The 72,089-nt window shown below is 42.8% G+C and overlaps 2 protein-coding genes across 2 annotated transcripts; one reads left to right on the plus strand and one right to left on the minus strand.

Moving 5' to 3' along the window:
* Window positions 1-5,107: 5,107 nt before the first annotated feature.
* On the minus strand, window positions 5,108-9,892 carry LOC121905764 (prostaglandin reductase-3-like). The gene is made up of 2 exons (XM_042424269.1): window positions 8,763-9,892; window positions 5,108-6,278 (listed from the first exon to the last, which is right to left on the minus strand). The coding sequence occupies exons 1-2, from the start codon at window positions 9,044-9,046 to the stop codon at window positions 5,348-5,350; spliced, it is 1,215 nt and encodes a 404-aa protein (XP_042280203.1). The 5' UTR covers window positions 9,047-9,892; the 3' UTR covers window positions 5,108-5,347.
* Window positions 9,893-10,002: 110 nt separating this feature from the next.
* On the plus strand, window positions 10,003-44,863 carry LOC121905763 (teashirt homolog 1-like). The gene is made up of 3 exons (XM_042424268.1): window positions 10,003-10,456; window positions 10,655-11,222; window positions 40,040-44,863. Exons 2-3 carry the CDS (start codon window positions 11,183-11,185, stop codon window positions 43,576-43,578), a joined length of 3,579 nt encoding a protein of 1,192 aa, XP_042280202.1. The 5' UTR covers window positions 10,003-10,456; window positions 10,655-11,182; the 3' UTR covers window positions 43,579-44,863.
* Window positions 44,864-72,089: the final 27,226 nt, after the last annotated feature.

The following is a 72,089-nucleotide window of genomic DNA, read 5'->3' on the forward strand; positions in this document are numbered from 1 at the left end:
TTGGTTACACATCTAAAGGATACATTTGTCTTCAAAGTGAAAGTTTTTATGTCTAGGTAACATACAACCAACAGTATTTCAACAACTATATCTTGACATATACTCATAAAAATTCTCTTGAAACAACTATTATACTGTATGTAACCTAGGCCAGTTGTTCCCAGCCCGCGGGTTGAGACCTCCTACGGAAAAACTGGAGGAGTCATGAGATTGTTAACAAGATGGGAAAAAAGAAAAGAAAAACATATTTCTGCTAAACAAATTAGGACTGCAACTGGTGTTCATTTTCATTATCGATTAATCTGCTGAATATTTTCTCTATTAATCATTTAGTCATTTTGTCTATAAAATACAGAAAATAGTGAAAAATGTCCTTTATAATTTCCCACAGCCCAATTTGATGTCTACAAATGTCTTATTTTGTCTGTCCAACAGTCTAAAACCCAAAGACATTCAATTTACTATTACAGAAGACAAAAAAAAAGAAATCCTCACAGATGAGAAACTAGAGCCAGCAAATGTTTGGTATTGTTGCTTAAAGAACAATTAAAACGATTATTCAATTATCAAAATAGTCGCTGATTAATTTTCTGTTGATTGTCTAATTGACTAATTGTTGCAGCTCTAAAACAAATAAATTTTTTGTTTGCCAAAAAAAGTCAAAAGGTCCACCTTTTTCAAGCTTTCAACAGCATCTTACACTCTTCCTGTAAGATGCAGATGCCGCTGGTATGTTCACACATAAATTATTCATTTTCACCATTTCAAACCTCTGAACACTGTGCAAATTTTATAAAATCTGATCACTTTTTGCTTGTAACAAGCGGTCACAAGAAGACATGGCTTCATATTAAAAGGCCACAAATAGTAAATGGACTGTATTTATATAGCACCTTTCTAGTCCTCCGACCACTCAGAGCGCTTTACACCACACGCCAACATTCACCCATTCACACACACTTTCTTACACTGATGGCAGAGGCTGCCGTGCAAGGTGCCAACCTCCTCATCAGGAGTTCTAATGCTCATTCACACACGCACTCACACACCGATGGCACAGCCTGCGGGAGCAATGTGGGGTTCAGTATCTTGCCCAAGGACACTTCACCATGCTGGACCGGAGGAGCCAGGGATCGAACCACCGATCTTCCAATTAGTGGACGACCTGCTCTATCATCTCAAAACAGTTTTCCTTTTTTGTGTAAAGCCAAATTTAGCCTGTTTTAACCTAATCCTCTAACATCTTTTTTGATCTCCAAATCAATGCTAACTACAATAAAAGATCAACCTTTTTTTTAAATAATCTATTAGTTTGAACTGAGACGGATAAAACCAGCAATCCTAACAGGAAAACAACAGAAAAGATAATCCTCACACAACAGTGTAACATAATGTGAACAATCTGCTGGACAAAATAAAAATCTCATTTAATCAGTGAGGCCTTCTCTCCTCTTGTGTCTCCCTCTCTGTCTCTCTCTGAACGTCTTTACTGGCCGGTGAAGCCGCTGATGAATTCTTAAGCAGATCACACTGATAATTGTATTTCATAACTGTCAGTTGTGCGAAGGCTGCCAGTGTGCCCAGGAGCTATTTGTGCCTCAGTATGTCCTCCACACACCTTCCTTCCCCCTCCCCCTACTCTGTCCAACCCCCCAATCACCAGGGATGTGCTTACTGTCTCCGGCCCCGAATTACTCAATCAGGAGGACACATTTACGGATGACACCTTTATTACAATTAATCAGGGGAACTTGATTAAGAAAGTTATTCCTCCCCTTCATTGAGACTTACACAAGTGGTGCTGCTGCATATTGTAATTTATGTCCCACTGAGCTCTCGCGACGCTGATAGACAGAAAAGCCGACAGATTGCCAGCCATACTGAGACACGTGGACATGTGTGTGTGTGTGTGTGTGTGTGTGTGTGTGAGAGGGAGGCTATGTGGGTGCGCGTGCAGGCAACCCCCACGCACATCTTCATATCCAGAAACACATGCACAGCCACAAACAAACACATTCCCTATCATTCTGTCATGCACAACTCAGGTTTCGCAAAGAGTTTAATAAATGACTTTAATTGGCTGTAGAGATGTGCTCGCTAAAGGAGGCTTGAATATTCCATTTCCCTTTCTTCTTGTCTCTTTCTTTCACTCTTCCTCTCTTTAACACACACACACACATGCGCACACACACACTCCCAGAATGAAGCCATCTCTTTACCTTTACTCACAGTTCCTGGGTCTGCTGTGGCTAATTAGTTGAGTGGGGTTTTAGGTTTGGTAATTAGATGGAGGTAGGAGTGACGGGGGCTCAGGGAGTTGGGGAGTTGAGGGGGTCTGACTGACTTGCAGAGAAAGAAACTGGACTGTCTGGATCCTGGCAGCACCAAGCAGCCAGTCAGTGTCCCTTAGGCGCCTGGTGGTAGACTACCATCCCACACTATGAGGGTGATGTCTTTGTTATGTGCCACATGTTTCAGCGAGGGGAAACTGTGGGGAAAAAAGGTTTTAGCAAAAGAAAAAAAGAAGGAGACCTTTGAGAATTTCACTACCCTGGATGTCAACGCGCAACAATGAAAAACAGCTCTTGGATTGGAAAATGTCGTCTTGGATTGGAAATTGAAACAGGATCGAAGAGCTACAAAAAATATGATTTCAGGAAACTAATTTTGGTTTAATTAACGATGTAAACAACCACCAGTATGAGCTCATCCTCAATTGTCTTTTCGGAAAACCATCAATTTGTGCTTCTTTTGGACAGCACTGATTTAGTGTCAGTATAAAGTTAATACATTAACTATAGGATAACTATTCACAAGGCAATAAAAAAAACCATTCTTTCAAAAGGAAACCAGTAGATTTAAACTTTTCTCTTCATAAGGTATGATGTGCTATCCCATCAACTTTATAATACTTGTAATAATGCTCTGAATTTAAGTCATCCACATTTTTCAGGTTAAAAAGGATGAGCTAAGTTTAAACTCCATTACTTCCATGTATATAAGTATTTAAATTTAACTAGTGTGTTAATGACCCTGTCTGAGGAGCAGCACCACTACAACTCTCCACTAAAATGAGAGAGACACTTAGCATAATTCCTAGAATGAAAAATGTTTCCGTAGTCGCACCATCACACAAAACTCTGTGAATGCTTCTCGAGAAGACCTTCTCTATCTTTAATGTCTTGTTTATGCTCCGCAGTTCCAGGTTGCTTCAATACGTTGCCAGTTAGCAGCCTCCGACTGCAACACAATCCAATTAAATAAAGAGTGTTGTCTCTCCAGGTTCCTGTGTTCTCTAATTGGGGCTGTGACTGCTCACTAATCAGCGGAGGTACAGGTAGGCCCTGGAGGACGCCGAGACGAGACCTCTGCTGTTAATTGAAGAGACACTAAACCTGGCCTCCTCCTCGCCGTGCAACATGGATGCACACAGTACTCAAGCATGCTAAATTCATCTAAACGTCCATGTGCATCATCACCTCTCTCACCTTTTGTGTGGCTGACATGTAAGAGCTTGCTTTTGCATCATAACACCAAACAGCGGTGTTACAGAGGTGATTTCAATGATTTAATGATTGCTGTTTGTTCTTTTGGTGAACTAGGCTCAGTGCACCTCTCTGCATTTAATTATACTTTTAAAACACAGGCGCTTCAAATCAAAATAATTTTCTACAGCCAAAAACTTTCAATCTTATGGGTCACAAATTTTATCTGGCATGAGCGGCTTCAGATCATGTGCCTGTAGGTGTGGCAGGATGTTTGTAATATGAACATCAGAGATCTCCCAACTTTATACTCATAAATTTAGCGAACCTAAGCAGGTTGAAAAGACTTGGAAGGACAGCAAAGGAAAAGTGGCTAAATACATGGTGCACTGTGAACAAAATCACAGAAGCACAACCTCTACTTGGATAATTAACTAAGGAAATTGTGTGTATAAAAGATATTTCGGGCCTGAAAAAAACTGGTAATCATCATACCTAAATTTGAAAATGACCAATGTCTATTTTGAAGACTTTCAGTGCTATTCTGACTTCCTCCACTATGGATTCAAAATGGCCTTGGCCTGGTGTGTTTCTGATTTCCTGCACCGTCTGGTGAAGGTAGCAGGTTTGCATGCTGGGGTCACACCTGTAACGTATTTCACACTGGGTTATATTTTGAGTGGCCACCTGGATGAGGAAATAACATGTTCACAGTGCATGAAGACTACAGCCCTCCCTGCCAGGTAGGAACAGGTGTTTGTTTTAGACAACATACAGTACATTAATACAACACGGACTAGCTTTGTAAGAAACGGGGTTACTATATGCCGCTTAGCTTAAAAAAGTGAAATCCAGTGAAATCCTGAAGGAAGTGAGGATCGTAAAATTCATAATTACCACTAACTCTTATCTTCTGTATGTCAATGATAATCTGTGTTTTATGTAGAAATGGTCTGACATGACTAAACTTCCCACTATATGTTGTACTGCTTTCTTTCTTGTTTCCAAAACTAAATTAAATACAAAAAAAATGTAAATGAAAAAAAAAATGTCAAAGGGCATTCCACAATACATTCACTATAAGTGTTTTTTTTCTCTTTTTTTTCACGTGTGGTGGGGAAACATAATGGTATTTTTTCGTCCAACTCCTGGTTAGCTGGACTAATTTTTTTTTATTATGTGCAGCTTCGGGGCATGTGAATGAAAAGATTGATTGTGTGAATGCTGTTTCTGTCAGCCACAAACAGGCAATGAAATACCAAGCACACCTGGAGCAGCGCTCACTTTTGACAAGCACATACCAATGTAAGCCCCTATTAGAAAAACAATGAAGTCTATCATAAAACATTTATGGTAGATAAAGTACCCGAGATTGCTAAAAGCAAGCACATTATAGCGTCGGATCTAAAATAATTTCAGAAGTGGAATTGTACCAGAAAGTGGGTACAAAGATTAAGAAACACTGTAAAAACTTGGCTTTGTGAAATTCCAGTGGCTACAGTTTCTGGGTTTTAATCTGAATATTTGTGCAATATTATTATCAATACACAGTTATTAGTTAATTTTCTGATATTTTTATATTAGATCCTATCTTGCAAATTAGGGAGAGCTGAACCCTTACATAAATAACAAAACAATCAGTTTTTATTGCACATAGTTTTCAGTCACGATAGCAGAAATTAAAGTTGCTTTGTGAAAGCATTATGCAGCTTTACTTTCAATGCCATATCAATCATCTTACAAAAATAAAGAGCTTGATCTCTATTAAAAATGATTAAAGCCCTAATTTACAGTTTTCCATTTTTAACATAACAATCATTTTGGTTCAAGTATGATTTCTTTAGTGCAATTAATTAGTTAAATCATAGCTTACTATTACTAACAGAGGGTGGTGCCACTTCAACCACGACCTTGCCCAGGTTTTTCCCAGCATACATGTAGTCTACAGCCTGGAAGACTGACTCCAAACCTACAAACCTCCCCCCCTGTGCCAAATCCCCACAGTCCACCTCACACACTAGCTTTCCCTTGGCAAACATCTGCATCATGCTACCCAGAGCCTCCCTGTAGTCACTGATGAAGTGGGGCAGGAAGAAACCCCGAATACTGGCCGACTTCTGGAGCAGCTTGACTGGTAGTGTTCCACCTCTGAACTGTGGGATCCCTGATGCAGTCTGGTACCCCGAGATGAAGCCAATCACTATCAGCCGGCCTTTATTTGCCAAACAATTCACTGCAAGTTCCAAAACGCTGCCTCCCACTGACTCATAAACCACATCTATGCCTTTTGGGTACTCTTTCCTCAGCGTCTTGGCCAGGTCCTCTGCGGTGTAGTTGATCGGCCTGTCGCAACCAATGGATTTAAGGAAGCCAGCTTTCTCATTGGATGAGCAGGTCCCAATAACGTGACAACCGGCCTGTTTGGCAAACTGCACGGCGAACTGTCCTGTTCCTCCTGCAGCCGCTGTGACCAGGACGGTCTCACCTTTGACCAGGTCGCCCAGACGTTTCAAGGCGATGTAGGCTGTGGCACCGCTGACCAGCAGGGTGAGGAACTCTGGCTTCACAGAAGGGACGGGCACACTTTCCTTGGCTGGCACCACCGTGTACTCGGCAAACGCACCGCTGCCGAAGTAGGCCACGGTGTCCCCGATGGTGTAACGGGAGCTGGCACTAAGGCCAAGGCCGACAACCTCACCAATACCCTCGAAACCAGCGTCAAAGGGAGGCTTCACCGAAGGGTCGTAACGGCCTGCCGTATAATTAATATCAGAGGCGTTGATTCCCACAAAACTGAAATACAATCAGAGAAAAAAAAACAATAACTGTGGATTAAAGGTGAGAAAATAAAACAGTTACATGATGAGGTGGTGGACAAAATGCATACACAACACTCACAATATCTTTTATCTGGCCATTAGTGTAAACACATATTTCCTGAAATCCTGTCTGAAGGTCAAGACTTCAGCTTCCTTCTTTAGACACGTCTGCACGGGGCACAGACGCTCTGGTTTGTTTTGGCAATGATTCCCTTTTCTTATGAGGAGAACAGTCCTGCACTGACAGGGAAAGGCTTGTATCACAAAACACACTGCATGATGTCATGATTCATTGTCTTCAGAGACACCCACAACAAACTGCACTTTTAAAATCTTAGATAGTTGCTTCTTGCCTCAACATGAAGACGGCTGTTTTCATCTTTGGTAACATGTTGGAAACAAATATGTGAGAAAGGAATGTATAAATAAATCATTTACTGTCTTTTAGAGCGGCACGCATGCTGTTCCTCATTACTGTGCATGTCACACGTGTACTTTGAGTCTGTAGATAATGCTTCTGTGGTTTATAGATGGGTCACGATGATATAACAAAACACCTTGATTTGACTGCTTTACCTCTATAGAATCAGTTTCCTCACAAAGAGAAACATTATCTCATCATCAAACGTACAACTGTTTGGATGTACAAAACTAAAAATACTGAGTCTGATACTTGTGACAATAAAGTCACAATTTGTTCAAACATAAACCTTTGGAAAAACTTTTGAACCTCATAACATAGATTTAACAATCACGGTGTTCTGTAAAATATAATGATATCATACACTAAACTTGAAAACCCAACACTTGTTACAGTAACATGAGCGTGATATCATTATAGTTGTTCAACTGTATGAGTGTGAGGACAATTCTACACAAAAATACTACTTTAAATGTTAAATATTTCCAGGCCTGTATTTTTGATTTATGGGAACTGGCAATCAAAATGATACAAATTTGTTTTGATTGCACTGTTATGTGAAAATGAATTAAAACAAAATGTGGAATTTTGGGTAAAGTACTCACAAGGGTCAGGTTTGAAAAACATCACAAAATGCACCTTGTATAATTTGATGTCATTTTCATCTCTCATGTGGACGTCATGCGTTCGTTAAGATTTGTGTGACAAAAAGTGAACACATGGACCAAATCTGAGCACTCAGGAGCCTTAAGGATTGACTGTATTTTCAAAAGATCGGTTTCAGTGATGTCATCAGTCAAATCTAAAATAAAGAAAAAGACTGTCATTCCTTCCTTGTATGTCAATGAACCCACCTCTCTTTTGCTGCAGTTGTGATCTTTTCAATTATCAATTTCTCACTCCGAGATTCCTCAATTAACACTCTCATATTTTATATTTCATTAAGATTGCACTGATGCTGTGCAAGGCGGTTTAAGGTGGCTGCCAATTTGCACCAGAATTCCACCGATGCAAATATTTATTTTAAAACATCTTTGCAGATCCCATAACGGCGATGCCTAACTAATACAGGCAACCTAACGGTCAAAGGTCTCAGTTCACAAGCAACTGATCGCTGCCTCGTAAGACAATAAGACACTAATGTAATATGTTTTACACTCGGTCTCCTGGAAAACTGCATTTTATTGGCTGTAAATGCCACAATAAACCCCAAGGTGCATTTGTGTAAAGCTAATTTAACATTTAACCTCAGATCAGGCATACATATAGTTGATAATGTAGTGATAAATAAAATATGGGTTAAGATATCACCTCCAGCTGGGATGGAAAAATAGAATCCAACTATTTTAAAAACAGAATTAATTTATGTTTTTTCCACCTTGCATGAGCCAATGTCTATTTTTATATTATTTATCTTTTTTTTCTGATCATCTTTTAGGATATCTCATGCAAAAACGGTGTGTATACTGACTTCAGGTAGGTTCACTCTCCCCTAACAGTAAATACACTGCTGTGTTCTGCTGCTGTGAATGGGAGAAATGATGCTGCAATTCCCGCGCCATGTAAAACTGCATCTCCTTCTCCATCATCTCCATCTCTTAATGCCAGTCTGAGCCCCCCCATGACTTTCTGTTTGCAGGTTGGTGACGTAGAGAGACAGGAGGACAGAGAGAAAGAGAGAGAGAGAGAGGGAGAGAGAGAAAGAGAGAGAGAGAGAGATGCCGAGATGGATTGATAGACAAATGCAGAGAGGGCGGAACTTGGAATTACAGTACAGCGCTTATTCCTCACGTATTTTGCCATCTTGTGATGATGATGATGATGATGATCGCAGGTGCTGGACATGTGTAAATCGAGGTAAGCTGAGACCTTTTTACAACTTCTCAACAATATAGCTAGTGATAGATCGGCACCAAATAATGATCCACAAATGGACTCATAACACGCTTTTGGGTCATCTACCGTTATTCCTAACGCGCGTGGAGAAAACAGTAGTGGTTATGTATTTCTGCCCACCTTTCAAAAACAACTACTTACCGATTTCTGACCAGCAAGTCCGCGTCTCCGGGTGTCGGAACCGCAACGGTTTGCAGAGAGGCGGCCTCTCTGAAATTAGGACTAAGCTTGGTAACGACCAGCTTTTTCATAGTGCTCGGTATGGAGGATCCTTTAAAATCCATGAAGTGCGCTGAGTAGGACATATCTATGATGAAGCGCCGCGCAACCGCATGAACTCCTGAAAGTGCGTCGGTTACTCTGCGCCCCCCGCCGATTAGCGAAATCGCTCTCCTGCCGTTTCTCACCAACAGCAGACTGGACATTGCTCCGAAATGTGACAAAGTTCACGGTCAACTTGTCATGCGTTTCTAGCGGTAATGAGCTCAACTGCCATTAGCCTGCGCTATAGGCTTTTCCTCTGCACATGCAGGCCGTGCCGGGCCGAGCAGAGCCGGGCCAAACGCGCTCTTAAATAAAAATAAAAGCTGCGTTGCTTTGCAGCTTGACTCACCGTTACTTAAGCAAAACACAACATGCACGTAATCGAGTATTAAGGTTTAAAACGTTGCTCTGCCGCAGCCTTGTAATAGCACAGCAGCGCCCCGACTTGTCGTCGGAGTCCCTCCCCTTCCCGGACACAACACTCACTTCCTAGTAAGGTGAAACAAATCAATCCTCATCTCCTAACACATCCTCAACGCTTTCCACCCACGAAACCAACGCCAACCCTACCGGATCTTTTCATACATCTAGAAATACAAAACAGCCTAATGATCATAGCGTGTTGCGCAAATGCGCTACGATTTATTCGCATCTCTATTTGGAGAGCGCTGTTGCCGAAACGTGTTTGTGCCCACATGTACACCTGTAACCGCAGCGTGGATCAGCGATTTGTGAAAGTGTGTTGTTTGCATCCCATTCCTCTTGCATGTTTCATGTGTCAGTGTTCTCATCTATTGTCACCTGACTGTCATCTTCTGGAAGCCTCTATCCAAAATCTTGTCACTCTACTTCAACATATCAAACGTTTGAACCCTTATCCCACCCCCAGAGGCAGTCGAAGTCCTAACTTGTGCTATGTCACTGCTACGATTTTATAAAATAAAAAATGTCATACAAGTTGTAACAACCTGGTACTTGAGTACTACTTGTTGTGGTTTGCGATACATGTTCATATAAGTTTGGTTTTAGTTGGTCTCCCGATAAGTTCCGAAAGGCTCCTTTTCTTTGTCGGAGGTTCGGTTTTTTTAAACCAAAGGGAAAGAGAGAGAGGGAGAGAGAGAGAGAGAGAGAGAGAGGGAGAGAGAGGGGGGAAAACAAGACAATTAAAAAGATTGACAGGTAGGCTCCTCTGTCAGGGGTGACGCTTGTGGAGAGGGGAGGAGTAAAAATGTAGCAGGAAAAGCCACTCGATGCGTCTGTCTATCAGTTGAGACTGTCTGAAACAGCTTCTGGATCCTCCGCGTTTCCATTTTTTCTTTTTTGGGAGACCTCGGATCGGTCCCTGGAGTTTCCCCCCCTTTTCCTGCTTTTTTTAAAGAGACAAATATTTTAGTCCATGTCGATCTGATCTGTTGTTGGCGAAGCTTGGATGCGCCTGCGTCTTGTTTGTTTCCCCTCTCTCTCAAGTGATATCCTCTCCACCGCATCAACCACCCCTCCAAAAAACCGACTCTGTCCAAGATGCGATGAGATGAGCGGTGGAAATCATTTCCACGACTCTTAAAACGTAGGTAAGAGAGAAAGCTGGTCGTACCATTTATTTTTTTTTTCAATGGGAGAGAAAGAGGGAAGGAGGGGAGGGAGGGAAAAGTCTCCGCCGGACTGGTGAGGCTTGATCCGGGCTGAGGTGGCGTGGTGGTGACGGGACTGACATTAACCCATCTAATGCCTGTCTATCTATTTTCTCCTCTCCCCTTTCTCTCTTTCAGGTCTCTGGCAAAAGAAGAGACGGAGACACAAGGATACATTACTTATCAGAGGTGTGCGCTGCGCTCACACGGGACTTATTTGTTTGGTTACCGCCAGAGTTTATTTATTTTTTAGTTTTGGTGTGCGTAAAAGGCGCAGCAAACTATCGTCCCCCTCCAAACAGCACTGGAGATTAGGGGGATTTTTTTTCCGGGGGAGTGAACTGAAAACTTGGCTTTCAAGGTGCCTGCCTTCTTGCTTCTGCTTTTTATCCTGCCATGAGAGAGATGAAGGAAGATGATCTTTGATGGACATGAAGGTGTCAGGAGCTGGCCGAATCCGTTCGTAATTTTTGAGCTTATCGTCGCTGGAGCCGATCCAGCTGTTAAGTCTAAAAAAGCTCAGCCAGTGTGAAAAAGAAGACCAGTCATTTTCAGCTCCGAGATCAAAACCCCCTCCCCTGAAAAACGGGATGATTTTTCAAAACTGACAGACTTGATTTCTTTGTAATTCCTGCATGAGAAGCACCGTGGAAAGTGACGGTCACTATGCCGAGGAGAAAGCAGCAAGAGCCGCGGCGATCAGCAGGTATAACCCGCCCCTCCATTACGACCATTTCCCATCCCAGTAGCCAAGTAGTTTTTATTTACAAGTGCCAAATGAAAATATCTTCATCCACATCACATTATCTAGTTGTGCTGCATGCAGCGATTTATTTTACAACTCTGTGTAAATTAGATTTGCTGTGTTATTAACACAGCGCACAACTCACCCCTGAACCACAGTTGTGTTTTTAAATGTGTCTAATTGCGCAAATGACGCACATATCTGCGCAGTGCCACTTTGAGATTTTTTTTCCCTCCTTTGCCAGGAAAGTTCTCTTAAGAATGGTGAGATAAACTAAATGGCATGTTATGGGGGATAAAAGGGAGCTTTTGAGGTTCAAGAGTGAGTAATGATGAATAATTGACTGGGAAAGAAGGGGGAGAAAACTGGTGAGAGCCGGTTTTTTCCTTTCTTTCTATTTTATTAGAGGATTGCCATCCTTGATTTGATGCGTGATTGATCGCCTGTCATGTGGCAGTCTTTGATCTATTCATCCCTGATAAACATCAATAAATCCCTCCATGAAGACAGGCATGCCTCTAGAAGGTTTAGCCACTCAAACACACAACCTCCCTGTTGTCTCAACAAGGATCCGAAAGGAAAAAGAAAAAAAAAAGTTGTGAATTATGTTGGAAAATCAGCTCGTTTTATTTTAAGGGATCGTACTAAAAGCAGATGAAAAGACGGTGTATATGTTGAACGGATCACAGGAAAAAATCCACCCAAACACTCCTTTTTAATCAGATTTTGAGTCCCTTCGTATGCCTTTTCTTCTTACAGATAAATGTTGAGGCTTTTTGCGCGTTCCCATCCAAATTCACCCCACACTCACTGTAAGAATCAGTCCAGTAATGAAATCAATATCCACTGCTGGAGGGGAGTATAATATTTGCTATGTGACCAACTGATGAAACCAGGTGTTGGCAGAGGACCGACAAGGTTGACTTCTAGTGGTTTGGATTTGGACTCCCCCTTTTTCCTCTCGTCTCCCTGCAGCCTTTAAACAAATGTAAATGAGTGACAGGGGTTTCTACCTCTGTGCTAATGAGGCCGAGCCTTTGAAGTTAGGCATTAACAACTGGAGTGAACAAAAGACAGTTACAGAATTTTAAAGAGATTTTGAAATATGAGGTGCAAAGCGGGTCGAACAGGAGGGCCAGCCGACGAAGACTTTGAACTCAGTAGGTTTTATCATTTTAAGCAGGGAGCTGCTGTTGATGATGATGATGATGGTGATGAGGAGGAGGATGAGAAGGAGTGTAGGATGGAGAACATTCAACCGGTGCTCGCTGTTGACTTCTTTCTCCCTTGTATCTTGCCTTTCTAGCAAAGCACTGTTCACATGATTTCTGGCCCACACTGCGAGGAAAAGATTCAGATTTAGATATCGAGCCTGACTTCACTTTTCCCGAGTGTGTGTTCTGTGTGTGTGTGTGTGTCTGAGTTTCGGCTGTTGCTTTGGCGAAATATCCCTCTAGAAAAGGGTCGGCCGTGGTGGTGGAGCAGAGTGACTCTTGTTAGGTTTCTGCATGTAGATGGAGGCATGAAAACATGACATCCCTTTGACCCCTCCCCTCTCTCGCCACACACACACACACACACTCTCTTTTACACGCACGCACGCACACACACACACGCCATTGATCCATTACACTGTCCACTGAGTGCCATGTGCATCATGGGTTGTAATGGTCAATCACAGCTTGGCAGACGGGATGTTTTCCATTCTTCCATGAACATGATGGTCGGTCAGAGATAACGCCCTCCACCCCATGCTCACAGTAGCAACAAATAACTAACACACACTCATACACACACACACACACACACACAAACAAACCAGACTAGCCTGATGCTCCACTGGGAGCTGGTACTGACCTGTGGCTTCCTCCCTGTGCTGCTGCTCAGAGAGGAAATTGCTCATGGTGGGACTGAGCATGGAAATCAGAGCTCAGACAATTAAAACAACAATAGCAGACTTGTCTCGACAGGTTTCTTTTTTTTTTTTCTCTCACTTTGTACCTTTTTGAAGAATATTATTTGTTATGATTTTTATTTTAGTGTTTCAAGGCCAAAGGCTGCATAAAAATATCCCATAATAGCAGAAGTAGCGAAAGTCCTAATTGTGAATTCTTCAAGGTTTTTACAATCAGCTGTGCAAATTTTACAATTATTTTCTTACAATATACATTTCATGGGCAGTTTATCAATTAATGTTTATCATGGCCTTGTAACAACAACTTAATTTTTGTATTGCTTGTTCTCCCCCTAATTTCAGTTTTTCTAAAAATTGTATTACTGATTTAATATTTTTGCTGTAGTAAAGAAAATCATTTTTTTCTAATCAAGATATTGCATGATTTTCTCAAGCACTATTTTGAAGTGTCTGTTCGTAAATCCACAAAAGATATAAGATACATTTTTCTACAGATGAAACTTAGCTCTTCTTACACTTGTTATAATTTTATAGTCTCCCTTTAGGAATCCAAACAGCAAAGCTTAGAAAAAAAAAACTTGCAAACCTGCATCAGCAAGTGTGTAAAAATGCATATTCCTTCCCCAGTTCTTTCTGCACTGATGCACGCTCATGTGTGTGTTACTACACTTGTAGCCTCACTCCATCATAAAACGACTCGATTTAAAGGTGAAGAGGACAGGATGGAAGGCAGGAACAATTAAAAGACAGAATGGAGTGACACCGTCTTTCATCCATGGCAGGGTTAGATAGTCTTACAGGAGGAAGACGAGGAGGAAGAGCAGATAAGATAGTCGCTCTTATTTCTGCAGAGCACGATGGTTAATTATAAGAAAGACTGTGTGTGTGTGTGTGTGTGTGTGTGTGTATGTGTGTGTGCGTGCATATCGAGGGGGGTGGTGGGGTGGTGGGGGGGGGGTGGTGGGGGTAAGGTTGCTTCCCGTTGGCTTCATTAGAGAGAGCCCTAATTATCTGTGGAGCTGATGGATTTGTGACAGGCCCTAACGATTAATGCTGACAAATTCAGTAAGGTGTCAAGTCCGCAGCTGCCTTGATGTAATCAAGTTGATATTATACAGTCCCCATAGCCTCTAGTGCAGCACCAACTCAATTTGCCTGTGCAGGTGACAAATGGACTTTGCTACCTGACTAATCACGTCAAGAGACAATGCCAGTTAATGACCTCAGTAAGCCCCCGCCACCCCCGCCACCACCACTCTTATAACCTTGCAATAAGCAAGCTAGACCAGCCACAGAACATCGCAACCTTTCCCTCTCTCCTCTTTTTATTTTCTACTGTCTCATTCTTCTCCTTTGCTTTCATTTAAACCCTTTTAATTATAAGCACATAATTTCTTGTGTCAGGCGTTTTCTTAAAGTTTCCTTGTGTTTTTGAATGGAATGTGAGGGTGGAAATTTTTCAACTGTTGCAGGAGATTTATTTATTTTTATATTAATGACACGGCTCAGGGCTGTTCTAACCACTTGATATATAAGCACTCCAAAGTAATCCCGTGAACTATTTTTAAAATACAGACATTCTGTTGAAGTGTTTACACTTTTGCGTGTGTTGCAGACCTGCTAGTAAATCACCACCACATCATAACACGGTCACGTACTTTGGCTGCATGAAAGCGAACGTCCTCCCAACTCGGTGCTGGAGCCGCTTCGCTGAAGGCCTCCAGTTTATTCCGAGCTGGAGAATCACAGTGCCCAGGGATTAATGATTTTGCATGCCCAGGGTAGCTAAGATTACACAGCGACCTTTGTGCTCTTACTTGACGATGCTGTTATGTGATATTCTCCCCTCGAAATAATCAGTATGCTGAGATTTATGTGCCCCCCACCCTTCTGTCTACACCAGCGTCCTGAGGAGTACAGCAGTGTGTAGCCTGTAGGGTTGTTTTGTTTTTTTTTCACTTATAATGTTGCCGGATTTCAATACCACCCTCCTTCCTGAGAATTAGAACAGTCCTGTTTTGATGAAAAGTTGATTTTCAGCAAAGGAACTAGTGTCTTGGCCTGAAAGTTGGAGCGGCTTAACTTCCGATGGCTTAAAGGCTCCACAGCTTCTTAGAAATGAGAAGTTTATGTTAGAATTCAATGAAAAAAGTGTGTATATGTTTGTGTGTGTGTGAGAGAGAGAGAGGGGGGGAGATAGAGGCTAAGAGAGCGTGTGTGTGTGTGTGTATGTGTGTGTGTGTGTGTGTGTGTGTGTGTGTGTGTGTAGCTTAGCACTGACCGGTGTTAGTTTTCCCGGAATGAATAACTTGAACGAGTGTAACGGTAACCATGCCATGTTAGTCATCCTCTTTAGCAGGGCCTGCCTTCAGATCTCCTCTCCATCCCCCACAGGAGCAGGAAAACAACCTCTAACAGCAGCTCCACATATTTCTCACTTCTGACTGTCATATCTGTTCACTATTCCCAATCAAAAGGAGGGATATCAGACAGAGCAGGAACACATATTGATCCACCGCAGCCAGTTTTATTTTCCCCCCTTCACTTGTACTGTACGTTTCCTGGGCGTTCCCTCAGAGTGTGTGTTTGGCGGTCGGACTCGGCTAGAGGTTACTATAATTGGAGCGGCGGTGCCGTTAGCAGGTGGCATCGATCGGCCTCGTCGATAGCCACTTTTGCTCCTGCGCCACCCTCCGAAACTAATAGTTAAATTTACATCTGGGATTTGAGCCAGTCAAAGGTCAAACATGCTCAGCTTGCACTCCTAATGCCTCGAGTCACCACAAGTGCCCCTGTGTTTGTGTGTGTATGTGTGTGTGTGTGTTTGTGCTCATTGGTTACTTAGTAACATGCATTAGTTGCATTTATTATCTTTACAAAATGTGATCCATTTGCACAGGCATCAGAAAAATGTTATTAGCCCTTTTACAAAATAGTAGCAAGATCAACATGAAAGTTTGTTTTTTTTATTATTGATTATTAGGGAATAACTAACATAATCAAATGGAAGCTATTAGCAAGGTTTAAGCGGCGTGTATGAAACTTTTTCTGTTCACAGAGATAAGGATATATTTCACATCATAGCAGTTATGCCCCTCCTTGTCTCATTCGCTCTCTTTCTTTCTGATTCTTTCCGGGGCATTTTCAACAAAAGCTGCCCTCAGGCCATGCTGCTACCATCACTAGCAGTGTGTTGCCCTCGCCGCTCTTTAGACACACACGAAAACACACACCGTCAACCATAAATACAGACAGTCAGACTGACAGACAGACAGACACACACACACCTACACCTAATGCTTAAGTGCAGCCAGCATGTCTCTGTGGGAGGTCATAATGGAGGTGGCTTAGTATGATGGGAAATCATATCATTAAAGCAGCCAGATGTGCTTTGTTGCCTGCCTTGCAGCACATAAAAACAGCAGCAAGTCATGGGATCCAAAAAAGAAAAAAATCCAAGTCTGAGAAAATCAAGTCTGAAACAGATAGAAAGCAGCCCTCTGGGACTGGGCTGACAAGCAGTCTTACTCCTGACTGCCATAGAAAAACAATTTCCCCCCAAATAAAGAATTTTTGTTCTCATTTTTCAGTGTTGCAGCAGCATAACAAACTTGTTTTTTTAACTTTCGTGAAATTCAGATTTGACTTAAAGCTTTGATAAACACAGTGTTGTTGCTGTTATCGGCTCTTTGTTAAGTGTGCTTAATTACTATGTAATATTTGTGTTGTGCTGAGTAATTACATTTTGTTAAGGCTCCACAGTGGGGATGTAAGGCTTAAGAGCTCATTAATGAAAATTTGTTGATATGTTGTGTTTTTTCGTTTTTTTTTCTCTGGCACATAATTTGAGACATGAGGAAGATAAGAGGGGAAGCGTTTCAAGAGAAGTAGTCGTGCAATATTTAAGGCACAAAAATTGACATCTCAAATTTTCTTAAGTAAAGTATTACATTTGCCGAGGGTAAATTTGCTCTCTTGATCAGTGCCGTGCCTCCTCGAGAGGCTATGGGAAAGTCTGCTAGAGCCAAATTTAACATGTTACTTCTATCAATAAAAGATGAGCAATTACAGAATATTTTGTCTAATAAGTATTTGAATTCCTCAGCGCAGAAAAAAAAAAAAAACATGTAGCTTACCCACTCATTACATCAGTTAGCAGGGGGAGTGAGAGGCAGCTCTTTGATGCCAACAAACAAACAAGACAAACGAGATGGGCCCACTACAGAAGAGCAAAAGCCCTATCCAGGGACACCCAACCCCTGCGCACTCCTCCCTCTCCTCCGTCTCTTCTTCCTCTATGCTTCTCTACCTCTTTCTCTCTCTCTCCGTCTCTTTCACGTACCTCTCATCTCTCCTCTCATTTCTCGACGCTCCCTCTCCCTTTATTTCTTGCTCTTTTCCCCTCTCCAGCATGTTTCTCATCTCACATCCCCCTCTCTTCTAGATAAATACTCGTTTTTTTTTTTTTTTGCCACTCAAAAGCAAAGAGAAAAGAGAGAGAAGTTCTGGTGGTAGGAGAGGAGGGGGGGGGCGTGGGGGGAGGAGGAGGATGGGGTGAATGAAAAACGGGGATGAAAAAAAATGTTATTTTCTTTTTTAAACTGTGCTCCTTTTTTTTTTTTTTTTTTTCTCGTATCAGTTGTACCTCATCAGACAGAGTTAGGTGGAGATCGTCGGGGAAATGAAAAGCTGAAAGGGAAACAAATGAGCGAAGGAGTGTAAGAGTTTAACTGTGCATTCTTGATTTTTTGGAGCTGCTTTTCCTCCAAATAATGAATCATCTCAACATGGTTTGACTGCATACAGCAGTGTGAAGAAATAGGTCTGTTTTAGCATTATTTGTAGTGAATTGAATTGAGAAGAATGGATGCAGGGTTTTGTTAGCAATGTTTAGTCCAACTGCAGCATCAAAGAAGGTGGTGTTGCTGGCTGGGGGTCTACGGGGGTGGAAAGATGGCATGGGGAGGGGTGGTGTCTGGGGGTGGTGTGGAAGGGGGAGCAGCTTTTAGGACGGGTATTAGAGCTGACAGATGAACGGGACGATGGACAAATTCTCCCGCAACAGCTGTGACTGCCGCCATTATCCTGACAGGTGTCAATTAAGAATTACTGCCCGGCCGGCCGAATGCCCCCCCCCCCACCACCACCACCCTCCCGACTTACGCACACACACACACACACACACACGTCCCTCCATCCCAACAACACCCCCCCCCCCCCCCCTCCCACCCCATGTCCAGCTGTCGGCGTGCGAGAGAAATAACACTTTACCCTTGTCAGTGTTGTCACAGGCCCTGCAGCCCCGGTTCTCTCCCTCTTTGAAATGGCAGCCAGCGGCAGACGCTCACTGATCAATAGCTCGGCGTATTAGTGATCATGGTGATGTGTCTGTAGGTGGACGGGTGGGGGGGGGGGTGGTGGGGTGTCCAGTTTTGACCATTTATTTAAACTGTGACCTACAGTTTGTAGCCCGCTCTGCACTCAGGTAACCTAACCAGAAAGCTGCAATGACACCTGAAAACAATGATTTGACTACAGAATGGCCACTAACACAGCTAACATAAGCAAAAAGCCTCCGTGTAAAGAACCATGTTTTCACATAACTTCCATCAGATTGTTACGGCTTTAAAAATAACTCATGTATAAAGATTGGACTTCAATATGCTGTTTAACTGGTCTGTGTGTGTGTGTTTGCGCGCGTGTGTCCGGGTGCATTTTTACTCAGTGTGTGGCGTGTTCACCTTCTGCAAAACGCCGGCTGCAGTGTAACCTAGATGCTGGTTCCCTTGATCCTCTGTTACTCACCCTGTTGGCTAATACAGCGCCGCTTTTATTCCTCATTGTAAAGTGGGGAGTTGAGGTCAATGAGTGAGAAAATGAACAGTTGCCATTGCTCATCTCAATGGCTCGCTTCCAGTAAACCCGCTGGCTGACAAGCACATTTTGGGGTCGGCAGGCTTCTGGCTTTGCAGCGGAAAAAAAAAAGAGAAAATTTAAGGTGTGTTCTCCATATGCCATAATTTCTGCATTTTTGGGGGTTTAAATCAGTGCTGTGGCATGCAGTTTTATGTCCCTTCACTTTAATTAAAGTGTAATATAAAGTATTATGTGTATAAGACCAGTATTCAGTTAGCCAAAGTGGTGAAAGTGCGTGTGTGTGTGTGTAAGTAAGTAATAGAGAGGTAGACATGAAGTTTAGTGTTAGATTTTCTTTCACATACCGTTATTTCTAATTATAAACCATACAATTTACCCTTACAGGCACATATGTTCTATGAATTTTAAAGTTATTATGTGCTCATGTGCCACGCTGTTGACACTGTGTAGTTATTACTTGGCTTCTGTAATAAATGCAGTTTTTGGTGCCAGCGCAGAATAAACATGAGAAGCTTCAATCAGTAGAAGGAAGAAGCAAAAACAGCAACGCGAAAAAGCAACATGAGAGTGAGTGCAGAAGGCTCCCCAGGAATACGCAGATGGATTTGCATGTTCACTTGGGAGTTACAGTTTTGGATTTCCTCCCTAGAAATCATTTGCCACAGAAAATAACCGGGGAAGATAATATCAGTGTTATTTCGCTACTCTTGCTTTATTTGCATATCTCTTGTTTTAAATAAGGCAACCCCTCGGAGTGAAATTCGGTTTGTTTTTCCGAGTTTCATTCTACATCACCTTTTTTTTTTTTCTCTCCTCATCACAAACCTAACCTCTCTCCCTCTCTCTCTCTTTTTTTTTTTATTTCATTCTTTCTTCAGGCCTACCTCCTCTCTTCTGTCTCATACTGGCACTAGACTGCTCCGAGCCATTATCAAACCTGAGAATATTTTCCATCCCCATGCAAATCACCCACCAGGCTCTCTTATCGTTCCTGCTTTGCCCCCCCCCCACACACCCCACCCCCAAACGGTTGTGTGTAATCAAAGTAAACGGCAGCTAAAGCTAAAAGGGAAATTCTCTTTGTGGAGATGGATGGAGGGATTAAATATTAACCGGATGCGGCTGACTTAAGGCAAGTGTTTTACATAGCTGCTCCCGCCGCGGATGCCGCGCATTGATCCCTTCGCCCTGGCGCCTTTACTTGTTTGGCTGCCTGCCGTTAATTTTTCACCATCATCTCGCTGGCCAGGTCTTTAGAGCGGAGAGGGAGAGGGAGGCCAACGACTGGTTCACCCATCCACCACTGCCCCCCCCTTCCTGTGCTTTAAACGGGGGCAGGTGAGATGGATGATAGCAATTTGAAATTTTGTTTGTGCATGTGATCATGGAGATTGTTTTAGGTATTACCATGGTGTAACAATTCCAGTGATTAATTGAGGCGAATGTTCTACTAGGATTTGAGGAATCGGGGGAAACAGTAGGTTTCAGGTTCCCCACCTTTCTCGGCTCCTGAATTGTGAATGTGGTGTTTATCAGCTGACCTTGGAGTCCAACACCGCTGCCTTCGTACACACACACACAACCACACACTCGTAGGATCCTGCCTCCACACACTGCCCCTCTTGTCACATCATTTCCTTCATTTCCTCATGCCTCTTTCTTCCTCTCTTCCAGCTGTGATTAAAAGAGAAAATCAAACCACTCAAACCAAACTTTGGGCAAAAAGGAGACTAAACAAAAACAAAATGGCTACAGTGGCTTCACTATGTATGTAGATGGACATTAGTGGTTGGAATGTTCTTCCAGTGGCAGCGGCGCTGCGTGTTTTCAATGTGTTTGTTGTCTACATGTGTATAGCAATATCCTGTGGGTCACAGAGGCAGCTTGTTAACAGGGGGGCTCATACCAGTAGTGGTTCAACCCCCCGCCCCCCACCCAACCACACACACACACACACACACACACACACACACACACACACACACACACACACACACCACATACACACACACACACACACACACACACACACACACACACACACACACACACACACACACAGTTGTTGCTTGGGTGCTGTCGACAGCATTGTGAAGGCCTTCTGGCATTTATAAATGCAGTGTTGGTCCTGCGGTGGAGCTCTACCCTGCAATAGTCAGACATGGCCACCACTCATCACTCAGCCCTAATGATGCCTATTTTTCCCGCCCCCACCTCTCATGCACACACCCCCCACCCCGGCCAGAGTGCACATCTGACGGGGTCGTAGGCAGGTCGTGACCCCCAGGTGGCCGCAGTCTGGACGATCGCTGCACTCTGCTATGTGTTTTCTGTTTGCTCTCTTTCTCTCTTTGGCTCAGTTTTTCCCTCTTCCTCAGCTGAATTTATTTTCATGTAGGTAGATATGAACCTTTTTATAATAGACATAGATATTTTGGGGCTGGAAGTCACACATAGCAGATATTTACAGTGTTAATTTGACAATTTTCATGCCACCAAAAATTTCAAATATTTAGTGTTTCAACCAGAATTACATTATACTAAAATGCTCTTAGCCAATAAACCAATAATAATAGCAATGATAATTATAATGACACTAAAAATATTGTTTTCTTGTTGTTAAACCCAATCAAGATGGTACTTTATGATTAAATGTGGTTAAACCAGCTTTGAGCATAGCGTTAAATTTCATAATAAATGTGTGATGATATAAATCCATCATATAAGTGGTGGACAATACACTCAGGCTCATAGGTCATTTTTTAATAAATGATAAAATTGGTAAACCAATTTATCGATATGTCATACACTACTCTTTCTTTTCCTTCTTTGTCTCTTGGATCCTCACCAACTTCTCCTTCCTTTTCATGCAGTTTTCTTTTTTCCCCTCTCTGTGTCTCTCTGTGTGTTTCTGTGTCTCTCGCTCTTTAGCTCTCCTTTAGTCAAAGTAACCCTGGTCCCCATAGCAACACATAGTGAACTCTTGCTCATTAGTGTGTATGCAGCCTTCTGAATGGCCTGAGTCCTGTTCCTCATTCCTGTGATTCCATACCAACACATCCATCACCTCATCATGATATTACTGGGCGGGACTGAGTAATCGCCAGTGATGATATTTCGACATTTGCTTGATTCCAAATCATTGTGTTTGTCTTGAAGTAATGTGCAAATTGTGTGTGTGCGTGTGTGTGTGTGTGTGTGTGTGTGAGAGAGATCACATGAAGATTGAGAGGCGACACTGGGAAACGTCCCTCCGTCACGCCTGACTCACGCTCGGCTGTTTTTTTTGGCCGTTAAATCTCCAGAGCGCTGATAACAGGTCAGCCGTTGAGAGAGAAACGAGAGGGAGGAGGGGTGTAAAGAGAGAGAGAGACAGTGAGAGAGAGAGAGAGAGAGAGAGAGAGAAAGAGAGAGACAGAAGTAGAGTGAGGAAGAGAAAGAACCAGGATATGATTAGAGTAAGAGTAAGAAAGTGTGTATGCAAGAGGGGAAAAAAAAGGGAAAGAGAGAGATTGGTCTTCTTTATGCTGGCTCACCCATTGCGTGGGCGGTGCATGTAGTGGAGGGGTCAGTGGGATGCCGTGATAGGCTAATCTGCCAGGAAGGGAGGCTTAGGGCAGGCCTCATGGGAGCAGCTCATTGGCTGGACTCATTTGCCCTGTGAAATAAAATCTCATCGCGTCTTTGTTTTCATTTTTCTTTTCACCGTTTGAAGATTGATAGTGCGGGTATTTGCTCTGAAATTTCTCTTCGAGTGTGAATATTTATCTGCCTGCATCTATACTGTGTGTGTGTGTGTGTGTGTGTGTGTGTGTGTGTGTGTGTGTGTGTGTTTGTGTGTGGCATACTTTTCTTAGTTCATCCCAGTTCCTGTGGGAGTGTGTGTGTATGCGCGATGTTTCCAGAGCTGTGTGTGCTCGTCCTCCAGTCAGACACATGGATGACAGATGACCCAGTGGGAGACACCAGCCATCCTGCCCAACCGGAATCTTTCCTCCCTCCACCTGCCCCCACCCTCCCCCCTTGCCTACTAAAAAGTGCGTACTTTGTTTACTTCCTCGGCTTTTAGCCATAAATCCTGGATCCACCTCCGATTCGTCGTTGCCCCCTTTTCCTCGGGTTACGGCTTTGTACACGATCATAATAGCTGTGTCACTGTGTGTGTGTGTGTATGCACGGTAGAACAAACCAGCGGCAACCTGGCTGCATGCATGCCTGTCTATCGCTGTGGGAGGGGGGTGGGGGTGGGGTGGGGGAGCTTACTGGACCAGAGGAAACCTAAATCCTCATATAAAAAGGCCATGCACTCAGCCAGGGCTGAGTAAAGGAGGGAGGGAGAAAGAAGGGAAGAGAGAGGGAGACAGGAACAGGGGGAGAGTGAGAGAGAAGGGAAAAAAGTTGATTTCCTTTTTCAGCAGAGCCATACATCACAGGGCCTCCCAGCTGCAGTGTCACAAGCTGACAGAATGACATGTGTCATTTATCAAAGGGGCCAGGCGGGGGCCTTGGGAAACGTGCACCACAAAGCCTGAGAGAGTTCATTCCAACGCTCAACCCTCCCTCCCTCTCTCTCTCTCTCCCTCCCTCATCTCTACTCCTTCAGCCCGCCCCGCCGTTCACTCTCCTCCTCGTTTTCTCTCCTCTCTGCCTCCCCCGACCACCTCCACCCTCCCAACTCACTTCGCCTGGTGCCAAAAAAAGGGCCCTGTAATGTTTTCTGTCTTCCCTGTACTCACAGCTGCTCTGTGTACATGTACGTGTGCATGTGTGTGTTTGTGTATGCAGGGTCGCCCCACTGAGCGCAGGTACTTGCTATACCTTGAAGTCAAAGTCAGTACAACTTAGAAGAATACTGGAATGAATTAATCACATTGAGAGAACATTCAAAACCAATTTACCCTCCAAGCTGGTAGTTGAGTGACCTAGAATTTTTTTATACATTCATTCATAAGTTTATCACCCATTGATTGATAATACTTCAGTCCTGAAGTGTTGGTGCTGAAAGACATCCAATGCAACAACTTTACCTTGCCACACGGGTTACTGAATGTACATTTTTGTGTGTCTGTGTGTGTGTCATGCTCCTCCAGGTCAAGAGGTTGTTTGTCTTGCTGTTGCTGATTTGGTTAAAGACAGTTTTTCTTTCTGATTGTTCTTATTCTGGCCCTCTAAGAACATAGCTGTTAGTACTCTCCCCATATCATTCTTTACTTACTTTCCTGTCATTTTCATTCATTTTATCTCCTGGCGGCCTGGAAACATTTATATGCGCACACACATACTCTCCATACCTGCTACTGAAGAGTTGTTTGACAGAGAGATTACAGCTTTCCCGGCCGGTCGGGCCCCAGTCGGAGGTCTGTGGGGTCACGGCACTGATCGCTCGGGGCCCGTTTAAGAACGCATTACGTTGCAGAACAGCTTGTACACAGGAACGCCTGTTGTAACCAATGTGTCAGTTACAATAGCAAGCTGTGTCAGTCCAGTCATGGCATGCCTATCTACAACTTTTTGTGTTAATGTCTTACCTCACCGCATGCACTCCATTTCTAGCTTCCTCTCATCCATCATCGGCTCACCTTTCATCCAAACCCCTCATGCACCCCCATCATCAGACCCTGCTAGGGTTAACTCCATCCCAGCCACTTCCAGAATCAATAAACTATCTCACCTGGGTGCCCTCCCCTCCCTCCACCCGGACCAGATTAGACGTTAAGAGAGGCCAGAGTTTTAACACTGTAATCTGCCTCTTTACTTGTGTTTAGTGGTGTAGAAAAGCAGGCATTGTTGCCATGTTTGTACCCTTCTCGTGGCACCAAAATAGTCAAATGATTTATGAGCACAATCAAGTTAAGTCAACAATTTATTTGAAATTTCCATAAGTAAAGTTATTTGACCCCTGGACTGATAGAAATTTATGGTGATGGACATTTTTCTCAGATTGTTATGCAAAGTCATGTAAAGGCATGGCATAGATACAATTTTTATACATATTTCGTGCATGCTTCTTCTTTAAGAAACCATGCCCCCCGCTTATACTTTTGCTTTCTAATACCAGACAGTCGGTGCAGAATCCAGCGAGGTCCTGGCAGATCAGACAGCCCTGAAGAGCAGCTGAAAAACTCTGGGTGAAATTCTCTGTTCAATAATTAAAAATCCAACTCGGGGCAGCACGAGCTGGTGAGCAGACAGAGAGAGTGTGAGTGAGGGGGGGAAAAGAGAGAAAAAAAAAAAAAGAGAAGAAGACGTGGGGGAGCCCTCCTGACAGTATAATGTTTCCTTGCTTTGTCTGCGGGGGTTAAAAGACGTGGTACATCATTAAGAGGAATATTCAGTGGCGGTGTCACTGAGGGGTGACCCTTCCAACAGGTCATGGATAGTTCACTCTTCAAACCCCCAGCCCACTAAATCCTTCCCCACCCCCCTCCTCTGTACACACAGCCAAAGGTATGAGCTCAGTGCTGAGAGTTTCAGTCACACAGTGGCCATTTTGATATCTTTGTTTTCCCTTTTTTTTTCTTGTTGAGAATCTTGTTTTAGCAATAAAAGCTTTTAATTGCTCACAATGTGCAAGTAAGTTCAGTATAAACATAAATGATGGAGCTACAGCCTTGGAAATGGTTGGGAAATATATTTTGGCAACTACGGACGACTCAGCTCATCTCGATGCTGTGTGTGTATTCAACAACATCGGTGTTTACATGGAGAGCAAGAATGAGATGCATCTTTTATAGATGCATAGAGAGTATCTCTGCTCAATCCTTGTAACATGATTACATTAATGAATGCCCTTTATCTCCTCTTACCTCTCCTATTTAGTCTATTCATCTCTCTTCTTTGTCTTTTTACCTCCTTGCTCTACCCTGTCTGTGCATTTTGGCTGTCTGTGTGTGCGAGTGTGTGTCGGGGAGATGGGGGACTGGGACGACAGACCCTTTTCATTTGTCTTCATAAGCCTCATTTATTTTTGCAGCCAGATGCGAGCTGACAGACATCACTCAGTGGCTCCCTTCCCCTTCTCTCAACCTGCCTGCCTCCCATCAGCACCCTTGAGCCCCCCCCTCCACCACCATATCCCACCCTCTTACTAGGGGGTCGGACAAGCAACCCACCACCACCTCCTCCTCCCCTCTCCCCTCCGCCCTCCCCCCCGCCCCCTCCCACCATCAGCATTACAGAAGATGGATGTGTCTTTAAAGCAGAGATTGATTGTGGATATCAGAGTTATGGCGCCATTCATCACGGCCGATATTATTCAGACGAGCGGGATTGAACAAGGAGGTGGGACTCCCGAGCCCATGGGTGGGTTCTAGGGGGACAGCGTGAAGTTTAATAGATTGTAGATGAGAGTGTGTGTCACGGTGTGTGTGTGTGTGTGTGTGTAAATGAATGTGTGTGCTTATGCTCATGTACTTGCGTGCACCTACATAAGACAGTCTCACTTGGGAATTCTGTCATGTATTTGTGTCTGCCTGTTTCTCGTCTTTATTCTCCTCAGTGTGTGTGTGTGTTTGTGTGTGTGTGTGTGTGTGTGTGTGTGGCTGTCTGCATTGATCTCCAGTGATGTGATCCTCCTTCAGAGTCTGTTCTCATCGGACTCTGATTTACGGCTTCATTAGGATCCTTGCGCTACCTCCCCTTCTTTTTGTCTCCTTCCTTTTGCCAGGTCACCCTCGGAGAGACACACACACTCACACACAGACAACACACACTCTGTAGATGGAAAGCTGCAACTAAAGGACTTTTCATCCCAACACTTTGTATAGTTTGTTTCTGTTCTGTTTGTCATCTTTATGAATAATCTCTTATTATTCAGTAAGGCTTAGCACCTCATTGTACCCCGTGAGCTGAAGTGCTGTGACGGTTTTTGGAGGTGCTTCCCTACACCCCCCCCTCACCTCCCCCATCCCCTGCCCTACTCGGCTGAAAAGAGCCCTCATTGTGTGTGTCGTCTTTTATGGTGCTGTCTGAAAGAGAGGGATGCACTCCAGTCGGCATTCAAATGCACGTGGTAAAGCAGCCAGCAGAGCAGGACAAACACCACAGGTTGTAAACGCTTTGAAAAGGAGTGTGTGTGTGTGTGTGTGTGAGTGTGTAAGGGTGTGCGTGCATGAGGGTGTGTAAATGTAAATGTAAGTGAGTGTGTGTGAGTGTGTGCAGGCTCTTGACTGAAAGGTTTTCACTCTCTTTACCTCCACTTTTTCTCTCCTGATACAGTTCGCCACTTACTTTGCTCCTTTTTTTCCCGTCCACCTGTCTTCTGTAGTTGCCTGAAATTACTTTCTTCTTCTTCCACTGAGAAAAGAACCTCCTAAGTTTTTGCTTCTCGTGTTTTTAAAATCCCCCCCCCCCCCCCCCCCCCCCCCCCCACCATTATCAGGAGTCAAGTCATGCAGAAATGTAAAAAATAAGAAGGTAATCACACTTTGTGCTGGTGCTTTTGTCGTCAGTCCGTGATGGAAATGGGTCTAAATATGAGATTAGAACCTGCCGGTGACTGATGCTATTAGGCAGATATGCCATAGACTTTACTATCTCCCATGAAGGATTAGCGCAAATTATACTGGGAGACAGGCTTGATTTCTCCTCTGCCTGGCTGGATGTGGGCATTTGAGGCACTCTAAGTTGACAGCGTCTGTCTCTGCTTAGTTCTCCGAGACAGGTTGTGTGACAGCTGATGCCAGGCGAGGGCTTAAAAAGTGTGTATGTGTGGGTGTCTATTTGTGTGTTGGACGTCGTTTGGTCTGTGTGTGCAAGTGTGTCAGTGTCTGCGTGTGCGAGAGAGAGAGAGTAGGAGAGTTATAAACTGACAGGCGAGTGTGTTTGAATGTGATTGTGCGTCAATGACGTTTTTTTTTTTTTTTTTTTTCAGAAAACAGGTTCTCTTTGAGTAGTGTGACAATTGGGAAAGGCTAATTTTAAGCTTGGTGGCTTCCTCTTTAATTCTACACACTCTTATCTAGCGTTATTTTAAATAATTAAACTGTCTGTAAGACTGTCCAGGTGAAGCTGTTTTTGTAGCTATGAATAAGTAAGAAAGCTGGTCAGACATCTGACCAGGTGCTGGATTTTAATGTTTAAATCCATTCGCAGGAATGCTGATAATAAACAAAGCCCAGATAACAGCAATCGTGAGTTTCTCTTTGCATCCAAACCCTCACTTTGCTTCATGACAGCAAGCCCATGGCATCCATCATGTAGTGTGTAATCTCAAATTGAAGTGTTTGAACTATGATGTTGATATAACTGGAGGAAGGTGGTCGAGCGGTTTGTTCACCTCTCAGGAATGTTTGAGGGAACATGCAAATGCTCCCTGTTTTAGCCCTGCTGTCTCCTCTTGGCCTGCTGATTTAGGAGGGTGACATGTCCTTTAATGTTGGGTAGTAAACTGGAGAGGTGGATTTATAGGTTCAAGCCTTGTTTTTCCCCCACTGTCTCTGTCCGCTGGCTCCTATGACGACAGAACAAGCTCCACCTTCACTGCATTTAAGATATTTTCAGGCTACAGCAGTTGGTTTCCACCTAAGACCTCGGACATGTAGTATGTCACAGAGAAACTGGACAGAGAGAAATTTTTCCAAGTGTGATCCGACCCAACTGCAGCAAAGTCTGGGTCGTTTTGGGTTTACCATTTCATGAATTACAGGTTAATGACAAGTTCAACCTCAGAACAAAGACATTTCCTGCACCAAATTCCTGACCTTGTGGCTTTTGTCGATGAATTTTGCTTTGCTTGACATTTTACTCATGAAATGCAACAAAAGCAAAGCCTAATCACAGCAAAGCGTCAGTTCACCGTCACTCAGAACCAAAGCAAATGATCTTTACTGCACATTTGAAAACACTCATATTCACTGGCAGCTCATCTTTTGATTCAGCTCGTCCTTACTTCTCCTCATCCTTAGATTTCTGCTCTGTCTTCCCACTCATCATCCTCCTCTTTGCTCTCTCCTCCTTAGTTTGTGAGGTATGATACACAGCAGTGCTTCGCTATGTCAGCAGGATTGAAACAGGTCAAAGTGTAGTCTGACTCAGTGTATAGGTGTAGGGTTTGACCGATGTGTATATATATGTTTGCTGATACTGGATTCTTTTCTGATATGATGTAGGATTTTGAATATGAGTGTGTTAGTAATGTTTTTATTTCAGGCGGCTGACCGGAGAATGCACCTCAGCGTGGTGTGGGAGGATTTACTCACCAACTTAAGTGTGTAAATCCTGCAATGAAACCTGCATTCCCTACCTTGAGGAGCTGTTAAATCTAAAAGGATGTCATTAGTTTGGCTTTTAGGAGACTTTCAGAATCACATGATGATGTTTCAGAGGCTTTTTTTAACAGGCAAGAATATATTTTGAGGGGAAACTCTTAACCAGCAATCTTTTTAATATGATAAAAGTCAAATCGGCACTAGTATCTGCACCTTAAAAACCCATATCGGTCTCCTCTACACAGGATGCTCCAAATCAGTCTCATCCTCTCCTCGACACAGTTTGACTGATCAGTCTGAGGCCTAGTTTGCCTCTGCCAGCATGGGACTCAATGTTCGTTTCTCTATTTATTTCCACGGCCCATGCGTTTTTCCCCATATAAAGACAGTCTATGTCCGACCGTGTCACCGTGTGATGGATTGCATAGTCCTCTTCTCTCAGGAAGAGAAAAGGGGGATGGTGGAAAGAAGGAGGGAAAGAACTGAGTGAGAGAGGGAGGAAGCGGAGTGGTGCGGTGCGGTGCAGCAGTGAAGGACATGGCAGCTTAGTGCTGGCCAAAAAGACTGTGCTGAACACCTGCTCCTGTCTCCAACGCCCCTTCAACCTCCTCATTACCTGTCAATCTATCACAAGGCAGCCAGATCAAATGTCTGCAGCAGCCAGGACTCGCACAGGGAGGGGGGAGAGGAGGGGGGGAGCAAGGAAAGAAAGAAGGGAAAGAGAGGGACAGATTGCATGTCTAGGAGAGCAGAAAATGAAGAGAAAGTAAATGGAGCAGCTGCGTGTGCATATCGAGAATCTGTTGATGATTTGGAGTAAACTTTGCTCAGAGTGCAATTATTTAAAACTTCTGGAGGTAGTTTGTCCTTTTGCTAAATTTAGAATACACAGAATGCAGACTGCATGTCTATAATTATGTAAATGTGCTTTAGCATCGTCAATGGAGAGTAAAAAGATTATGGACAAGGCATGGGAAATCAATTTTGTAGTTAAAAAAGTCAGATCATGGGAACTTTCAGGTGCAGCTAATAGCTTTTTGAAACGATTGAAATTACAGATTTTATTACATTTTATTATTAAATATATTACACCAACCAAAAAAAAAGTCAGTCATCATAGTTGTTTCAGAGCTAAGTTGTGTTCTTTTTTTCCCTTCCTCTTGTGTGTTAGACCAACCCTACAGCACAGTCTGGCCTTTCATTGGCGCCTCCGTGTAAAAGAGGTGAATCTCTGACATACAAGCGTCTCTGTAGGGAGGCGGGGCCTGCGGTTTCAGATTACAGCGACAATGCTGCCAATGTGTATGTGCGAGTGCATGTGTTTGCGTGTGTGTGTTGTATACATGACAGAAAGTGAAACGCGTATATCGGTGTGTATGCAGATGTGCATTTTTATGAGTGTTCTTATATAGATACAGGTTTATTTTGTGTGCTAGTCTGCTGGAGTGTGTCAGTTGTGTGTGTATAACTGTGTGTGTTGACACTGAATGTGTGTGCGCTTCAAAAGGCAGATGAATTTGAGCTCATGAAGGTGCATTAGTGCACACATGACCAGTCCCGGTCCTCTATTTCTGATCCCTAGTCTCTCTCTCTTTTTTCCCGCTCTCTCTTTCTTTCCCAGTCTTTCTCTAGCTCTCTCACCCCTCTCTCTCTCTGTTAGTGTGTGAGCTGTGGTGATTTACAGTAATTATCCATCGTGGGGTCATCTATCAGGCTGGCCGTTGCTAGGAGATGGAAGCAGCTGCTGCTGGCTGTTGTCTTGTCAGGGATGGTGTATGTGTGTGTGTGTGTTTGTACATACTTAACACTTGTGTGTGTTTCCTGGGATTTGGGTCCGGGTACGTGCATGCGTTTATGTGCTTGTGTCTGTATTCATAGGCAGTGTGTGTGTGTGTTCAGGTGAAGTGGTCCATCCTGATGTGGGGATTTAAAAGCGCAGGTGTTGGTGAAGAAAAAAGGAAGCAAAGGAGTCGATGGATTGAGAGAGGGATTATAGGAAGGAGGGAGACTTGGGTGAGGGTGGGGTCATAGGTTGAAAGAGGCCAGGTGGAATTTGAGTGTGTCTGTGTGTGTTTGGGAGGGGCAGGCAGCTTAAAAGGCACAGGTGTGTATATGTGATAGACAGGGGAGCTGTATGATAAATTTATCTAGGCAGATGGGAGTTGGAAGAAGTCGAGCCTTGGGGAGTAGTTTTAGTGGCTGTGAAAATTGCGAGATTGAGTGTGTGTGTGTGTGGTGGTGGGGGGTGGGGGGGTTGGGGGAGGTGAAGGGCGGAGTCTGTTTTCTATTGGTAGGTGAACGTCCCACAGATGGGCGCTGGTTCTGTTGTAATCCACCATAGCCCATTGTGTCGAAGCTGTCTCAGGTTTCATGATCTATGCAAGCCATTCATGTTCAAGCAGACTTGAATATACCTAAATCCTACACACACAGACACACACACACACACACACACACACACACACACACTCACACTCAAAGGTCAACTGCAAACATTATAGTCTTAACACTCTGCTTTCAGCTTTTGAAAAAAAAATTATCGTGGAAAATATGTCAGAGGTGAACTGAGACTTTGAGATTAGATAGGAAGATTGCTGAAAAATGTCACTGCCAATGTGATATATGGTCCTCTCAGTTTCGGCTCTGTGCATTATAATAATGATTAAAGTATACAAGCCATCACAATAGATATTATATTAGCATAAAAAGTAGTGTAAACTAAGGTAAAAATAAACAAATATGATAGCATAAATATGTAAAATTGCAAGCAATAAATAAAATAATTCACAATGATTTTTACCAAAATTGATAATGATATTAAAAAAATTAATACTACCAAAGAGGTCATTCACGAACTAATTAAAAATACAATTAAAAAATGCACACCTATACTGCCCAGACTGTGAACAACCTAAAAAGGCTGCTGACGCAGCTGTCTTGTACTTGCTTCCTATTATTTTCACTGTTTCGTTTTAGTTTTACAAGTTTTATTTGCTTAACCTGTTGGCAGATCTGTAGAAGGCAACTGGATATAAGCCACACATCCATATGAGTCATGGCAACTGTAAATACAACCTCCACTCTCGGCTCTCCATACCGGCCTAATTAGCGCCAGTTAGCATTTGTCATTGCGTTTAGGGGTGAAGATTAGGAACACCTCTCAATTAATCTGCAATCAGCCTGTTTGTTAATTAGCTAACCTGTTCTAAGTGGCCTTCAGGGCTCTTGTGTAATTAGCTAAGCTGCTGGGAAGCAGACCTGTGTGTTGACATTGACCTAAAGTGTACACACACGCGCACACACACACACACACACACACACAAGCATATATATACTGTATAACACACACAGCTCTGCAGACATCTCCAGTCATGGTCAAGAGGGACAACCCCTGGCTCCCAATAAATTACATACAAACAGAAACACACCTTCTGTGCTGTCTGTGTGCTCAGGAAAAACAAATGCTTAAACACAAGCACACACACGCACACTTTCAAATATACTTTATTAGTTGTTGCAGGCGCACCACGCTCATCCAAATATACATATTTGCACATAGTCACGCTTGCAGCGATACAGTTACACTGATTATTCCTCCCTTCACTCTACAGAAAACCTGCATCCCTCAAAAGCATTCTTAGAAAAGGCGGGAGGGAAAAGAAATACATACTGTACTCCCCATACACGTACACTCTTTTGAACATTTCATCCTTTTCAAGTGCAACAACATCCCCACCAAAATGAACAGCTTCTCCATTGCTGTGTCGAAGCGTTTTTTTTTTTCTTGCTCACTTCAAAGCCATTTGTTTACTCTGCTGCCTCCTGACATTGTCTGTGGTAATTAAAGGAGCGCACTGAAATTTATGGTTTAATTATACAGGCCTTGTTATGCAGAGAAGACCAGGATGGACTGATATGCTCAATAAAAATAAATAAATTCCATACGGGTTTATTGAACCCCCCGTTTGCATGGAGGGTGCAATCGTTTCAGCCACTCAGGTGTGTGTGTTATTGTATTTATGTGTTCATATGTATGCATATGTGTGTGTATATTTATTTATGTATTGCCTCGCAGGACAGCAGCAGCAGCAGCAGCAGCGCAGTGTGAGTGGGTGAGAATGAAAATTTGAAAAAAAAAAAAGCCAGATGAATTGCAATCGATTGGCGCTGGTTCACTGTATTGATCCCTCAGCATGTTAAAGCCTGCTGTACTCCATGAAGAACACTCAGTCAGTCAGTGTGGGCTCACACAGCCCCCCCCCCCACCCCCACCCCACCCCCACCCAACACAAGGCTGGATATACTGTAAATGTCTCCCTGTGTTGTTACTGCATGCATGTGTAAAAAGCGGAGATGATGGTGCTTGCTGCAGCCTAAGCTTGCATATGAGTGCAAGTGTGTATGTGTGTGTGTGTGTGTGTGTGTGTTTCTCTGTTGTGCATGCACAGTAATGGAGAGTGATCTTGGCTGTGGCCCACAAGCTGCTTCTCTGAACTGATCTTTGAGTTGGGTATAAATAGCGCTCATTCTATAAATAAAACAGCAGTACCTTTCACACTCTCTCTCTCTCACTTACACACACACACACACACACACACACACACACACACCCACATGCCTCTTGGTTCTTACACCTGCCTGTACACAATCATATGCACAAAATTCTCTCACATAGGCCTCCCATCAATACATACATAATTCTCTGGAGGTCAGATAGAAGGATGTCTGTGAGACATATTGACATATTTACATGAGGGCATGACCTGAACCAGCTTAGCACTAGCTACCTGTCTGACCTCTGACCCCTGCTCACCCTACAGAACAATAATCTAGTTAGATGTATGCCCATCATCAATTTACAGTGCATACTTTGCGGTATTTAGCTGATGCTTTTATTCAAAGTGACTTGCAATGTGAGCAGGTAGCAGATCAATATCTTCCCGAAAAACACTGATAAAACGGCATTAGCTGGTAGAGACAATGAACCTGGCCACCCAAGTGCCAGGAAAATATTCTCACATCTCTGATCAGTGGTGACAGACAATCCAACATTGCCATTCTTATACCCTGTTCGACGCACGCAGGGTAAAATACACTAACAAATGGTTATCTGTAAATAATCTGTGCTGTGACTTAACATAGTGCTATTGGCCTACTGTAACAAATCATGGCTTATTTTAAAAGTGTTTGCATGGAGCCTCCAGTGCAAACGATCACCGGGAAGGCTGGTGGTTGACTCACTGAATATCTGCCAATAATACAGAATTTCAACACTAATCCTGTTTGCACAGCACTTATTCACATTCACACCACTTTCTACGTCAGTCCATTATGTAGCTATGTGTCTGAAGAACAACATGTCCCATCCGCCGCTGTCTGCTGAGCTCAACTCAGGGTAGAAGTGTTTTGAAATGGGGTGGAGAGGGGGGTGAGAGATAAATTGGTACAGCGAGCTGGAATGCTGCAGCAGTTATTTAAGGCCCTGTAGGTGCTGCCTAGGCCATATGCTCCCATTATTCCGCTTGGGAGGGGCCCATGTGGGCGTGTGAGCAAGGCTGGAGAGAGGAGGAGGAGGGTGGGAGAAAAAAAAAAAAGAAAGAGGGGGTGATGGAGGGGTGTGAAAGGAGGAAGGTAGCTGAGGTATTATTTTAAAGGAGAGCCCCCCTATCAAGCGCGGGAGGAATGTTAAGAACGGGATACCGGGAGAAGCCTGAGATGAGATGAGAACGAATTAGCTTCTAAAGTAAATGATCGCCTTCACCCTCAATATCCGGCTCTTTCACCACCGTCTTTGCATAATTCATCTCGTCAAATTTTGAGGTGTGACAGAGTATAATTCATGAACTCCTGAACTTTTTAGGTTGAAAGCTTCTCTCAGGTCAATCATTTTCATATCATGGAGCTGCACTGCATTAGATTCTGTGTGACAGACCTGCTTATGGGTGTTTATTTCGTTGCCTGTTGTTTTTTTATAAAATAATTCCCACCCCTTAAAATCTTTTACATACGTGACTGTGGCAGTGAAAATGAAATGTGATAAGTATAATATGAGGTAAATAGTGAAAATAAACTTGCTCCCTCTGCAGACCTTGGATCCCTGAACCCAGCTGTTATGGGATCATTTTAATTCTTTCTCCTGCAGATATGGCTCGATATTTGTCAGTTAAGAAAACAAGGACCAGATACAGCTTTGTTGTTGGCTTCGTATATCTTTCCCTCTCTTGTTTCTCCCACTCTCTCTCTCTTCTTCTCCCTATCTGTACAGTCTCTTGTCAAACTGAGGCCTGTGTTCCTGATCAGGGCATTGCTCTCATGTTAGCCGCTTCACGGGAAGCACATCCCAGCATTCCCTCTGACACGCCGGCAGCAGCATTACCATAATTGGCTTTTCTACATGACGGGACAGAGGAAATAATAATGTCATTTTATTTACAGCCCTCTTGTCCCGGTCCGAGAGCTATCACCCCCCTCCTCCTCCCTTCCTCCATCCTCCCTCCTCACCACCGCACTCTTTCTCCTCTCTGCACATACACTGACATACACCCCTCCTCCTCCTCTTCTATCTCATCTCCCTCTCTCCCCATCTCTCTGTGCAGGGCGCGCATGTCTCGTTCTGCCACGGCGTGTAGGTCAAGCGATGGCTTTTTGATCAGCTCCTGTCCAAAGCCATCAGGGTTGAGAGGCACGTAATGGAGAGCAGGGTGACAAACAGAATCTGGGGAAGGAATAAGACTGCCAGTTTCCTATTAGGGGCCGGCCTAAACGGCCTCTGCCCCCCCCCCACCCACCACCACCTATCCCCCCCCCCCCCACCATTCTCTGCTGCGAACCCACTCCTGCACTGCCTAAATCACATGAGTGAAGGGGCCCGTGATTGGACATTAGTGCCGCAAATGACTGCTGTGATTGCCCCCTCTTCCCAAACTCACATCAAATAAATAAAGAAATGTGTGTAAATAAATAGAAGGAGGGGTGTTGGAGAAATGGGGCTGGAGGTGGTGGAGGTAGTGGTGAAGGGAGGCTGACTGGTTTCATCCCCTTCTTTTCCCTCTCTCTCTCGTTTCATCGCCTTTCTGCCTTTCTTATCTGGTTTGTTTGGCTTTGACAGCGGCCAAATGGTGAAGCTCCGTGAGCCTGACAGAGAGTTTTATTGATTTAACAACCAGCAGACTCTCAGCAAAGAAAAGGGAGAAGGCAAAAAAATGGGTAGGGCGGAGAAAGATAGCAAAGTTTTGAAAAGGAGTGATGTGTTTCTGCTTTACTCCATGCCAAAATGCTGACGTGTTGGGTGGTTGTATTTCATTTGGTATCATTTACAAAAATCAAGTCATACACAAAGTCAAGCCGTGTGAGAATGTTTTAGAGATGATCTGTACTTAGGTCGAACATGTTGTCACATTGTGAGGCCCAGTGTTGTGTTGAGGCAGGATACAGGGCGTTCACCACCCTCTTTTCATCTGAAAAACATCATATCAAACTGTCTGTTTGTTCTGCACAACAGGGCTACACACACTCGTGCTCTGGTCTGTTCTGTGAGAACTAGTGTTAAACGCACAAACCTGAGTTTCATCATGACAGATTGGATATGCAAAAGCTGAAGTGACACATAGCATTGTTTAATCTGTATATATTAGGTACAAATCAGAATCGAGGGTGCTTCATGGGTACTTTGGTTGAGGTAGTCCTCCAGGAACTCTCTCATTTAAATAAGAATAATAATAAATGAGGCAGATGAAAAAAAAAAAACACTTCAGTTCTTTTCAAGCTCTTACATCTAATCAAATAAAGGTCTGTAGCCCAAAGTATATTTGGTAGCCTGAGACATGAAAACCTTTGATAACACCTACTTTTACAGCACCACAAAGTGTGTATGTCACTCCATTTGTGCATTATGCATTTTTAAAAAGGGCTCTTCATAACATTCAAAGGGGCCAGTACAAACCCTTTTTGGTACTTAACATATTTTATATCCCTTTTTATTAGTAGTCTTTTAACCATATGTGTAGGTATCCGGAGATCAGTGATACACTAGAATGCAAATTCTTGCTTTCTTGGTGTGTGTTGTTGGTGATCTGGCGTGGCTGGTGGCGGGCTTGATCGCTGCTGTTTTTGACAGTGGGTCTGCGGTGCTATCCTGGCCACGCTGCCGCCTGTCTCCTTGATGGCGGCACGTCCCCGAGCAAAAGTGACAGGCGCTTTGGCGCCCGTGCAGATGGCCCTGCTCACAGCCATCACCCACTCGGCAAACCAAACCGCCAGGGACGGCGCGCCAGCCCTACCCCTTCCCAAGCCCGCCCCTTTCTGCTGGTGTTGCTCTGCATATGTGCGTCCGGGACAAGAGAAGGAGGTTTAATCTGGTCGCCAGTCAGTATCACACATCATCAAGTAGCAGTGATTGAACAGATACAGCTGATGTGTAGCACTTAATATTTTTCCTTCCTCGTGCTTCAGAGCATCCTGTCAGTACAGAGAAGCATCTCAAAACGAATGCAGATATTTATTTCAGACTAACATTAACCATGTTTCATCACTAATGTTGTACATTTATGGTTTGCGAAACCGTCCACTTGCTGCCTGTGATTTTTACAGATGTCTGTCTCTGCCAGTCTTTTGTCTGTGTGCTTTTGATATCTCCCTCTTTGTTGTTTCCATGACAACATGGCAGGACAGGCATTGATTGACAGGGATCGTCAAAGGGTTCCCTGGCGACCTGCTCATCGTTCGAAGCCCCTCCCTGCTGCAGTCTGTGTTTTGTCACTCACCCAGGGATATTTCTGATCTGCTGCTTCTCATTCCTGCTGTCTGTGTGTGTGTGTGTGTGTATGTGTGTGAGTGTGTATGTATTAGGCACTGCCAACTATTGGGGTTTAGCTATTTTTTTGGCTGCAGCTGATGTGAGTGACTCAGATAGGTAATTCCTACTGTATGTTTGCACTATTAGTGCAGGCTTGTGAAGAATGGATAGCCGTTCTGCAGGGTGCCTTGTATATTAAATGGCTGATATGTATTGATAGCCTCATGTTCTGGAAGCGGGTTAGTGAAGGGGAAGGCACTGTAACAGAAGACACTCTGCAGATGTGTTGTAGAGAGTACAGCACATAATGCTAATCTGCAGTGTTAGGGATTTTCAGGAGTTTTAGAAACTGTCTCGGTCTCAGTCTGTCAGTGGGATTGAAGCGCAGCCAGGTTCTCCTGTAGTGCTCTCATTTCACTGAAATCCTGTCAGACATTGGGGGAGTATGTTGCTCATTTGGAGAAGGGTGTATCAGTAGCACACAGCGAACTCAGACTTATAGGCAATATTATGGTCGTGGGTTCAGATTTGCAGTATAAGAGCAAACATGTATGAGCTGGAGAGTGTGCAAAGTACACACATAGGCATGGGAAGGTGAGCATGCAGGCAAACACGCATTTGCAAACAGGCACTTACCGAGGCACTCACACGCACACGCATGCACATCATCACACAGTCACAGTGGATGGTGCAGCTGCTCACCTCCCCCACCTCCTCCACCCATCTCCTCTCAGGCAGCAGTAAATGGTGCCAGTGTATATATATCAGGTATTATGTCCACTTAGATTATGATATGACAGGTTAGCGTGCCGTTTGAAGCTGACAGCACATCTGTTTCATCAGGAGAGACTGATACTGGCATCTAGGACACACATCTCACCATGCAGGAAGGAGATAAAGGAAGAAGCTAGGGGGCCGTCTTTCCTGTCTCCCTGCCTCCCTCACCCTCTCTCTCTTTTCTTTCTCCCTTTTCTTTTACACCCCCCTCCCCGCCTACCAAACCCACCACCTCCTGCTCACTTTTTCTTCCTCCCCCACGTCTTCTTTTTATTCACTTGTTCTCCCCCTAACCACCTCCTGTCTTTCCTACTTACTGATGCTTACTGTGTCTTCCCTAGTATGCAGTTGCATACACACACACATGATCTGGCCTTCTATCTCATTTACCTTTAAACATTTCACTGGTAAACCTGTTACACCTCAGTCTTGTTTCCTTTCTCCACAACTTGATCTTTGATCACATGTTCACATCTTTTTGTTATTCATTGTCCATGCCATTTTGGATCATAGAACAGTAGTAGATTTTGCAAATGCATAGTCTGTCTGCCCCAGACTCCCTCCCTCAACAATCACTGTGGCAGTTTCAATCCAAGTATCATTGTTTTGCCAGTTTCTATGCTTATTAGCTCAAATAGAAGTGACTTTCAGCTCATTGAGTGAGTTAGGAAAAGCTGCAATATCCAAATTAGTGAGTTTTTTTTTCCTCTCCCTTCCGATCAGTTGCATAACCTGAACATGTGAGGAGCTGAACTTCACGGACTGGATGAGTGAGAGGCAATAAGAGAGAGAAAGAAAGAGAAAAGGGGAGTTGAACATACAAGCATGCAGCTGGCTAACAAGGCCAAACAGCCAGTCAATTCCTGGGGAACATGAGGCATGTGTGGAGGAATAGGGAGTTGGGAAGGAAAAGGACAACTGTCAGAAGCTCAGTGATTTATTTTTCCCTTGGAGGCTTTTTTCACCACAGGCTTTCAGAGCCACATGTGTGTAAAATACACACAAACTCATGCATGCATGCATACCGACACATACACACACTCACATTGGTTGAGAATAAAAGCCTACATTTCCCATCATTGAGTATTCATTCCGTGTTATTTTGACAGTGGTCCTGTTAGTGTGCTGTAAATCTTTAATTTCACTGAGCTGACCTCTTTTCCCTCTCTTCTTTTCCCCCCTTTTTTGTCTTCTGTCTGTGCTCCAGCGTACATGCCCGAGGACGAGCTTAAGGCAGCCACTCATGATGAGGAAGAGCACCTGCAGGATGACGGCCTCTCATTAGACGGTCAGGACACTGAGTTCCTGTGCAACGAGGAAGAGGAAGATGTAGACGGAGGCCAGCCACCTAGTTACAGAGACTCTCCACTCAGCAATGGCACCAACCCTGACGCCGGATATGGGTCTCCGCTCAGTGATGCCAGTGACCGACTTACGGACTTCAAGAGCACCTCCTCCAGGGATGGTCATGAGAGGGAAGGCACCACTTTGCCCTTCCGCCCTAATAACGGCCTCTCTTTCCAGGATAGCCTGGCTCAGATGAAAGCCGTCTATGCAAACCTCATCTCAGATGCCTCTTGGTCCAGCATCACAATGGACATCATGAAATCTAAGCCTGCAGCAGCTGGCAGTGTCAACAGTGCCCTCGCCACTCCAGAGCCTGCCTCTACTGCCTCTGTCTCCACAACAACAACCGTTAACAAGAGCAGTGGGGTCAGCATGGCTAACAGTCACCACAATGGCAGGAGCTCCAGCACCACTGTCAACCACACAGGCAGTGCAAGTGGCAATACTAATGGCACAGCAGCTAGCTCTGTTAGCAGCCACAGTGCAACCAGCAGCAGTGGGAGCAGCAGTGGTGTGGCTAGTAATGGTAGTGGTGTAGCCTATGACTGGCATCAGGCAGCACTTGCCAAAACTCTTCAGCAGACCCCCTACCACCTTTTACCAGAGCCCAGCCTCTTCAGCACAGTGCAGCTCTACCGGCAGAACAATAAGCTGTATGGCTCTGTCTTCACTGGTGCAAGCAAGTTTCGCTGCAAAGACTGCAGCGCTGCCTATGACACACTGGTGGGTTTGACGGTTCACATGAATGAGACGGGCCACTATCGAGATGACAACAAGGACAAAGAGGAGGATCAGGGAAAGCGTTGGTCCAAACCACGCAAGCGCTCCCTGATGGAGATGGAAGGGAAAGAGGATGCCCAGAAGGTGCTGAAGTGCATGTACTGTGGCCACTCATTTGAGTCTCTGCAAGATCTCAGCGTTCATATGATCAAGACCAAGCATTACCAGAAAGTGCCTCTCAAAGAACCAGTGCCAGCCTTGGCCACTAAACTGGTACCCACTTCAGCTAAAAAACGAGCTATCCAAGATACTATAGTCTCCCCATGCTCCCCAGACTCTCTCCATGCAGGTAGTGGTGGTGGCAGCCTATCTCTTGGGGATGTTGGCAAAGATGCAAAAGCAGCAGCTAACCCCTATGTTACGGCAAACAACCGCTATGGCTACCAGAATGGTGCCAGCTACACATGGCAGTTTGAAGCTCGTAAAGCCCAGATCCTCAAATGCATGGAGTGTGGGAGCTCTCATGATACACTGCAACAGCTGACTGCTCACATGATGGTTACAGGTCACTTTTTGAAGGTCACAAATTCTGCATCCAAGAAGGGCAAGCAGCTAGTCTTTGATCCTGTGGTGGAAGAGAAGATTCAGTCTATCCCACTGCCACCGACCACTACTAGGCTCCCTGTTCCTAGTAGTGTTAAGTCCCAGCCAGTGTCCCCTGCCCTCTCCTCTAGCTCAGAGGAAAAGAGGGAATCATGTGAGGATGAAAAGATGGTTGAAAGTGGTGAGCCAATGGAAAAAAAAATCAAGGAGGAGAAAGATGACTCAGGTGAGAAATCTGAGACTGATGCCACATCATATAAATATCTTAGAGAAGAAGATCTGGAGGAAACTCCCAAGGAAGGTTTAGATATTCTTAAATCCCTTGAGAACACAGTATCCAGTGCCATCAGCAAGGCCCAGACAGGCACACCCACATGGGGAGGCTACCCTAGCATTCATGCAGCCTACCAGCTGCAGGGTGCCATGAAGAGCTCCACTACTGTTCTCCCCCCAACCGTCCAGAGTGTCCAGATGCAGCCAATGTTTAACAGCGGGCTTCGAGGCCTGGTGAATGACCCCAACTCAGTCATCCACTCGCCTCGGAGTCCTTCTTCCCCCACTCCCCTCAGGAGCAATGTGACTGCCATGGAGGAGCTTGTGGAGAAAGTGACAGGGAAACCTGCCACTGTGAAGAAAGAAAAGGAGGAGAAGATGGTGAGCCTAGAGCGATGTCGGCCCCCATCATTAGTAAAATCCCCCTCTCCTGCACTGAGAGAGCAGAGAGAGCAATTAGCATCTCCAAATGACCTTTCTGTAGGTAAACTGTCTGGTAAGAGAAGTAGCAGCCCAGGCAGTGTAGATTCAGAGCTCATCTGCAAGAAGGAGCCCAGGGAGAGCCTAGTAGATGTCCACAACAACCATTCAAAGAACGGCTCTGAGGCGTGCCAGTCCCCAGTAACTAATGGCAACAGTCTTGGAATCATCACTGATCACTCACCTGAAAGTCCTTTCATCAACCCTCTAAGCGCACTCCAGTCAATCATGAACACACACCTGGGTAAGGCCTCCAAACCAGTAAGCCCAGCTGCAGACCCACTATCCATGCTTTACAAAATCAGCAACAGCATGATGGATAAACCAGCTTTCAACCCAACTCCTCAGGGCAAGGTAGCTGAGCCCATCAACCACTTTCAGTTGTATGAAAACAATGACCAGCCCATAGACCTGAGTAAAAATAAGTCCACCACTAACAGCAACAATAACAATAATAACAGCAGCAGTGTGCTCTTGACCAACAATAGTGTAAATGGTAACAAACCCCTCATTTCCCTCCCTGACACAGTCTCCTCTCCTCTGAGAGAGAATGCTCTGATGGACATTTCTGATATGGTAAAGAACCTCACTGGAAGACTGACGCCCAAATCTTCAACTCCCTCCTCCATCTCAGAGAAGTCGGATGCTGACGGCAGTGCATTTGAGGATGCCCTAGAGGATCTCTCCCCAGTGCAGAAGAGGAAAGGGAGGCAGTCCAACTGGAATCCCCAGCACCTCCTCATCCTCCAGGCACAGTTTGCCTCCAGCCTGAGGGAGACCTCAGAGGGCCGCTACGCCATGACTGACCTGGGCCCTCAGGAAAGGGTCCACATCTGTAAGTTCACAGGCCTCTCCATGACTACCATATCCCACTGGCTGGCTAATGTCAAGTACCAGCTGAGACGGACTGGGGGCACCAAGTTTCTCAAGAACATGGACTCGTGCCAGCCTGTGTTCCTCTGTGGTGACTGTGCCTCCCAGTTCAGGACTCCCTCCTCCTACATCAGCCACCTGGAGTCTCACCTGGGCTTCAGCTTGAAGGACCTGTCCAAACTGTCAGCTGAGCACCTACGGGAGCAGCAGGCTGCCTCAAAGGTGATCACAGACAAAATGACATTCGGCAGCCCCCTGTCAGCCTTGACCACACCAGAGGACGACACAGGCTCTGTGTACCAGTGCAGACTTTGCAATCGGACATTCGTCAGCAAACACGCAGTCAAACTGCACCTCAGCAAGACCCACGGCAAGTCTCCAGAGGACCACCTGGTGTTTGTCACAGCTTTGGAGAAACTGGAGAAGCTAGACAAGATGGAAAAGGTTTAAGTGGGGTCTCAAACTGAGGGTAGAGACTGACAGCTGTGGAACTGACTAGAATTTCATTGCACTAAAATGACATTGTTCACAGTTACTGCACTGGGCCGAACTGAGCCGCCAGAAAAAAAATCAGTCTTACTATTTTTGTTGTGATAACTGCCTGACTGGACCATGTCTTTTCATGTTGATTTGTTTTTGTTTTGCCAAGCTTTTTTACACTTATTTTGTAATATATTTATATGCTATTTGTCTGATCTGTGCATGTATTTTAGTGAATCAAGGTTAAACACAAGATTTTAATCTTTTCATGGCAAAAATACAACTACTGCTTCAATGGTAAAAGTGGTGAGTGGAAAAGAATTGGGGAAAGAGAAAACTGTATAATACTTGATATGAAGAAGATGAAAATTAAATGTATACACCAAAAGAATGAAAGAATATCCTGAACGACTGAAGTAGCACCTTAGACAGTTGAATTTTGAATTTGTAAAGAGAACATGTTTTTAAACATCCTGCATTTGTCAAAATCCGATTGATTTTAAAAGATTAAGGATTATCATTTCCCCCCCATCCTTTTTGGGTTCCTGTCACTGCAATGTTTTTGATGATGAATGGCCTGCTCATAAATCTGTCAGTGTATTAGAAAAAAGATGACGTGAACATTTGGAAAAACTGAAATGCTGCTTCTGGTTACGAGTCAATCAGTAAAAATGAATGGCCGTCAGTATGCAAGTTTGCTCAAAAAACTTTTCCTTGTTGTGAAGTATCACCTTATAGCAATTTTCCAGTTGTATGGTTTGTTAAAACTTTCTCTTTCTAAATTGTGTCGCTTTATTCAACTGTAAAGAGAACAGTCCATTACATGTAAATGATTACCAGTGAAATGTCAGTACTCCATAAGACATATCTTACCATTTGAAACAGCTCAACATTCTTTGTATCTTAAGGTGTGTGCATTCTCTAACTTTTATATTGTCATTTTATATACAAAAATGATAAAAAATAAAAACAGATGGTGTATATAGATATATGCTGTAGAGCTACAAAATGTCCTTTTTTAAAGAAAATACAAATTTAGCTTCTTTGGCTTGGTTTACAGAAATGATTTTAATTATACTTGCATCCAATTTGATGCATGAAATGGTGTGGAAAATAAATAAGCGATGCACAATGACTATACATTTCAATGTTTTATCGACAATATTGTAAAAAAAAAAAACTTTTTAGCACTGATTAGTTTGTTTCATTTCTTTCTCAATTGTAAAATAAACCCCAAAGCAGTTGTTAACAGTCATACATTTGTGGTTGTGTGTTCATTTGTCATGGTGGTGCACCAAATCCAACATGTATAATACTATAATACTCTGTAGCATTGGCTTTGCGGCAAATTAAAGATATCACACCGATATCAAATCCTAACCCAGTGTAATAAGATTTCTTTTTTTGGTTTCACTTATTGCAGAAGTCAGATTCAAAATTTCCTTGTCTCACTATTAGAGCAGATTTTGTGTTCTGTAACAGGCTTGCTGTTATGTTTGCAAAATTTTAAGAGAAAAAGAAAAGTCACTGGTGTCATACTTAAAACTGATGACTGAGCCGCATCATACCACTGATGATTATTATAATGATGAAGATGACGGGGATGATAAGCCTGTAAGGGTGCCTATTGTACTGTAAGAAACCCATGCTAGACTTGTGACTGGCCTTTGGAGGGCCCGCTCTGAAAGAATCAGTGTTATATTAATGACTGTAGTGTACTTTCGCCTGTCTTCTTGGAACAAAATCAGATGGGTGTCTGTTCTGCTTGATATAGCCTCCTGACTGGCGACATTGAACCAACCAATAATTAACTCAACTATTCAGATGATAAACGGGCAGCAAGCTGTCCTTTTCTCTGATCAACTGCAATGCTACTAACAGGAAAGTACACTGCTTATCTCTGTACTGTGAATTTAAAAGTGACATAGATTTTTGTGATGGGAATGCTACAATTAAGGGACTTAACTGAATCTTGCCAATTGCGAAGTTATAATTCAAACTGAATTATAGCTTAAATTTGTTATCTCAGACACCACTCATCACTTGGTGTGATGATGAGGATATTGCTTGCATTATTCATCTGTGCTGAAATCTTCAATTTTGATGTGTACAGTAAATGCCATTGGTTTAACACACTTGTTCAGATAACATAACATGTTTGCAAAATGAAGCGTGACTTCGGTGTCGTCAGTGTGAACAGGTTTATTGACTGAACCTTGCTGAAATTTATCCTCACAACCTGCGCGTGATTGTCTGAGGTCAGTGAAAAATGTAGTTTCTTTCAGGAAAACCATTGCCATGACGAAAGATTTCTGCACCTTTTTGAGTAATCAAACAGCTACATCATCAGAGTCCTGCACCCTCTTTTGTTGCACTTTGGCAGCAGCTTTTTCCCACAACTTTTCATACATTTTCTTTGCTTTGTGTGTTATATTGTTTATATTTTTACAGTAGTTTCTAACAATGGTGGTTCTGGCTTCATTTAACTTATACCACTGCCTTAACATTCAGCTTTAGTGAGAACTGAAAGGGCTTCCTTATGTACAGTGACCTCCAGATGACCCCCAGCTAAAGGTACTGTAAGTTGTGGAGTTTTCTTCCTCAGGCAGCCCTGCAGGTAAAGAGGCTGCATCAGGAATTTGATCTCTCATCTCGCCCTCATGTCTCAAGTTTCTGATAGAGTACTTACAGTACCAGCCTTTGTATGGATGAAGCCATGCTGCAGTGTTATGACTTCCATTCCTCACACTCACAACATGTCTCGTGTCGGCTGAGTCAGTCACACACACTCACTCTCCCAGCTATATTAGCATGAGTGTCTTTGTGCAATTACACACCTCCTCGATCTGGCTGCACCTCGCTGTGTTGATACATGGATTCACTGACAAAGGAAACACAGGCAGAGGGCAGATTAGCCAGGCTGAAGATGCAGCTTCCTCAGAAAGGGGCTGCTAGAGTTGGGTTATAAAACAAACAAGGCAGATAAACAAGCAACATTTGGAGGAGATAGTGTTCCCTGCACACCAGAAATAAAAAACACCTTGTAGGTTTAATACCCCACAGCTAAACCTGTAATTTTGCTGTGCCGTCAGATAGCTGCTGAGCCGATAGAGACTCTTTCCTGCTTTGTTAGAGATCAGTGCACTGTTTCCTGTGCGTATTCTATGTAAATTACATGCGATAATCGCCACGCACGGCACAATGCTGGTTCCCGTGGTGCAAACGGAAACCGAGGGTAGATAAACGCAGGCTGGGCAGATTTGCATAGCCTTTGTGTTTTGGGCGCTGCTGAACGTGAGCCCTGAGGATTGGTAGGGATTTCCTCAAGGTTTTGTATAAGTAAATGCCTGCTTCCGCTCAGGGCTGGGACCATTATGTACAGCAGACAGGGGTGGGTGTAGACAGAGGGCACAAATGAAATAACAAAATTACCTGGGCTGGTGGGAACATGGGGAGGGAGTATTAACCCCCATAACTCGTGTCTGCCTTTGCCTAGATAGAACAGGGATATATCGGTGTTAGCGTTGAAATGTGTACTCTACTTTACACTTTGGTTCTATACATGACATCAAGTCAGTTTGACCTACAGACCTGAGATACACTGCATATGTTTGTTTCATCTGTTAAAGACAATGGTAGAGGGGTGTCACTATGTTGTTAAAGTCACATAGAAGAGAAGGTAAATAAGGTAGGGTATGTTTATCCCAGTGCTTGCAATGTTTGATCTTTTCTCAGAGGTTCACCTCTAAAGCTTCAAGGTGTGTTATTACCCTGAATGTATGTATGCTCAGTGGAAATACACACACAAACGCACACACCTGTGGTTTCCTGACAAGTCTTTTGTAAGGCTTCATATGTTTGTGGTCGTTGTTCCTGGCTTGTATATGATAGCGGCATGAAGATCATTGTCAACCATGAAACAAAGACAAAGCTCCTGCTGAGGATCTCAGTGTGCGCGTGTGTGTGTGCCGTCTATAAAACCTCCAACTTTGTACACAACTCTGATGTATGGTTTAATACCCTTCCAAAATACCTCAAACCAAACAAACAATGTCTGACAGAGAATCAACAAACAAAGCAACACCGACTGAGAGCCTTTGTACTGGATCAGAAACCAAAGTCGGAGAAATCTGTTTGGATCCTGATAAAACGCTTCATTGTAGAAATTTCATTCAGGAAGAAGTTATCAGTATTCACGTTTTGCACAAGATACCTGCCTCAGTCTATTTTTATGTTGATTTAAGTCAGTTTGTGGACTTGATTCAATTATGTTGCTCAGCTTCATACTGTAAAATGTGCAGAATCTGTGACAATTCTACCTTCCATACACACTGTGTTCTGTATTGACACAGGTTCGCATGTTTGCAGAGCTCTTCTTGGTGCTATGAAAATGGAAGATTCTGCACTCTATATTCTTATTATAATAGCAGCATTACAGAAACTTAAAAAGATAATTCTGATCACTGTTTTCATTCCAAGGAATCAATTGATGCCAAACAATGTAATCACACTAAAAATCATTATCTACAGACATACTTTTTTTTGTTTTTACCACAGCCGAAGTCTGTTTGGGAATAAACATGTAATAAGGCTGGTAGAAACAGCTGTATTACAAGAGCTCTTCAAGGATATCACTAGGTTTACAATTCTTAATTGGCAGTTGTGTATTTTTTATCAAATATTTCCTTAAGTTGATTTCATTCTGCACACACAAAAAGGGTTGTAAGATATTGTAGGACCACAAAATGACTGTCAAGCCTTGATAGCAACACAATTTGTAAAACTATAAAAACATGCATATTATATTTAAGCTAGAAAATTCCTCTAAACAGCCTTAAATGAAAATATCTTTAAAGAGCCCTTGTGTAGTTGTGTATAGCATTTGCTAAATGCAGGTAAAAACCCTTACACAGCACACGTTTTATTTACCATAACGATTTCTTCATTTCTTTTTTTATCTGTCTCGTGTTGATTACCTTGAGGGAGCTGTAAGGCTATGAAATTGAAAAAAAAAATACATAGAGTGATGCCACATCATTTCAAAGACCATCACTTTACAGTATGATTCTCATGCCACTGTAACTGAGAGTGCAGCTCTCCAGCTGGTGTCAGTAGTAGTGTATTTGTATTTTTTTTGATGGACATGCAGCAGTCTTTCATCAAGGTGGGTTTATTTTGTGCTGGGAGGGTTGATGTGACAGAGTTGTCTTTGGAGAAAGATTGTGTTTGACAGCAGCAGCCTAACGGATGTAGGAGATCATCTCAGTCTGCCAAGCCTTTAGTTATGATGTGGTGGTGGATGAGAACTGCAGGTGTGTGTCGCTAGGCCCTTCATCCATCACAAGCCCGGACAAAACACAAAGCATACAGGGGATGAAATGTTTTCTCCATCTTGGTGGATGAGGGATGTGGTTTTACAAAACAAGATGCGATACCTATCCATTCTGTTCATACACTGTATTTTTTTTCTTTCCCCTTTTTTTTTCTTTCTTTTTGGGAAGGGTGCTAGGTCTGTTTGTTTTGTTGTGTATCTTTGTTTCTTCTTTTTTTTAGATATATATAATAAAGCATACTACACCTTTTCATGAAATGTTGATATGAATTCTTAATCTCAAATTCAAATATAAGTACCACTATAAACATATCTGTTACATGTTTTTCCAGTGCAAACCATCTCTGTATAGCAGCTAATATAAATCTATTTGCCTGATCACCTGGGGACATGTCTATAGCTACAATAATAATCCATATATGAAAGATTAATGACACATTTCCCATTATCCGGTGTGTATATGTATGATTTAGTCATTGACCTCTCAGGGGTTTTTTTTGAATATGAGAACTACCATGTCCCTGTCATTTCTTATTTGAAATCAAAGAGGTCAACATAGAAAATGTCTCAAAACCAATTTGTGTTTCAAAAAGACCCTTGAGAAATAGTGGCTTGTGTTGTGTTTGATATGCACAAAGACACTTATCCCTTATCTATCTTTTCAGAGAGAAAGGGAAGGAGATAGAGGGTGAAGTGCTCCAGGAATCAGTGCTGCCTCCATGAGATATGATGCTGCTTGATTTTGATCATTGACATTTGCTTTTTCATGCATCCCGAAAAACAAGGCCTCCCTTCCATTAAGGAATTATTCAAATGACCTTCAACAGTGCATGTTTTCCTACAGTTTTGTTGTGGGAATATGAGAACACATACTGACATCTCAATTACTTATGCAAGGCTCAGAGTAGGCCCAGTGGATGCAATCACCGTGTGTGCAATCCTCAGTCACTCCGAATCACAGAGGCTCCCGGACAGACACACATAATTCAGACAAGTCAGACAGGATTTGCATACAAAGACTAAAAACAAAAAAGAGAGCATAAATAAAAAATGCACCATCTTGAGAGGGAAGAGAAGGTAAAGATTTGAGGGGAGGGGAGGGTGATGGAGGGAACGGAGACTGGTAAATTGTTTTAAAAAGGTCTTACATGTCATGTTGTGTATGTAAAAGGGTTAAACCAATACACAGAGCTGATACTGGCCTTTCATTGAAAAACAGGTTTAGTTTAGTCTTGTATACCTCAGAATAAATAATATGACACAATTACATTGATTAAAATATAACCCAAAATTAGATTATCATTACTGTTTTCCTGTGTTTCAACTGAAAGTTTAACTATCAAATTTTTCTGCACAAAACTGGACATATTAAAGATATTGAATAGTGGAACTTAATACTGTTACTGACCTTCAAAATTCCACATTGGTTAAACTATCTGAAGGCCCTCAGCCATCAGCCACCACAGTCTCACACTGGACCAGACACTGTTGTCCATCTTTATCCCCTTAAAAACTGAGTTTTTCTCCTTCCGCCCTTCTGGAGGTGACACGCTGTCTCATCGTCGGGTGATGGGTGGGGGGTGGTAGAGGACTGGGTGGAGGGGTGGAAGGGTTGGGGTGGTTGAGGGCATGTGGAGAGGTGGGGTGGGGTGGGGTGCATTGGAGGCTAACCCAGCATCACGTCATTAGCGTTGTGCGGCGGAGATGCAGGGGCACCCTGACACATGTCACGGACAGCCAGCCGAGAGCCCACGTATGAAGCTGACACGCTGCGCATAATTTATCCCGTGACACAATCTGCATGCCGAGTTGTTGATCTGTTGTGTTTGGTTTGGACATGGGCGCTCTGGCAGGGAAGACGGGGGTGGGGATGGGGGGTTATTATGCAGGTTGGGGGGGGGGGCAGGAAGAGGAGAACGAGGGCGAAGAGGTGGCAGGGTATGTGTGTGTGTGTGTATGTGTGTGTTTGTGTTTGTGTGTGTGTGTGTGTGTTTTCAAGTGGTGCTGGAAGGCGGTGTCTTGGTGTAGCACACACTGAAGGGGCGACACACATTTGTCATGTCCACTGAGAAGCAACATATACATAAACAAGTGCATTCAAATTCACCAATGCAGACACCGAGACTTTAACACACACACACACACACACACACACACACACACACACAGGCACATCGACGCTTTGGTGATATGCAGGTTGAGTCATAGTGAAATCATAGCCATAATCTTGTTCTTTAAGACATGTACTCATGAGCGAAAATGACTAATACTGTTGAAATGACCCTCTTCCATATAATTGGATGTGATTGTTTTCCAAGCTTCAGCTGCAGTGTGGCGTTAAAACATCGCTGACACTACTCCTCATCACACTCAATAAAGCATATGTAGATGTGTCTGTCTGTTTGTTGTTTTTGTAAGTACCTTAAAGATATGAAAGCAATATTGAAATGATATGAATATAAAGGTTATGGCACATATGACTGGAATATGGCTATGTTGACTTGGGATGAGCATGTGTGTGCGTGTGTACAAATCAGTACATATGTACATTAATATTGTAATAAGACATCAATTTATTTATGGTTAGTTTTTAGTCATATTTGTGAATTGCGTATGTGTATGTTTGCATGTGTGTGTCTCTGTCTTCCATTGGGGAAGTGCTCATCAACCATCAACTACACCTGCCCCCCTCCTTGCCTGGCTCGTTTACATGAATTATGCATATGACCAGTCTCGTTAGAGGAGCCCCTCCCTCACGCTCCTAATCCCTACCGTTGCCGCAGTAACCAGACATGACTGAGAGGTACAGTATGGGCCCTCGGGGGCCTATTTCTGGACAGGCCTCATCCAGTGCAGGCATGGATGAGAATCCGTAGGTCCTACAGGCCTGTAGGTCACCTGTCCACTGATATTACTGTACTGATGCTGGTGGTTGATGGGAAATATTAATTTCAGTTCAGCTCAGTCTGTTGTCATGAACCCTAAGGGCTATCTAGGAATAGTGGCAAGGGTAAAGATGGGAACAACGAAAGCATGCACTGAGAATTTTAATGTGCTGTCTTATTGTGAGTATTAGAACATTGCAAAGTAACTCACAAACATCATTTTATACTTTAACTTGGGAGTTGAATCCAAGTCTTCGGAGTTGAAGGCTGTGTTCATCGTTCAGGCATTTTGTGCATTTTGATGTCAAATCAGTTTCTCTTAGTCTCCCTCTTAAAAAAGCAACCTGTAACTTAACTTGTCAAACACATGACTATTACCCAACAAATCTGATCAACATTTATCAAGATGATGGAGCATAGTGTATGGAAATCATCCAGCCAACGTACAGTAGATGCACCATTTTTAGTGTTTCACTAAACTCCAACATACAGTAATACCCATATAACAGGTATAAAATACTCCTTGTGGGAAAAATCCTTTGTCTTTTACCTTTTTTTTGGACACATATTTGTGGGTTTGTGTTCATTTCTAAATTACTGTAAGACCGTGCTCACATTTATGTCTTGTTCTGTTTGCTGTGTGCCTTGTAGCAGTAAGTGGCCATTATTTTGCTTTGACACATCTTTGCACATATAGCACAACAGCCAGTGTCACAAGGAATTATGTCCACATTAAGCAACTCTGCAGCTCATGATTTAGATCCAGTAACAATGTTCAGTGCCAGTGCAGGAAGTTGAGTGCCCTTTATGCAGCAAAGCAGAAACTCAGGGTGTGAAGATTGGGGTTGTGTATAGGCATGTTGTCCACCATTCTACTTCCGACTTTGGGAGATAATCACAATCGAAAGGTTAATTTGAATTTTTTGTTTCTTTGTTTGGTTTTTGTTAACCTAAACTTAACCAAGTGTTTTAGTTGCCTAACCTTAAAAATAGTGCCATGACTGCAGTCTTTCCTAAAGCAAAATGTCTAAATTCCATAGGTTTTAGTATACCACCTGGGACAAATTATTGTTTTCAGCATAGATCCTGATCTTGTTTTCCTCAGGCACAAAACTACCATGTTTTCTGCCTCAGGCACAAAACTTCCATGTTTTGCCTGGGGACTCCCTCGAAAACGAGATGGTGCATCTCAAGGGGTTTATCCTCTAATTAGATCTTTAAAAAAAATCTTTTTTAAACAATAAGTTCTTGTAACTGAATCAGTTTATTATTATAAGAAACATCTTCTAAATTATAGGAAAAACTGTGATCCAAAAGGAGCACATTCATGTTGTCAATTGGTACATTGTTCTGTCAGAGTGTATGGAATTTAGAAAATTTAGCTGTAGGATTTTAAAGCAACAAACTAGGATTCATTTACAAAGCTGTAGTTGTTTTCTAAATGTGTAAATGTGGTGCCAACAGAATAGAGGTTTGCTTGTGCTTAATACAAAACCTGTGGCAAGACACAATATCCATTTAGTACAAGACCCTCAGTAGAAAAGACAAGATATTAACTCACATAGGACATGATACAGATGATCTAACCTCTATGTCCCTGATGGTGGTTTCTCCCTGACCACAACTAGTCAATATGTTTTTCTTAATATTACTTTACAATCAGATGGGTGGCCACAGAAATAATTCCAATGCGGTGTGGGGGATTTTATTTTCAGCAGTCTGGAAAACCTGCAATGAATGTTTTTTTATGGCTTTTAATGGAGAGTTTCAGTGTTCCGTAGAACTGTTAATGCTGTTTCCAAGACTTATATAAACTGATCATTTCCCAGAGGATTTGGACATCAGGGGCATGCATTGTACATTCATTTCTTGTCTTTAAAGAACTACAATTTGTTTGTTTGGAAGCAGTTTCTCTGCATTACCCCCACCCGGCTTGATCACTGCTCCCTGGCGGCCCCCAATTTACATTACGTGGTTGCTGACAGGCTTGGACTGCAATGAAGACAGAAGACTATCAAAGAAGGCCTTTTTGCTTGCTGAGATGTACACTATAACTTTGTATATGGGCTTTGTTTGGCATGAACGCAGTGATTGTTATATCTGATTTTACATGCTGACCATGAATAAGTGTTAATTTGTGGGCAAAAATTCAAAATTCAAGCTACTATGACTCAGCACAAGAATTTTATGTAACAACAAACCCCAAAAGGCAATGATTACAAGCCATATGAGGAGACTTTGATGTAGTTGTTGGTTGATTTACAACTGTTTTTTTAATAACTCAACCCAGTAGCCGGGGAGATAATAAAGTGAAACCTATTACAGTACAGTACAGTGGCTCCCAGACCTAACTTTTAGAGCCCCTGACCACTGTTAGTTTTAAAGAACAAAAGCAAAGTCAAGGGAAAAAGAAGCAGAATGGCACTGAAGGCAACTTGCATGTAATCACCCTGTTGTTATTTAGTCTGTTAATTTCACAGCACCAGTTGGAGTTATCCATCTGTTTATTAAAGGTTAACTGCCTACACACTTATGAAGTGTACGTTTCTCACAATCCTCAGAGTGTACAACATGCAGTGGCTCTGACGCATCTGAAAAGTTTGTCTTCTTCTCTGATAAAAGAGTAAATGACAGGTTTTGTCACAGTATGTCTGGTATAAATAACTGAAGACTCAATCTGAATTTAAAAAGAAATGAAAGGAGAGAAATGAGAAGTAAGCATAGACAAACATAACAAGTTTACCTTTATAATAATTTTTTTTCTCATAAATGTAAAAATGATTTGCATGTTAGTCTGTCAGAGAGAAGAATGACTATTTATGATATAACTCAGTTTCATTCCTCATTGAAGCCCTCAGATGAGTGAAAGCTTTGGTGAATGTGGAGAGTACAGATGGGCAGACAGTCCAGTTAATGGGCATGCTGACTGGGGCTTCATCACCATAGTGGTAAGAAGGTAGGAAGCTGCAGCTCCTAGGTGTTATTTAATAGACAGCCTGTCACGTCCTTGTCACTTCTCCAAGATAATTTCACTTCACCCATTGTGTGTGTGTGTGTATGTGTGTACTGTATGTGTATTTTCAACAGCCATTATGGGCGATTTCAAATAAAGTGCATGGGCTGGTCCAGAAATATGCCAAGGCCACCCCTTCTGGGCGTTTTCACAGTAGTTGGTTTAGAGAAATTATGTGTTCTTGGTTTGTTTTTCCGAATATGAACACAGTAATAACACCAAAAAGAAAAAAAGCCCTGCAGAGCTTTGTTTTGACAGAGAATCATGTGATCCATCTGTTTAAAACACACTGTAAATAATGGCTTAAGCCAAGTTTTACAAAAGTCCTTCCCCATACCAAATTTCTGACCAAAGAAAGAAATGACTGCTCCCACATGGCACTTGTTGATAATGTCAGGTTTGCTTGGCATTTTTTCCATGTGAAACACAGCTGAACCAATGGATAAATGCAGTGAAGGTCTTGGTGCAATTGATTTGGTCTGAATGTGAAGCAGAGAGCAGGTCTGGATTCTCATGTGCCAAAATGAACCTGACAAACCTGCAGCAGTAGAAGAAACTACTATAAACACCTGAGAAATGGAACTGATAGTTAAACATCAGTAAGCTGTTTGCAATCTACAAACACACGGGAGAGGAAGAGTTTAAAAGAAGCTGGTTGCCATGGTGACTTTTTTGCCCCACAGAGTGTGTGAATTCTGCTTCCTGTTCCTGAACCGTGGATGGAAGTGACACCATGTGACTGCGCTACCAACACATTTTCTCCAGGGCTAGCCCCACCCAGGCTCCAACATCCGGCACCCAGTACACCCCACACACCCACCCACCCCACCACCCTGCTTCTCCTTTGTTAAGCCAAGCTCGGAGTGCCATAGACACAGATGAAGGCGTGGAGAAAACACATGCCAAAAAGGCCCCCCTGCCACTCTCACTCTTGCACAGCGACAATGATAGGCTGTCATCACACAGCGATCAGCACTGTCACCCACAACATTGCCGTGCACAAACCCACACACGTATACAAGCGCACGCATGCACACAGACGCATTCATACACACACAACTCAAACATGCATTTACACAGGCGTACACACACACATACACAGGACCCACGGCTGTGAAAATCCGCACCAGCCTCGACAACACTGACAACCAAGTCACTGCTGTCACTTCAGTTATTTTTACACTGGGGCCTGACAACACATCAAAAATCCCTCTCGCTATGGGAACAACATGAGACCACTGCATCAAGCCCATTAGACGCCACGTGTCACATCAAATATCTAATTATCTGCTATTCAATATTCCCAATTAAGTTAGAGATGTTCACTATGCACATTCACACAATAATCTACCACAGTGTGGTGTATGCAAACTGAGATGATAAGGCTGGCCTAGCTGTAAAAAAAAAGGAAGAAGAAAAAAAAACACAGCTGCATTGCTGTCCTGGTGACAGCAAGAAGGCTGAGGTGGATCCAGGAGAGAGTGATCGCTTGCTGTGGTTCAATCTTGTTTTCTGCAGTTAAAATCTGACCACAAACAAAGGGGAAAAGAGACAGAGAAAGAGGTAGTTATTCTAGTATTTTTGTCCAGGCTGGTGGAGGAAGAGTTAACTTTTTTGGCCCTGGCTGCTGTCAGCAAGCAGAAGGCAGCTATGTGATGAGTCTGATTGGCGGCCGATGGCGGTGAGATCAGTGGCAGGGCTGTGCGATGGATGCCATCTTGGCCGGCTTGTGATGTGCAGTTTGTCGCCCAGGCTTCACTAGGAAGGAAAGCCTTGAAAATACTGCTGGCTGTCACTCAAAGAGAAATGTGGTGTAGTTCCAAAAAAACCCTTCACCAACTACCTTTTTTGTTTGCTATCTCTTCCTCTCACAGCCACTAGGATGTGATGCACTGTGTTATAGTAGTAAAGAGGTGTGTAAACTCTGCTGTTGGTTATAATAAGAAGGTTAACCATTACTGAAGAGTCAGCACAACATGTATTTTTCTTCTGTTTTACAACGTTATCACAAGTAAAAAAACAAAACAAAAACAAGAAAATATAAGTTCTCACACAGTATCTAAATGGCAAAATGTACCATTTGCCAAAGCTTAAACTTACAGTATTGTAGCATTTTATTATCAGTCACCTCTGTGGTTCAAGTATGGATTTAGGTAACAAAAATGCAGTTCAGGTAACAAAAATATCTGATTAGGAAAAAAATCCCCTCATCACACACTTTATAAGGCCAACCATTCACCCTGACCTCCTCTTTAAGAGGTTTTATGGCAGTATAACAGCGTCACACTTCTTGCACCTTTGCTGCTCATTATTCGCACGTTGACAAGAAAATTTAAATATAGGTCATTTTAAGCTTTTAAACAAAAAAAGGCAATGCTGTCATGTTTTCTGTTGAGGGCAGAAAATAACATAAAATGAAACTCATGCATAAGCAAATCAAATTTGAAAATCGTAAATGCCCTGGTGCTGTTTATGAAATCTGCCGGTTGTTATCCTCAATCTATAGTATATTCTTTCAATTACAAATTAAATGTGCTTTTTCATGTCACAAATGGTTGCATATTTGGCTGTGTAGAGAATACAAATATCCATCCAAACCACCAGTCAACTGGCTCCCTACACTTCAGGGAAAACCTTTAAAAAACAATACCCCTACCCACCCCCAAAACCCTCACCCCATTTTTCCCCATTAGCCCCTTGTTTGCCATGACAGAGTGGGATTAAACACAGTGTAAAATGTTACACTTGTGAGCAGCTCCCCATTTAAATTTAGTGACAAAACAGGCAAATTAAGCCTTTGCCCCATGCAGCCTTGCCCTCTCCCTCCCCTCGTCCCTCCCATCATCCATCCCCCCCTTGTATGTTCGTAGCCTGAAGCAAGGATCGCCGCCTCATCGCAGACAGTCGGAGGAGGACAGCAGGGTCAGCTTTGCCTGCAGGCACGGGGCCCCTTGCAGCCGCTCATTTCAACCCTCAACCAACATCTACAAGAATAGAGGCCCTGGCTGCATCTGCTGACCAGGAAGTAACGCAATAACATCTTCAAAGCAAAACAGATAAATGAGGACAGGACCAACGCCTGGCAAAATGAAAGAGGTTATTTTGCCATTAACCTAAGATTGTACAGAGTGGATGTTTAAGACATTGTTTAAATATTTGGTAACACTTGAAGAGGAGCTCATTTAAGCAGTATTAGAAAGAGCACACTGTATGCCATGATCCAACTACTGCGCACTCCTGCCAATGACAGCAATGCAATATAATACATCTTTCAGTGTATGTTATTGGTTTACATCGAAAACAAACTCATTAGTATAGCAAAAACCAGTTTGGTTTAAATCAAATTTAATATTTTTTGCCCCTGCAAACAACAATTTTCTTTCCTGTTGATTGCAGGGAACACACTTGTTTGCTTCCATTGAATGAACTACAGTATGTGAACAAGACAGAGTGACAACATTAGAGTTGCACAACTTCATAATATGAGTCGTATAGTGCTTATTTTTCAATTTGCAACATGTTGCTAGAAACAATATGAGGTAAAGTGTTTATAAGGCAAATTATAAGCACATTGTCACTGGTATTCAGTAGTCAGTAATCATGATTTGTAAACAGTGACCAATTAATAAAAGGCACCATATTTTCGGTAATGACACTAATTTATATTTCCCCTTACAAATGCTAACGTATCTGTTGTCAACACAATACAACAACAGTCGAAAGGTTTCCATTGTTTTTTCGTGTTTTTTTTTTTTTTTTTGCTGGCTATAAAACTAGACGAAGGGCATATCTATATGACTTTGGTCCTTAATGAGGCCTGTTCTGGCTTTTTAAAAATCGAGACAAGGTCCTTATCAGACACTTTCTCCCTGGGGATTGTCACCCTTTGCGGAGTACGTTTCCACGTAAGAGAGATTTCCCTGACACAAAGGCATCTCTCGTCTATCTGCAAAGCTTCTTGAAGTGTTTATCCACCAGAACTGACAGAGAGCTGACTTTAATTAGCACCGTCTCCCTTTTTACCCCCCCCCCCAACCATCCCTACTCTCCACCCTCCCTACCCTCGTCAGATTGCATAACTTCGAACTGAACCGTATATTAGGTTTTATTCACTGATGTTTTTGAAGGACCAGTTCATAGAGAGAGGGAGAGCGAGCCGTCTGCTCTCCTCATTTATGGCACATAATTAAAACCAAATGACAATTCCACTCTGCTATTTAATTAACCACTTTAGATAACGCAAACACACATACAGTATGGTACAGAAACTCATATACACATTCTCACAAGTGTGCGCGCACACACACCAACCACATCCAGAAGGCACACACACACACAAACCATAGCGCAGAAGCAGGTCACACCGCCCAAGTCTTATTAAACTCCCTCATATTTCAATCTGGGGCTTTACTGACTTTGATAATATTCGAAAAAGGAAAGCTACCCCTCCCTTAACGCTCTTTTGGGGGTGGGGGTGGGGTGTCAGTCAAGTTGACACCCTGTAAATACTCTTTCAAGCTCCTGTTTCAGCTATTACCCCCTCTGTCCAATCATTTGTGAGTTTTCTCAGTGTTAATGATGAAGGGTTTAATTCATCATAACAGTATTCGCACAACCTCTAATTAGCAGCAACACTCGTACAACAATGCCAGCGTTATCTCCTCATGCAAATGAGCTCTCAGTCTGTTGCGTTTGCTAATTTTATGAAACGGCAGGGCGATAACTACGCAGCCTGTGCTAATCTTCCCTGCGTTTAACCCTGGTTTTCTTTTTAATCCGCCATCCATAACAAACAAACAACAAACAATAATCCTATTATCGGCTTGATGATTCTTCTTCTTTTTACTGTTTTTTATTTTAGTGCAATTTAATCTCAATTATGGGCAGAGAAAACATTGACAGACATGCACTTTCTCTAGACATTTAGATTTTTACTCCAGATCAACTTTTGAGCTCATCAATACAAGTCCCCAGATAGAGGCCTGGTGATAACATCCATATAGTATTATGTCATTGAAAATGAACGGTTAATTATTTGCCATGTTGTGCCTTATACCACTGTGGAGCCTGGAGTATAATGGATAAAATTCAATTAGCACCAGACAGAGGTCTATTAAGGCATGTACAGTGTATTTTGTCTGATATTCTGAAATTTTATTTGTAATGTTCATGTTTGTGATCAAAGCCAGGCAGTGTGCTAGCCAGGCACTGTGTGTATTGTGTGGGTGTGGAGTGTGTATGTGTGTATGTGGGTGGTTGGTGGTGGGGGTCTGGCTTGTTATGGCCCTGGGTTCACTAACCTTGTCCATATTGACAGCTCCTGCTATTAGGGGCCACAACTGTGAGGGATCCCCGTGGTTAGATTAGTGAGAGATGAATGCTCTATGCTTGTGTGTGAATGTGTGAGTGTGTTAGGGTATGCGTGTGTTTGTGTGTATGTTTGTGTCTAAAGGCTTTCGCTGTTGCTGATTACCCTCTACCTGTTGTGATTGTGGGAGAAAATATCAGGTATTGTCTCATTTGCCTCAGCGACACAGCAATAATGCTTTCAGCACCTACGGTAGTTTATACTCTAATTTAGCCATTCAAATACACTTAGATTCACAGTATGATATCCTCAGTTAGACATGAAAACATCACTAAGTCATACTTAACGGATATTTGAACTCTATTACTATATCAATTGTGCGTGTGCCTGCCTCAAAAGTGTAATCCAGACACTCTGCTTTGACATGTTATTTTCAGAGGTGACCATCAATCCTCATTTCACAAAGCCATGTATACCTATGTCAAGCCATATGCCACGTATATGTCTAATTTAAAGAATTACAGATCAGGCTGTCACAGAAAGCAGAGTGGCTGTGGATGCTCTGACTACCCTTAAATTCTGGTGACCAACACACTGAAATATTGAAATAACCTACAATGGAAGACAACATTTTCTTCTTTTGAAAAATCTACTGGTTTCTGATAATGTTAACTCAAAAATTACTGTACATTTCCAACATGTCCTTATGAGACATTGTAGTTTTTTAAGCCACAAAGTATTACATCACGGGGTTTGAAAAGTTACAGCCCTATTTTCCCCATTATTTGTTTTTTAAAATGTAGTTTGTTTTCTCAGTTTTAGTTTTTAGAGTCAAAGTATAATAGGGGATAATTTCCTAATTTGGTAAAGAGTAGGGTACTGGAAATATTCAAGGTGAGGTTTTGTCCATTGTTTCATGTGCTTAAAACATAATAACAAATATAAAAAAAAACATGCTGTTGGAGTCTGCACAGTTTTTGGTACCACTAGACTTGTGTTATAATGTAATGACATCAAACCAAAAAGCTGTCAATTACATGTTTGCATTAATTAGCAGCATTCAGTACCTGTTGAGGTGATGCCTTGAGATGATATGTCAAAGCACTGCTGTGTTTTCCTAACTGGGTCAGACTAGACAATTACAGGGCTTTAGGGTGCTGGTGTCAAGGGTGAGATGTTAAAGAGGGAAGGGGGGTGTGGAGGGTTGTGGGGGTATGGAGCAGAACATCTAATGGATTGAGCTTGTGTTGATATGGCTTCTGCCGACATCCTTCCTCTCTCTGAGCCCACCAGCCATTCCCTTAAAGATGTAATGACATCTCATAATTAGCATAATGTCCCAACTTGTCTGCTGCTTTTAGCTGTCACACTGTATTTGTCTGAGCCAGGCCAATTACAGCAACAATGTTAAGGGGGTTGGGGGGTGGGGTGGGGGCTACAATGGGGGCAAATAGATGTCCACATGATCAGCCACATCCCACTGGCTGTTACTCACAATAGGAGAGTTATGCACTGTTGATAACATAAGGCTCGACAATAGACTGTAAATCAGCTGAAAGGCACTCTTTGAAAACATTTAGGGTCCTTTTATTCAATGCATGGAGAATGTGCATCGAAGTAATGTGATGTTTGTGGTGAACAAGGTATAAATGTCAGTGTCCTCTGCAGTTACCTGAACTAACTCCTTTTAATACTTGATTGTTCTGTTCCATATAAATTGTATCATGACAACGATGTACAAAAAATTAAATTTTTTATATTTTTTATTTATATCTTTTATTTTCATATTTCATATTATTTATTAATTATATTTACTAATTGTAAATATATTGTATTTACTAAATGTTTTTCAATGTACCATTGTTCTTTGCATTCTGTTATTTTCTTCCTAATGTCTGACACATAAGGGAAAGTCTAATTTTAATGTTGGACAATAATCTATTTGCCTTTTGATATTTCTCTTGCTGGATGAGAACACATTTGCTTCTTTGTTATTGGAAGTAATTTGAAAATATTAATAAAAAATGGAAAAAAAAGGCAGCTTTGTTGCCTGTACATGCTCAGATGTTCAATGGAATCTGGAGTTAAACTTGCTAATATGATTATTCATATTGGCTTTGTCTTAAAAATGAGATATCACACAGTTAGTACCACGCAGCTCTGATTTGATGGATGTGATTACATATTTACTGCATACGTGGATAGTAATAATGATAATAATAGTGGCTATGGGTAACCTGCAGAGTGAAATGATTCCAATGTGACATTTTAAACGCAGTGGGTGAATGTTATGATAGATTTAACTCTCTGGTGATGGGTGAAATTGGAAATTGGTGTAAAAGCCCAGTCACACCAGAAAACAGCGAACTTCATCTGTGTATCTTCGCAAAATATGTGTCTCTATGTAGTTGGTAAACTACTGTAGCTGGTGGGCTAATCACTAACATGCTAGCCAACCAGGCTAGTGCTAGTCAGTCACAACAGCTCTCTGAGCTTCTTCTATTTTCTCATTACTGTGTAAGTTTAAGTATTAAGCATTTTGTTCTCAGAATTGTACACCATTTCATTCAATAAAGAGTTACTGAAGGGGAAAAAACATTCCTGCTAACTGCAATCTAGATAGCTTGGTCGCTAACAAGACAACAAGTTCACACAATTTATTCAAAAGCCGCCCTTGTACCTTCAACTCCTGTCTCATGTGTGCAAACGGGTTAAATAAAAGTGAATGGTGCAACACAGTAAATAAGCTACCACTGCCTCCTCCATTTTACACTCTCCTGCTCTCCGTCCCCACAAAGGGCATAGGGCAGCACTGTTAAGATGGCTTGTAATTGGTCAATAGCACAAATTTGGGTGTCAAAATAGACCCTTTTCATGATAGACATTTTAACTTGTCAAAGCTGGAAACATTAATGATGGTTGTATTCCATTTAGGTGAGCCAGTTCCAGGGCTGTGGTATTGAGCATGCTCACTCACTGACATGGCTTACTGGGACAATAAATGGAATGGAGCCATCCTTAATCTTATTATTTATACCTGCGCATTTCCTGATATGACAAGTTGATATGTCTCCTCTGAAAAGTTTGTGTTCACTAAACTTGAACTAACATATGCACTGATTTACTTTGCCTCTATTGACCGCTGCAGTTCCAATGAATTGACTTCTCCAATTTTGCTGTTTTAATTAAAAAATTTAACATATATAATATTGACTAATGGCAGTTTCAGTCCAAAAAGTAACATTTTCAGAAATTTAAAAACACATATCAAACAAAGTTAATTTTCTTATTTCTCCACACCAAACATTTTTCTCTGTGATCGAATGTAGTCTCCGTTTTATATAACTACAATTTAATAACATTGAATAAATTGGATTATTGTGATATATTTCATACTGTCATGTTTATACAGAGAGACAACCAGCTTGTCAAGGAGCTAAATAAACCTGCATCCAAAGTGTCAGACGCTGAAGCTGTTCTATTCATCAGACTTGTTTTAATCCATCTCCATATGATTCCTGCCCTCTCCACCATACATCCAAGTCACAGCAGCCTTATATATAATGTATCTGAACAGAAAAGAAATGGAGGTGACAGAGTCAGTAGTTACTATGATCAAATATCATAGCTGGAGGCTAACTGGGCATCAGGGCCCACTGACAGACACAATCCACAGGGAATGGAGGGAGGGAGAGAGAGAGAGAGAGAGAGAGAGAGAGAGAGAGAGAGAGAGAGAGAGAGAGAGAGAGAGAGGATGTCTGTAGTATAAGGTAAAGGATGGCTGTGTGTCGGTATAAATCACCATTGCGGAGGCTAATCTCTCAGGGTCTCTGGCAGGATAAATACTTTGCTTATAGATCCAACACGCCTCAGTCTCCGCCACTCATTGGGCACGCTCAGTAGGCACAAGGCCTCCCTGGGCACGGTGCTGGCTTTCCCCTGTAAATCATCCCTCATTCTCATCTTTTTTCACTCCCTCCTTTCAACATTGAGAGGCTGAGAGGCCGGCTGGGTGACTGGAAGAGGAATGAGAGAGATATCATTCTCATTTCTCTTTATTTCCTCACGCTTCTCCTCACTGCAGAAAAAAGGGAAGTCTTCCTCAGTAAATCCAATCTCATATCTGATTTTGAAGTCATTTTTTTTCTGATAAGAGAAGGTAATTTGGACAGCAGGGATGAGATAATTCCTTTTGTTACTAATGCAGTTTCACCTGTCAGAAAATGTTTTCATTATAAACACGCTACAATATCTTGAAACACAGCAGAATATGCAGATTTTTCTACCAGGATCTAAAAAAAAGTAAAACAAGAGAAATTCTCGTCTCTATCTTGCCTGGTGACAGATTCTTTTCACTTGTTTTACAAAAAATAAAGACTTCACTGAAGAGACTTGTTGAAAGAGATACCTTTTGTAGTGTACCAATCATTCAGTTTTTTCTTTTTTCTCCCTTAACTTTTCCAGCATACAAGTGGCAACACTGAAATAAAATTAGCCTCACTCCATTGTTTCTGCAGTGACAGGGAGCATTTTCTCATTTCCAGTACAGTTCACTCTATTGTTCAAACCCTTACATTTGCAACTGCTTTGCTCTCCATTTTGTACATTTTGTATTTGCATGTCCCCTGCTTCACCCCTTTCATCTCCGTGATGGCGAGGTAAAGACATCCTCCCCCCTACCGCCTCCCTTCCCCTCGCCTTCCTCTTCCTCTCCTCCTCCCCTCTTCATCCCTCCCTTGTTCCCTCTCTCGATAATCTGGCCCTGTCTGTAACAGTGGAGGTGCTGCCTGATTGAAACAAACGGCCGCTGATTGCTGATCAGCCAGCTGTAAAGCCTGGCAAGGATATGAGCTAATGAAAAAATGGACCTGATTTGAGAGGCACCAAGCGTCGCTCACCCTGCTAGCCCTGCTGTCCCCTGCTGTTACCCTCTATCCCTCTATTCCTCCCTCGTCTTCCTCTCATCACCCCCTCCACCTCACCCTGTCTGCCTATCATTGTCATCTATCTTTACTGGAAGAGAGAGAGAAACAGAGACAGATGTAAAGGATGGGCTGAGGCTGGTTGTCGAATAGAGGCAAAGAGGAATTAGCAGACCTGCAAGGTTGCAAATGTTGGTGTGATTTTCAAGGGTCTATTTGTGTATGTATGTGTTTGTGTTCTTTTACTTCCATCTTTTGAGGTCCAAATGTCCTAAAAAGGATAAAAAGATGACAGAATCCTGCCAAAATTAGGACATGTTGACCCTTTCTCATGTCTGTAAAGGGATGACATTTGAAAAAGAAATGTAACGCATAATTCAATAATTGGCTGTAAATGGCTGAGAATATCTCATTATCATACGAATGATATAAAGAAAGTGGTTAAAAAAACAGAATGAACTAATCGCTATACAATATCTGATATGTTTAATATTCTTGCTTTAACATCCAACAAGTCATTTTTTGTAATAAGAGTACAAAGGGTGCTATAATAGCATACAAAGGGAGATTTGTGCACATAATGGACCACTTAGGCCACAATGAACATCTTGTGTTTGTTTTTGCACATTTTGATAATTTCCCCTCCCCATTTTGATGCATACAAAGGCACAAAGTAGCACACTCTGACCCCCTCATCTTGTAGGGTCAGCGCTAAAGTGGGCAATAATTGCCAGTGGCAACTCATTAGAATTGGTGATTTGGTGAAAGTAAAGTGGAAAAATAAGAGAAAACACACAAATAAATGCATGCATATACACATGCTGCATACACAGAGACATATACACACACACACACACACACACACACACACACACACACGCAAAAAAGCCCAAATGCAAGCACACACATACACACACGCACGCACACACACACACACACACACACACACTCTACAATGCCAAGGCGATAAATTAAAATCTTCATGACCTTGTGTACACAAAATTAGCCACAGGGCCAACAGACCTGCATTAGAGCAGTGCATAGTAACAGAGAAGAACTCTAATTGGGGGTCATTATTTAAGCTGAGAGAGGGAAAAGGCTGAAGACTCTCATTTTCACTCCTCTTTCTCCTTCTTTTTTATTTGACAGGCGCAGTAAATTAAGAAAGTGGTGATATTTAATACCTTTTAACCTCCCTGAGACAGTTTTCTGATCAATTACTAGAGCAGGCTGTAATTGTTAGCCTGGATAATGATTCCACATGTGAGAGAGCAGCGCTAAGATGAAGCCCTGAGTGCAATTACCTTAAACCCCTCAAGTGTACTGGTGTCTGGAGAGGACATTAGGGAGAGTTAGTAAGACAGGCCGAGAACCTGCAGAGAGAAAGGCAGCCATATGAAGTAGAAGATGATGAGAGATTATCTGACAGTTGGAGGAAATCCTGTTCACAAACATAAAACATCACTACAAACTGATCATATAACATGCTGGAGCTCAGCTTTGCTGGCTTTTAAATTATAGTAACATATAAGGTGATTTGAAAATTAAGCAGATTAGAGTAGCAAATACAAATGTTAGTATGCTAATATGCTAAACATTACAACTGCTAAACATCAGCCTGTTAGCATTGTCATCGTGAGCATGTTAGCATGCTAGTGTTACAATGTAGCTCAAAGCACCGCTGTGCCTAACACTTAGTCTTGTTAGGATTTTTCAGCTTATTTCTCTAGTTTTCCGGTCCACAGTTTTATTGTTTTGGTTCACTCTCACTGCTCTGCTTCTCTCTGTGTTCACAGTCGGTGCAGTTTCTTAGGAATTTGTTTGACTTCTGGCAGTAAATAATGAAAAGAAATGGAAAAGGTGATAACATTATACACATGATGTAAATCATGGTCTGTAAAAGATGAGACATCACTTCTCTGTGATGTGTTGTCACATGCTGGCTTGTCGGCAATGTGTTAATACGCATATTTGTATATGTTTGCATATGTATAACTTCTGGGTTATGGTTGAATGACATGTCTGCCATCTTTTTATTGAACAACCTATGTGGGCGTCCTCTTCTTAGTGGGGAATATTGTATGTAGCCAAGCAATTTTAAGATCAAATTAGACCCTGTGAAATCTCGTGCTTGGCCTGACATACCCCCAAACACTAAATAAATCACTTTTTTATTGTGGGGGAAACTGCGTGGCTCGGCTGCACATGAGAGCTCTCCGTTTTTAACAACACATTTTCACACAAGACTCCCACAACAGTGGCTCTCTATTTCACTATTGGTTGCTTTCGCTCACTCTGTTTGACCAAAAAGGAAACGTTAACACATTAGCCAGAGTTTAAAACAAGCTTTAGTTGTAAGCACCCTGTCTGTGGCGTATTTCTTCATAGATCTGCATGTTTGGTGTCTTGGAATGCAATAGTGTTGAATATTCATGATAAACAGCAACAGAGATGTGCCAAATTTGCCAGTCAAATGGAAGCACCATTGCTTAACTGAAATTCTCATACTGTTGTGTAATCCAGGGGCACATTCAAAATGTCCTTATAGTTTTGTTCAAAGTGTTTTTTACAAAATGCTTGCATGTGGCTGCAGATTATTTCTTATGTAAATGGGGGACAGAGAGTTTGAAGCTTGGTGTTGAAACTCACTTGATCCATCACAACTGACCTACCTGTTTCTAATGCAAAACGTGTGAAATGTGTACTCCACAATGGATGGGTTTTTGAAATGTAGCAAAGTACAGAAGTCAAAACATATTTATCTTATTTCATAAAGTACAAGAGTACAAAAGAGCTACTGCTTTACAGCTCTCAGAGAGCCTTATTTTATTACTTTCCACCCTTGAACTGCTCCACTGTTTTGCATAAAGTGCAAGATTTATCTGGGGAGGTGGAAAGAATGCGAACAAATAGTGAAATTTCAAACAAACAGAATGCTTGATTTCTTCAAATATTGAACAGTTGGTGGTGTTATCTGGCTCGGTGACCCAGCGCTCACAGCAGGCAGAGCAGAGTGGCATGGCCTGACCTCCTGTCTGCATCGAGGCTGGCTGGAGGCTGAGCAGAGCCGAGAGAGAGAGGGAGAAGGGGAGAAGAGACAGGCAGAAAAGGACGAGGGCAAATAAAATACCAGACGCCTGCACAAGAAACACACACAAAACTAAACTAGCATGAACCCGCTGCCACCCTCCCCTCCCCCCGCATCAAATATGTTAAGGCCATCTGTTTTTTTACACAAGTAAACAACAACGCACTGTCAATACCAACAGGGCCGGGTGAGTACACTTGTTTAATATTGAAAGAAAATAAATTACTGTAGTTGTGGATGTTAAAGGTCTCATATCTAGTATTTCGGAATAGTATGAATGGTATAGCGTCTTTCTCCTGCCAGTGTTATTGTTAGTACCAGCATTTTTTAATTTAAGACCACATTCAAGACATATTTAAAGAACCACATTCTCCCTTGTTCACACTTCATGCCTGTGCATTTTTGGAGCTGCTAAAGAGGACAAACATTCTGTGGAAATATTTTTCCATCAGCCTTTTACTTCTTCCACCATGTGTCAATATCAGAAACTCTTGAGAGCTTCATCTCTCTTTGTAATGGCAAAACAGCACCCTCTTCCTGTTTTGTGCTGTAAAGCAGCCTCTCATCGTGCTGTGAAGCAATAGATTGAGCAGATATCCACGTTTTGTGAAACACATTATAACAAGTGTGCATAGATAAGTGGCTTGTTATGGATGTCAACCTGAAAATAATAACTTACACAAATTAAGACTTTAACACAACATCTACACTGGAACATGTTAGCAGAGCAGCATCAGTAACTACACAGGATGCGTTCAAGCATAATACTGTGTGAAGGCTAACTGTATTTTGACAATGCTCAGAGCCCAATACACAGTCACTAACAGATGAACTTACACCTTAAGCCTAAAATTTTGCCTGAGGTTGCAGTTTTGCACATTAAGTGCCAGTAAGACGTAAGCCTTTGCGGACCTGTGTGAACAACTGTAATGTTTAATATAGAAACCATTGCCACACCACGGTTGCCTACTGATTAAGAAGTATGCCACATAACCGTAACATCTGAAATTTGATTACGGTAGTGGACCTTTGTTGCATGTCATATGCGTCTCTACTGACGCTATCTCATAAAGGCATAAAATGCATAAAAATATTAATAAGGAAACTAGTTCAGTCATAGACGTGTTGTTTGGATGAGTGAAAAATAAAACTAAAACACCTCCTGTATAGACAATCTGTGAAACAGACTTCTGTACTTACAAACACCGCAATACCTCATCCTATGTAGAAAGGGAGTTATGTTCTGGGGCTTATTTACTGTATGTAAATTGAAAATTGGATGAAACAGCTGAACTGACCTGTGATGGATGACATTTAACTGAACTGTTTCACTGAACTGTAGTGTCTGTGTACTCAACATCACGTACATACTTCTTACAGTGGTGGGAAGTAACTAAGTACATTTACTTTGCAATTACTGTACTTAAGCACAATCTTGTAATGGAGTATTTTAAAATTTTGGTATTGCTACTTTTAAGTAAAGAACTAACTACTTCTTCCACCACTCTCTTCATAGTGTATTATGCATCACATCTATTAGACTACTGCACTTTGTGATGGAACTTTTAAAACTGTTATTAAATATTATTGTCTTATTTCTTTTCTTTTATGAATTGCTATTTATGTTCTTTTTGTTAAAAAATGTACAAGTTGCTCATTTTTTTTCTTTGTTAATTTGTTCAAATTGCTTTTGCCATATAATTCCATCCATCCATCCATTTTATGCCGCTTATCCAAGACTGGGTTGTGGTGGCATCAGACTGAGTAAGAAAACCCAGATATTGTTCACCCCGACAACGCCGTCCAGCTCCTCCTGGGGGATCCCAAGGCATTCTAAGGCCAGAAGAGACATGTAGTCACTCCAGTGTGTTCTGGGTCTGCCCCAGAGCCTCCTACCAGCTGGACAAGCCTGGAACACCTCCAGAGGGAGGGGTCCAGGAGGCAATCCAGATCCCTAAACCACCTCAGCTGGCTTCTTTAGATGCAAAGGAGCAGTGGCTCGACTCCGAGTTCTCCTATGATGTCCAAGCTCTTCACCCTATCTCTAAGGTTGAGACTAGACATCGGCTGCTTGTATCTGTGATCTCATTCTTTCAGTCACTACCCAAAGCTTGTGAGCACAGGTGGGGGAACGTAGACCGACTGGTAAATAGAAAGCTTTGCCTTCTGGCTCAATTCTTTCTTCACCACAACGCTCCAATACAATGCCCACATTACTGCTGATCCTGCACCAATCTGCCTTTCAACTTCACACTCCATCCTACCCTTACTCGTGAACAAGACCCCAAGATACTTAAACTCCTTCATTTGGGGCAGCAACTCACCCCCAACCAATAGGGAGCAGTCCACCTGTTTCTGGCAGACCACCACGGCCTCAGATTTGGAGGTGCTGACTTTCATCCCAACTGCTTCACATCCTAATGCCTGCTAGGGGTCATGGTATGCTGAAGCCAACAGAACCACATCATCGGCAAAAAGCAGAGAAGCAATCCTGAGGTCCTCAAACCGGACACTATCCTCCCCCCAGCCGTGCCTTGGAATTCTGTCCATGAAAATCACAAACAGAATTGGTGACAAAGGACAACTCTGGCGGAGTCCAACGCTCACTGAGAACGAGTCTGAACAAGTCTGAACAAGTCTGAGTCTGAGCGAGAGAACAAGCCCTGGTACCCCATACTCCCACAGCACCGCCCACAAGGTGCATGAGGGACACTGTCATAAGCCTTCTCCAAGTCCACAAAGCACATGTAGACTGGATGTGCAAACTTCCATGATCCCTCAAGTATCCTTGCAAGGATGAAGAGCTGGTCCACTGTTTCATGGCCAGGACGGAATCCTCAATGTTCCTCCTGAATCCGAGGTTTGACAATCAGCCAGAGTCTCCTCTCTAGCACCTTGACATAGGCTTTCCCCGGGACGCTGAGTAGTGTGATCCTCCGATAGTTGGTGCACACCCTCCACTCCCCTTTTTTGAGAACGTGAACCACCACCCCATTCTGCCAATCCACAGGCACTGTCCTTGACCTCCATGTGACACTAAAGAGGTGTGCCAGCCATGACAGCCCAACAATGTCCAGAGCCTTTAGCTTCTCAGGGTGAATCTCATCCACATCCTGCACCTTGCCACTAAGGAGCTTTTTGAATACCATAGTGACCTCTGCCAGGGACATTACTGAGGAGAAACTCCCTGGCAGAGGAGTTGTCAAAGTTTCATAAATAAATCATAGCACTTTACTTGGAGTCAAATGTTGTAAGATAAGATAACGCTGCTTATTATAGACACCGATAGTTTTCTCAGCCATAAATCCATCAGTGTTCCCCTTAAAACTTTGAACTGATGGCTTTTTGCAACATTGTGTTCATTATATCACATAAACAGTGAGTTTTGCATTGCTGTTGAAATGTGCATATAATACCTTATGAGCACCACTTTAAGTGGTCAAACACAAAAAATAGAAACAGACAACAATTCACAGCTTCAGTGGCTGAAAAGTCAAGTGACGTGGTGGAACAAGTCAGTGAAGTGATGCTTCACATTCAGTAAAGTTGAAGTCCCTTGACTCTCCTGCCTTCATAATAGAAACAGTCGAGGATGATTTACCTTCACAGCCACTGAGATGATCCACGCAGCAGATGTTTTACACTTTCTGACCATTTATTTGTGGAGCGGGAAAGGGAGGGGTGCTTGGGAGGGGTATAATTAGGATTTATGGAGTGAATCTGCAGAGTTGCAAAGGCGACTGATGATCCCTCCTGTAAGAAGTGTCTTTGTCTGCTAGGTGAGGGATAACGGACGGCGCCATGTTGACAAGGGCAAGGACAAGAAGCTAGATGTTTTAGCGTTGCTCACCGGGTCCCTCATCCGCTTAGAACAGATGAGCACACAGATATGCGTCTATGCACTGCATGCCTTGTCAAACACACACATACACA

Source organism: Thunnus maccoyii, chromosome 10, assembly GCF_910596095.1.
Source record: "Thunnus maccoyii chromosome 10, fThuMac1.1, whole genome shotgun sequence".
In the NCBI taxonomy this organism is placed as follows: domain Eukaryota; kingdom Metazoa; phylum Chordata; class Actinopteri; order Scombriformes; family Scombridae; genus Thunnus; species Thunnus maccoyii.

Coding starts and splice junctions, on each gene's coding strand:
- LOC121905764 (XM_042424269.1), bottom strand. CDS start 9,046: ATGTCCAGTCTGCTGTTGGTGAGAAACGGCAGGAGAGCGATTTCGCTA. Junction 6,279..8,762: donor GACTTGCTGGTCAGAAATCG/GTAAGTAGTTGT, acceptor ATTGTATTTCAG/TTTTGTGGGAATCAACGCCT.
- LOC121905763 (XM_042424268.1), top strand. CDS start 11,183: ATGCCGAGGAGAAAGCAGCAAGAGCCGCGGCGATCAGCAG. Junction 11,223..40,039: donor AGAGCCGCGGCGATCAGCAG/GTATAACCCGCC, acceptor TCTGTGCTCCAG/CGTACATGCCCGAGGACGAG.